At 31.8% G+C, this 66,366-nt stretch overlaps 3 protein-coding genes, 2 long non-coding RNA genes and 1 pseudogene across 7 annotated transcripts in view; 2 read left to right on the forward strand and 4 right to left on the reverse strand.

The window, feature by feature from the left end:
• Positions 1-8,798, reverse strand: part of LOC114409836 — a 9,595-nt gene extending 797 nt beyond the window's left edge. Inside the window, exons 1-4 of one of the 3 annotated variants that reach the window (XM_028373469.1) lie at positions 7,143-8,796; positions 5,450-6,394; positions 3,210-3,435; positions 2,323-2,465 (exon numbers count right to left, since the gene is read on the reverse strand). In XM_028373469.1, the coding sequence (XP_028229270.1) occupies positions 2,323-2,465; positions 3,210-3,435; positions 5,450-6,394; positions 7,143-8,555 (2,727 nt within the window). In that variant the 5' untranslated portion in view covers positions 8,556-8,796. Of the gene's footprint in view, positions 1-2,322; positions 2,466-3,209; positions 3,436-5,449; positions 6,440-7,142 lie in introns of all 3 variants that reach the window. The other 2 variants (XM_028373468.1, XM_028373470.1) reach the window with 2 other exon arrangements.
• A 5,004-nt stretch (positions 8,799-13,802) lies between these two features.
• On the reverse strand, positions 13,803-27,529 carry LOC114410873 (annotated as a pseudogene).
• LOC114409839 lies at positions 20,526-20,885 on the forward strand. Its single transcript, XR_003666217.1, has 2 exons — positions 20,526-20,622; positions 20,850-20,885. It is a non-coding gene; the product is annotated as an uncharacterized LOC114409839 (long non-coding RNA).
• LOC114409838 lies at positions 21,570-25,021 on the forward strand. Its single transcript, XR_003666216.1, has 3 exons — positions 21,570-21,723; positions 21,795-21,905; positions 24,638-25,021. It is a non-coding gene; the product is annotated as an uncharacterized LOC114409838 (long non-coding RNA).
• A 2,218-nt stretch (positions 27,530-29,747) lies between the features above and the next one.
• Positions 29,748-34,425, reverse strand: LOC114409840 (anthranilate phosphoribosyltransferase, chloroplastic-like). Its single transcript, XM_028373471.1, has 10 exons — positions 33,999-34,425; positions 33,786-33,929; positions 33,532-33,693; positions 33,379-33,462; positions 32,450-32,638; positions 31,625-31,715; positions 31,226-31,285; positions 30,959-31,077; positions 30,182-30,316; positions 29,748-30,097 (listed from the first exon to the last, which is right to left on the reverse strand). The coding sequence occupies exons 1-10, from the start codon at positions 34,179-34,181 to the stop codon at positions 30,065-30,067; spliced, it is 1,200 nt and encodes a 399-aa protein (XP_028229272.1). The 5' UTR covers positions 34,182-34,425; the 3' UTR covers positions 29,748-30,064.
• Positions 34,426-39,047: 4,622 nt separating this feature from the next.
• LOC114409841 lies at positions 39,048-47,429 on the reverse strand. Its single transcript, XM_028373473.1, has 13 exons — positions 46,990-47,429; positions 46,209-46,341; positions 45,628-45,764; positions 45,098-45,299; positions 44,544-44,782; positions 44,327-44,438; positions 44,044-44,185; positions 43,700-43,842; positions 43,356-43,525; positions 42,492-42,788; positions 42,325-42,380; positions 41,364-41,578; positions 39,048-40,419 (listed from the first exon to the last, which is right to left on the reverse strand). Exons 1-13 carry the CDS (start codon positions 47,302-47,304, stop codon positions 39,239-39,241), a joined length of 3,342 nt encoding a protein of 1,113 aa, XP_028229274.1. The 5' UTR covers positions 47,305-47,429; the 3' UTR covers positions 39,048-39,238.
• Positions 47,430-66,366: the final 18,937 nt, after the last annotated feature.

The raw sequence follows: 66,366 nt of genomic DNA on the forward strand, positions 1-66,366 counted from the left end.
GTGATAATTCAGGTTTAGATTGAGACTGCTACTTTACATTATATTAGAAGAATTTCAAACTATGAAAATGAAATGGATAAAAAGTGAAGATGAATAGGCATTAAAGAATAGCATAAATGGGATTGATTCCTGGTCTTGAAGCAACATAGGGAATGGCTTTTAACTCTTTCATAAGACAAAATAGTAATGCCCCCAACCCCCATGAAAAATCCTAACTCTGGACTACAGTAAATTCTGTCAAAATAGTCATTTTTCCTTTATGATAATTAACAAACATAGGTCAAGCATGAGCCTCAAGAAGCATGGCTCTTCAATATTCCCACGGCGAAACTAACTACCATCCCAACACCCCCTTTGCTAGCTTTAACCTGAGGTAAATGCAGAACTTCTGGTATGTGCCTAAACAGACAAGACCCCAAAATATCCAGTTCGTGGAATCCAGTTCCATATTTTTAGGTAAATGGATGGATAGATTTAAAATAAATAGTTCAACTTGTAACCATTTCTTTCACCCACAAAGTTGGACCCCACACAGGGTTTATTGGATTTGTGAAATGTGTCAAATAGAAAGTAGAAACAGGAAGCAGGATTAATCAACAGCTGAAAATGGCGTGTTTTCTCTTTTTCTTCTAATTTTTTGTCTTTTTTCTCTACTAGAGTTGGCTGTGTCAGTAACAGATCTTTAATGGATTAGCACACAGCCCCTAGACATAGAAGTGTATTTAGTATAAGGTAGTAGCAGTAAAGAGGCATAGAAGTTAAAAGTGGAAAATAAGGGCCTGTTTGTTTTCTCTTTTTGAAAACTGTTTTTAGTTTTTAGAAACTTAAAAATTAAAAAACTTGTTTGAGTAGTTAATTCTTAGAAACTGTTCTCTTATTCTAGTTTTTAAAACTAAAAAACAAAAACAGCTTTTCCATGTTTTGCTTTTCGGATTCTCTTCTCTGACTGAGAATTGCCCCTTCCAAAACCCTAATAACACCTTCCGAAAAGAGTTGAGTCACGGAAAGGGTCGCATGCGCTCATATCTGAAGGTGGAAGCAATGCATGACGTCGATCTGGTCGCAGATGGTGGCGTGACGGCGACAGTGAGGCCTGATGTGGTGTGCGCAGTGGTTGGTTGTTGTCGAGCGGCGGCGCGCGCGTCTGGTGCGGGTGGGTCACGATGGCGGAGTGTGGATCTGGGAGAGAGAGAACGACGCGCGACGGAGGAGGAGCTTAGAGGTGATGTCGCGCGCGGAGGGGAGAGAAAGGTAGGTGGCAGCGCACGACGGTGACGGTGGTGGCGGCGGGAAGGTGGTCGGTGGTGGGGGTTTTGGTTGGTGAGTTGGTTCGGGTTGTGAGGAAGGAGGAATAAGAAAGGGTTGCTGAAAAGTGAAAACTACTTATCAAACGATTTTTTTTCATTATTTTTGAAAAACTATTCTGAAAACTTATTTTGAAAAATAGTTTTTAAAAACAAAAATTGAAAAGCAAATTGAACAGGCCCTAATACACTAGAAATGATTCCCTGGGGTCTACTGCAACAATAACCAGAAAATTGAGCCTCATGCAAAACAATTAAAACTAGCCTATCGAATTCAATTTAGATCCTCTAAAGTATACATGGTACACCTAAACTGTTCCGTGCACCAAATCCATTCTATGTAAACTGTTACAGATCGTAAAATAAAAAATTCAAACAGTGTTGTTATATGCAGAGTCACAGACAATTTTAAAATGATATCTCAGACTCCATTATTACCATACATTTTTTCTCTCGTATTCTTTCCTCTTTACTTCACAAAAATCAATTGTTCACAAAATGTTTGTGAGATCCGTAAACCTCTTTCTGTGCAAGTATACTTTGCCAAATCTAATTTAATTTATTCATCAACAGATCCCTGCTGCACTTTATCCTCTATTGTAAACCTAGCCACCTAGGAGCCTGATTCAAATTCTAAGGAACCATTGCTTTTCTCACTGATATATTATTCTTTCATTAATAAATTATATCTATAACTCTATACAAAGGAAATAGGGTATCTTCTAGTACATATTTTTATGTCCATTGTATTCCTATAATTACATTTATTTACAATTTATAACTATATATAAAAGAAATAGGATATTTTGGTGGACACATTTTTATGCTCATCTTATTCCCATTTTATCTCTAACTACATTAATAAGTTACTATTTAAAAAAAAAAAAAGTTCACCAACCACCCACTAACTTCTATTATTTTACTTTTTATTTAAAAAAAAACATGAAAAAAACAGTTAGGCACAGAATACCTGTTTTCCCCTGGTACTATAAAATCTTAGCTATTGGCAGATACACACCTGAAATGGGAAAATGAGTGAAGATGGGTCACTGCAATCTTGTCGGGCATTGCAGGGGTCTCCCACATCGCAGCATATAAGGCATTGGTCAGTAATGTGTTCCAGGATTTTCCTTGATAAAGTTTCCACCATCACAGGAAGTGCTGCATAAAAGTTATCAATCATAAACACTAGATACAGGGAATGCAAAAACTTCAAAATTAACATAGCCTGCAGCTCTATGTTCACAAGAAAGAAAGAAAGAAATGAAACACACAATGTGCATGAAGATACTACATTGGCTCCATCATGATTTTCCTCGATACACAATGTGCATGAAGATACTACATTGGCTCCATCATGAAAATCCTAGTATCAAGAAAGAAAGAAATGAAACACACAATGTGCATGAAGGTCATATGAGCAATAACTTCCTGATACTAGTTATTGCTGTTACCTCACATGGTTGAGATAACATATGCCTTCCATGCTATCTGTTTAGAAGTTAATCAAGAACCGATAATGACTAGGTACCATAGGGCAGAGAGAGATTTATCAGACCAGTTCCAAAAACGGATATTCTGCAACAACATTTATTCCCTATAATTTATACAAATCTATATTCAGCCACACCATGAATATATTCAAAGTACATAATGGTTAATAAACTTGTCCCATTAGGAATGAAAAACAGAAGAAATCAGCAATAGAATCTAACTGATTAAACATAAATTTCGGTGTAAGAAGAAAGTAATGCATGTCTGTGCATGCATCAAGACTGGGCTTTCAACATCATTGCATCAAACCAAGATTTATCAAAAGAAGTGAAACACATGTAAGTGGAAACTAATTGAAATAAACTTTCATTCAAGGCACAAAGAAACAATAAGCCAAAAATAGAAGCTAACCAGCAAAGACTCCTCTGGAAAGATCAATCAAATCTCTAAGAGCAAAAAAGTCATTGCTTTCAAGAAGATATCTCCTGTTTCCAAGTCCTCTGTTGATAGACCTCCGAAATGGGCAGCGAACATATGGAAGCATTGTACCTATCTTTTTTCTGACACTCATAATATGAAGCAAGGCTGGGACCTTTGACAAAAGGAAGGGATTAACGGCAGTGACACAAAGCATGGGCTGCAGGAGAAATTTCGTACGAAAAAAAAATGCAAGGTAAATAGTAAGAATAACTTCAAATATACAAAGAAAGAAAGGACAGGAAGGAAAAGTATAGCATGCATCTAGTCTATTGATCGATAAACAACCACAACTAAGTAATAACACAACACAAATCCAACATAAACAACACAAATATTTCCATGTCCAATCCAAGAGTTATACATTATTTTCTTCCTGGATCACTTCCTGGGGACTCTTGGAAGGAAATTGGATCCAAATTCAAGTTAATGACAGCTCAACACTGAAGAGAAAATATAGAAAGACCAATTGAGCTACAACATTTACCAAGAAGGTCCATAAAAGTTTGATATGAACATGTAATGAGCCAATAAGATCTTAACACGCATCAATATGGATAACTGTAGTTAAGTTGCATCATTTCACAATCTATATGCCAATGCTAATTGTAAATGCAAATAAGCAGTATTCTTTTAAACTAGCAAATAGCAATCATTGGTGTTTTACCAGTCTTCTTCATAGGGTGTTAAACTATGTTGATGACCTCTCCATAATTCATAGGTTGTTTTAACAGTCTTCTTATGAGCAATTGCAATTTTCTAATTTTTGTTGGGTTCCACAAATTTTGTAATTGTATTTTGTTGTCCCACAAATATAACTGTGTGGAGTAGGGAGTGTGGTCCATTTAAGAAACATTTTTGAGTTGATGAATTGGAGTAAAAATTTAGTTAAGTTGCTTAAGTGCATGTTTGGATTGAAGGTTGCAAACTAGCTATGCAAAAGTATCCCAAGTCGTACTTCTCTAAAACTGAGTTCCAAGCAAAATCTTACTCTGCAACATGCTTTTAGGGGTAACCAAACATAACCCCAAACTGATTTTACTCTCAAACATACTTTTGGAACACTCCTACCGTAAATCCAAAATACCCTAAAATAGTAAAAATGATGCAGCAATGCATCATGGAAAAGTGTGTGAAATTCTATAAAATTATTTTACCAACTCATAAGAGTTTCTCCATTAGAATTTAGAGTTGTCCTAACAAATCTTTAACTACATCTACAACTATAAATATACAGTCATGTAATTTGATCCTAACCATTCAATTCAGAGATTTGCTTTCAGAACTTTCTCTCACCTTCTTGTGTTTTCCTTTACTTTCTCAACTACAAAAGTTTTCTAATATTACACATAGAAACTTTGGACATAAGCATTCATATGAAAGATCATAAAGTTTTCTAATAGTACACATAATGTTTCTAATATTCCAAGTAAAGTGTCACATTTCACTTGGAGATTAATTAGGGATAGGATCCCAACAAAGGTGAATTTGAAAAGGAGGAATGTGGATTTAAATGATGTTTCTTGCCCTTTCTGCAGATCTAGTGATGAGGATGCATCTCACTTATTCTTCAACTGTGATAAAATCTTGCCTCTATGGTGGGAATCATTGTCTTGGTTGAATGTGGCTGGTGCTTCCCCGGAATCACCTAGAGAACACTTCCTTCAACATTTTCATGGTTACCTCAAGGATATTAGATCTCAGAGATGGCAAATGTGGTGGGTATCCTTAACTTGGTGCATTTGGTTTCATAGAAACAGAATAGTTTTCTCAAATGAAACTTTCAATGGTCAAAAGATGATGGACGATGCAATCTTTTTCTGCAGGGTTTGGCTCAAAAATCTGGAAAAAGGATTTGATATTTCTTTTCAATCCTGGGCCAGCAATATTAGGATTGGATTTTGTAATCAGGGGGGGATTTCTATTTAGGTCAATTTTGTGGAGGGATGTCTATACTAAGCCACACCTATGGAAACTTAATTCTTGCATTTCAGCTTGTATTGGGATTCCATAGGTTGTAAATCACTTTTGAAACATTGCAATTATACTAGTACCTCTTGTACTTATCTTTTATATTAATATAATTTATCTTTGCTGATCAAAATAAAAAAGAATATGAAAGATCATAATGCGAAAACAATATTGTAAAAGACAAACATTAGTATTAAATTTACCTGTTCATATATAGAATCCAGATAGGATTTTGCCAGCTGAGAAACAGGATAGTGAGTGAAATCCCAATGATGTAAAACCCTGGCTGGCAAGACTGCGGTCTCATTTGTGTGGCAAGAAGAGCAAAACAACTGGCCCGTGTATTCACAAAGTCGAGGCTTCCCCCATCCAAATGTCTGTACAAAATCCCGAATCAAAGTTTTTCCATCATCAAAATGCTTATGGCATCCAGCACAGGTGTGATGTTGTGCTTCTAACAACTGTTTCACAGATTTGTTTGGTGGAATTTCAACTATAAGTGAAATTGTTTTTCCTAAATTGGAAATGCTTCTGGTATTTTCCCCTCTTGTAAAAGAAGACTGAGACACTGGTGCATTTGACACAGGTGAAATAGGATATGAATCTTGATGGGATATAAACCAAATCAATGCTCTGGGAGGACTTAAAGAAAACCTGGAACGGATAATAGACTGTAAACACTCTTGAATGAGAACACTCCTCTTCACAATAATATCAGGCGATGCACTTCTAAATATCTGGGTTTCCTTTTCAACTGAAGACCATGGCAAAGGTAATTTCCAGCCTTGCTCATAGAATAAGGTTTTCATGTACCGATAGAGAGTGAGGAAATCACGATATCTCCTTTCAACCTCCCACTGATCCTTGCCACTCCACACTTTTATTTTATACACAGTGTATTCCTTCACTCCAACTAATCTTTCACTGAAAGAAACATCCCCTTTCTTCTGCCTTGCACCTACCACTTCAATCCTATCTATTTTTCTTGGGCACTGAACTAGCAGGTAAGCATCATCTTTACTAGAAGTAGAAGCAGTCAATCCACCGTCTCTTGAAGGCATAGAAAATTGAGGCTCAGCAAATCTGTCACGCATGGAAAGCCTAGTCCCAGGAGAATCCACAGATTCCAGTAAAATTTCTTCCATTTCCTGAACAACCTCATCATAGAATTCATTTAGCTCAAAGTCTTCTGTCTGCAATATTTAGTGAAATATTAAACCCAATATAGGTAGAATGATTTTTTCCACAATGTCAACTCAAGTAAATATGCAGCCAAAATGAGTCACTTCAAATTATAAGTCTATGACCACATTTCTCACCATCTTTATTTATGAGACATGGTATAAAAGCAATCTTTCTTGACAGTAAAAATAAGAAAATGATAGGGCTAGTTGACTCATTCATCCAACCTTACAAAATTCAACAAATATTTAATAATTCAGATTCCAAGCTCTAGTTTCAATTGAAAACATCTTATAGAATAAGTAATAAATAATTCAGGCTCTAGCTTCAATTGAAAACATCTTATAGAATTAGTAATAAATAATTTCATTACTCAGCCAAATTCATCTTCCTGAAAATTATGCTTACATAGTTAATACAGAGTAAGAAATGTCACTCCAATGGGTTTACACAATGTTTTAAATCACAGACCACACCACTTTATGCAGCCACTACATCTTGGTTGTAGCTATACCACAACTACATCACACCATAACTGTGCTACGTTTTGGCCCACAACAGCCATAGTGCAACTATGACCACAACAAAACTACAATCACAATTTAAACTATGCATTACATATTAACTAAAATTTTACAAAATTGAAGTAGCAAATATTAACTGATGGTTGAATTGAAAATGATAACTTGAAAGACAATGGGATGCACTGCTCACCTTAGATACCACAGGACTTTTTTCTAAAAGATTTGTTGAAGTGGAAGACTTCTCTAATGTTTTCCTCATTCCATAGTCCAACACTGGCTCAATTTGCTCAAGACTCTCAAATGATTTTGCGTTAACATTCCCAAGATGGTTGGATGGAATGGAAGAACTTCTATCAAATCGGCTAGCACTAAGGCAATCAAGATTGAACTTAGAATCATCCAACTCTGACTTTAAACCATGAGCATCACAAGCGGCAATAGCTTCTTCACTGTTGATATTCCCCTTTTCCATGCTACCACCATCATTAACATCCAAACCCATATTCCGAGGAGGAGCTTCTTTCGCCAGCATATCCAAATCAACTTCATCGACCTTGACAATAGACGAAGTTTCAGGACAACTAACCAAATCATCAGAACCTTGGACCTGCGGTTCAACATGGTTCCGACAATCTATTGAGGGAGAACTTTCCACTATGTTAGCAAGCATATCAGAATCTCGAACATGATCGCAATCTGCAGAAATTTCGCTATCCCTAACCTCCTCTACAGAATCAAAATAACCAACATCTTTAGTTTCTTCAACTTCATTGCCTCTGACCACGTACTTTTCATCTTTCCCTTCCTCATTTCGACCAGAACCCATATTCACTCCATCATTCTTTTTTCGCTGATTCTGAAACAGATCAGGCATGACAGAAATGTCACCACTCTGCAACAAAAAATCATCCAGGTCTCGCGATCCAAATGCCACGGAAGAATTCATAAACAAAGAGTTCTCGTTTCTCACTTCCGGCTCCTCAAAATAACCTTTATTTTTCCACAAATACATTTCATTTCCACCATCACCATCACTACCATAGTCATACATAGAATCATCACCCTCCGATAACTCCTCTTCTTCCTCCTCCTCCTTTTCTTCCTCCTCCTCCTTTTCTTCTTCCACTTCTTCTTCTTCTCTTTTCTCAATTTCCAATTCAAAACCATTTCCACCACTCACTTCACCGTTCCCTTTCGACTCTTCGATCCGATAATTAAGCCCGATAAACTCCGACGAATCGAGCGCTGTCATAGAGAGCTCCTCACTGCAATCACCGTACATCTCCAATCCACTGGAACCGTACCGCAAACTCCGCCTCCGGTCGCCGCCGCCGCCGCGATTCACCTCCGCGGCTCCTTTTCCCAAACTGAAATTCTCGAAACCCTCGCCGCCGGCAGAAGCGAAATCGCAATCGGAGAATTCGTGGAAGAGCGTAACGGCGCTGCAGAGGCTCATGCTGGTGCTGGGCGTCCCCATCACCGAGTTGGCGCTGCAATACCGCTCGAACTCGGAATCGTCCGAGGCACCGTCCGATCCCCGAACCCGTAACGGAGGGAACGAATCCAACGGATCCGGTGAACCGACCTCGCCTCGCGCATTCATCTTTCAAATTGAATAAAAAAAATGAAATATAAAAAGAGGAAGAAGGTTAGGGTGAGATAGTGCGATAGATCGAAGATGCGAAGCTTTGGTTTGGAAGGTTCTGGAAGGAACCAACCGTACGGTTCGATCGAGGTGAACAGAGCACAGTGGAGAAGAGAACAGAGACCCTTCCCTCAGACACAGAAGGCCATGGTGACGAGAGAAAAAGTTAAAAATTTAAGAAAATAAAATTAAAAAAAAAAAAAACAAGGATCATGTCTGTGTTTTTTACTTCTTAATTCTCAAAAGTAAGTGTTAGTATTTGAAAAAAAAAGTATCGAAAATAATAATGTTATATTTGATTTTTCAATCATGTATTATTAATTTTTTATCAATATTTTTAACAATTTTAATTTTAATTTTTGAATTTAATATTAATATTATTTTCTTTGTTTAATAAAATTAATTTTATAAAAGTATTATTTTTTATCTATTTATTAGTTTAAAAAAAAAACTAAGAAGAAACTTATCGTGGAACGAGGAGATAAAGAATTAAAAAAATCTTGTGAGACGTGAGAAAATGGAATTCGAAAATCAAAACTACATAATATAAGTATGACCTTATTTATGTGCGTCTTGTTTTTACCTACGGTACCTACCACTCAACAAATCAACCAACTATGTTTGTACGTGTTTGAAAACTCAGCAGCATGCAGATAGAGATGGGATTGGGAGATAGTATCATTTTTATTTTTTGGTTTTACTTGAGGGCTTTGAGTTTGACCATGACCAACTTAATTTGTACAGTACAATCATTTTTAAAACAAAAAATTGCCGAGAATACGTTCTTAAACACACTTTTTCTTCCTAAATTTATTTGAAAGTAAAGAACTTTATAGGTTTCATCATTCATGTTTTATTTAATAAATATATCTCGTTTCACAATTTTTTATCGCCACATGGTTTTTGTTTAGTCTTTATTTTTTTTTGTCCTCCAGTTCAGGCTTATATGGATTATTTTCTGTGTTACTGTTAGCACCTACAAAATTGTTTTTCATCTGTATCAATTAACACTAATTATCAAACTACCATTCCTCATTTCACCCCATCCTATCCTTCCCCAACTCTCCTATTTTCATTCCCCTCTCCCTCTTTTCCTTTCTTCATCATTTTTTTCTTTTTTTTTTCTCTTTCCCTCTATCCCGCTCTTCATTTTCTGCACTCATGCTGTCAAGTTTTTTTTTTTCCATGGTCCAACAGAATCATGATTTCGTTATGAAATTTCGCACAATAAAATCATGATTTCATTATTTTTTGTGTTGTTGATATACAACGGAATCATATTTTCATTGTGCATTAGAACTTGTTGCACAACGAAATCTCGTTTTCGTTGTCCATTTTTTTACAACTAACTATATTTGATGTATTGATTATGTAAGTCAATGGATTGGAATATGTTTATATTTGAAAAGGTTAATGCCAATTGGATGAGGAAATATAGATAATGGAAGTCAATTTGTTTACCAGTCCCACCTTTTATGTGGAGTCGAGCCGAATGATTATATGGGGATAATAATAATGAAAATGTGGGTGGTGAAGACGTTGACATATAGGCGCAACCTAACTATCCTGACTTTTCTAGTTATTTCATGATTGATAAGGTTTATTTGTTTGTGTTTTGTTACTAAATAATTTTTTCGATTGTTTTAGATTTCTCAAGAGCGCGATGATTTGTTAAATTGGGTTTGACGTGTGGGAAAGGAGCATGATTTGTGATTTTCATTCACAAGTCAAAAGTAAAAAAAAATAAAAAACAAAAAAAAAACATGTTATACTAAGTTGTGAAAAGGGGAAAAGAAGTACAAATAATATAGAAACAAGTTAGTGCGCAAGTCCACCGAAATAAGAAAATGTGGGTATCCTTTTAAATTAAAAGAGAGGTTTGTGAGAACCATGGGATGGAAACTTACTGTTTAATGTGGTTTTCATAACCATAAAATGATGGAAACATTGTTTGGTCATTCATATGTTGGTCGTTTAAGCAAGGAAGAAAAACCATGGTTAACCAATTAACGAAAAACATGGTGAAGCCTAGTCAAATTTTGTTGACAATCAAAGATCAAGATCAGACAAATCTTAATACCATCAAAATCATATACAATGAACGTCAAAGATATCATCTCCAAGAAAGAAGTCCAAGGACGAAAATATAACATCTGATGAAGTTGATAGAACGTGACCAATATGTTTACTAGTTTAGATGATTGGACAAATGAAGATGTTGTCAGAGAAATAATGTGGGAACACCTAGATTCCATCAAATTCTTGAATTCATTTCCAACAATGTTGATTTGTGATACAAATTGTTGGTATCACTTTAGCAAGCATGACTCTCACTGTTGCCTTTGCTTATTTAAGTTTTGAGAGAACGGATAATTTCGAATGGGCTTTAAGCAAGCTGAAAGGATTGCTTGTGAAAGATAACGTGTTGTCTTAGGTTATTGTCAATGATAGGGATCTTACTTTCATGAATGTATTGGAGACTGTGTTTCCTTCTTCAACTAACTTGTTATGTATGTTCCACATTACAAAGAATGTCAGCGCAAAATGAAAAATCCTTGTGGATAAGGGTGAAAAGTGACAAAATATCATGGATGTTTGGGTGAAAAGTGGCACGCTTTAAGTATCATATAATGCACGCTTTAAGAGCTTTACAACCCGGCGTGCACATTATAAAACATTTGTTGACTATGTCCAACAAACATGGTTTTTATCTTTCAAGGAGAATTTTGTACAAGGATAGACTAATCGAGTCATGCATCTTAGAAACACAACAATAAATAGGTACATAAATTATTTGACATTAATTTTTTTGGCTTAAGTTTTATTTTATTAAATTAAGAGAATTGCTTACATCTTATTTTATTACAACACAAGGTTGAACGCGCACATGCGAGATTGAAGAGGTTGTTTCATGATAGCATGAGAGATTTGTGTAGTTGTTGGGATGCATTGAATACTATGTTTGTCTTGCAGCATACAAATATTAAGGCTTCATTTCAGAGAAGCATAAATGTGATCAAGCACAAGTTTAATACCACATTGCATAAAAAGTTGCGCAATTTTGTATCAAGAGAAGCACAAGACCTGATTTTCCATGAGTTGCAACGGGCTGACACCATAGGTATTGATAGTTTTGTTTGTGGTTGCACACTTAGAGTTACTCACAGTTTACCATGTGCTTGTGAGCTTACTAAATTTATGAGTATATATGGCTACATTCCTTTGAAGAGCATTCATGTACATTGAAAGATGTTATGCATTCGTAGTTCATACAACACAAGTGACTTTTGGGGGGACTTAACTCTAACACACAAGGTTGATGCATTGTTTAAGTGATTTTCACAACTAAATGTGTCTAGTAAAATCCCCTTGAAGACTAAAGTCCATAAACTTGCATTTATGGATATGACTTCGATGTATACCCTTGCAACGAAGATAAAAACAAAGGGTGTACCAAAGTCTGTGAAATCTACCAAGCATGAACCTTCAATGTGAGAGTGTGTCGATGAAATGCATCTGATGGTTGGTAGTTCAGGAACTCCAACTTCTGCTCACAAAGGTGAACGTGACAACAAGAAGAAAAAATGAATAATTATATGGATGAATTTCTTGATGAATTGCAATAATACATTTTGAACATTTTTTATGTCTAAGCGAATGAAAATTATGGTTACAAGGAAATTACAGCTGCACTAAGCCAAGGTCATAAGTCTTGGTCTCTCATTTGTCAAGATTTGATTCGCGAACTTTAAACATGACACTCTATCTATGTTCAATTATTTGGCTCATAAGAGAAACTATTGGAATTAATAACCTCTTTGTATGTCGAATGTGGTCCAGTGTCCTATGAAAAGTGGATCACCATTCCCGACATGTGCTATGTCATTGCTAGTCAATATAATATTGTATTAATCTACTTATCTAGGATGCAGAGTCGGACCTTCTTTTCACTTAGGGGTCTCGTACCAACAAAGCCCCATCGCATTTCCATTGGACTTATCAATGCAAATAGCTTTGGTGTCTCTAACTCTGCTAGTGTTTTTTGTTGTAAATAATTTTACAACTGATAGTAAATTAAAGGCTTAAATAAATTTTAGGTCTTTGATATATACTCGATTTTTGTTTTGAGTCTCTAATAATTTTTTTATTATTTTGAATCTCTAATATATTAAATTTTTTGTTTCGAGTCCTTATTGTAGGTTAAGTGATGATATGATGTCATCCCAATGACAAATATATATTGGAAGAACGGTTGAGATGGTGTCAAGTCATCACTTAACTGATAAGAGAGACTCGAAACAAAACTTTTAATATATCATAGACTCAAAATAATGAAAAAATTTATCAGACACTCAAAACAAAAATCGAATATATATTAAGGATGTAATGCAAACAAGAGGTCAGAAAGTACCACTCCAATCAGATTTAGGTCCAATTTTGGATAAACTCGTCAAAAAGCACTTATGACAGGAGAAAATGTAATAAAAATGAATCAATCTTCTCTAATAAGTTAAAGGTTTAATTATATATTAGGTCCCTATGCTTACACAACTGTTATGTTTTAGCCATTACTTTTTTTTTTACAAAATAGGTAAAATAAAAAAATCATTTACGTAAAAGGTGTACGTAATATGAAAACTATTCATGGGACATGGGTGGTTTTGCTTTTTTATATCAGTTATATCTTCAATCAACATAAGAAACTAACTTTTTGTTACATAACTTGTATATATAAAATCAATTTTTTACATCAGTTATATCAACCACCTATGTAAAAAACAAAATCACCATGCCCCATAAATAATTTTCATACTACCTTTTTCATGTAAATAATTTTTGTTTTTACCTATTTTCGTAAAAAAAATATTTAGTCACTACACTTAAAAACAACTCATTTAAGTCCCTATGCATACACTTTTTAGTGCATGCTTGGATTAAAATTTGTCAAAACAACCCAAATCTTCCTTTTACAAAACTAAGTTTCAAGATAAATTTTTCATTACAAACACACTTTTGGTGCTAACCAAACATGTTACCAAAATGAGTTTATTCTCCAAAAGTACATTCAACCCCCAAAAGCACTTTTTGAATTGAAAATCAAGAATACCCTTAATCCAATTTAGTTTCTATCATCCAAAAATTTAAGGACTAAAACGGGTTAAAAAATATATGTGTAGAGACTATAAGTAATTAAAAAGTGTATGTCTACGGAATAATCAAGTAGTTTCTAGGTATAGGGACTGAAATGTAAAGACAAAATGATTAATTAAATGTAAGTTAAAAAAATTATTTTCATATGCAAAAACCAACTAGAGATCTTACCAAGAGGATTCATTTCATCCAAACCTGAATGGACAATTAAAGCTCCTTTCATGCCAAATCTATTAAATGCTTTAGCCATTTTGAAGACCTGTGCAAAAGACCATGACAAATAGCTCATTAGTTATTAGGGATGACATAGATGGAGAAAGGAACGAACAATTGGTCCTCAACCATTCAGTCTCTCCCTTTTTTTCGAGAATAAAAATATACAAAAGTAAGAAATAAAAGTAAATTTTGTGAAATAAGTGTATGAAAAACTACATAACTCATAATGCTTATGTGTCAAATACAATTACCCAATAAAACGTGTCAAATTCAATTTGTGATACAATTCTTCAAGATGAGTCTAGGCAATTTAAGAGTTTTAATTTGATTAGTAACAATCCATAGGGATGAATTATTCAAATTAATTATAGAAATCTTTAGAAGGATACAAATAAAAGATTACGAAGGAAAAAACCAGGAGCCCGGGTTCAGTTTCTTCACAGACCAATGTTTATGGAATAAAGAATAATTAAAGAAAAAAAACTAAAATAAGTTGATACTACAGAAAAGCTAACTCGGACATAGAATGTAATGTAAATCAATTACTTCAAAATCCAACCTACTTTCAAAATTATCAATATTCACACTACAAATGTTAAAGCAAACAGAACTTTTATAATGTATTTGTTCATGATTATATATTATGTCCTTAACTCAAAATTTTCGCTTTCGAAAAACTTGCAAAGATCACACTGCATGTAAATGATATAGAGTGAAAGGAAAGTCACCTCGGTAAGATTATTTGAATGCATAATCGATCAAATCTGCATGATGGAACTTACCAAGTCCTCTGTGTATACTCCAACAACAGCAAAAGGTACATGTGCTAGATTCAACATTGGACCCAATATATTAAATATAGTTTTTATCTTTAGCTTCTTTCTTATAGGTATGACAATCTTCATTGTCGGGTGATACTTTAGAGACATCATAAACCCCATCCCAGCTTCATTCACACACCTCTTTACCCCCTAATTTGCAAAAACAGAAAAACAAATAACCAAACACATTGATCAATAACAATTTCTTTCTGTTCATGATAAATCCTATTAGTGGAAGACACGCATATATAGTCAACATACATAAAAATGCATACTAGTGAACACTGTTTATATTAGAGCTTAACTAGCTTCCTTTATATATTACGGCAAAATAACCAACAAGCCCACCACTATTATTTTCTACAATCAACCAGAAATACACTACAGTGTTATACAATCTCAATTTCATTAGATAAAGTCAACATTAACCGAGAGATTAGCATTGTTTATGCAATTTTGAAGGTTTTAGTGTTGCTCTCCAATCAGACACTACTAAAAAAACTTTATTTTACATCGCACACTCTACGTCGGTCGTATGAAACCCGTTGTAGTAGTGAAAGCGGTGGCATTTACGTAAATATATAACTATTTTATGTGTTGGATGTACTGTACAACGTCGTTTGTATGAAACACCGTCTTTGTATCGTGGGCAGGGGCATTTTGGAACTTATCTAAGACGATGGCTTACTAGACACCGTCGTTGACCTAGTAACCTACAAAGACGGTGTTAGATATACACCGTCGTAAAGGCTGTGATTTATATACTTGGGTGTACCTCCACAAAGGTATTGTCTAACGAAACCAAAAGCTCCAATCGACTATGTCCCTCTTTACCACCCTCACATTGTGCCATTTCCCTAACATTGTCGCGTTTGTCGACCTCCGAACGTCATGTTGGTCCCACCGCCGCCACGTTGCCGAAGTCGTGCTCCTTTGAGTGGTGTCGCCACTTGCAACTGTTCGTCAAGGTAAGATGTTTTTGGTTTTTTGTTTTGTATTGCTCGAAGAAGTGATAGTATTAAGGGTTCACTTGCAATTGTTGAGTTGAAGAAGTTTTGTATTACTTTCGCATTTGGTATACCTAGACATGTATTGTGTGTTTAGGGTTTAGCCCCTATGCTAGGCATTGCAAGTGTAACATCCAACTCTTCTTAAATCAAAGCCAGTCGCCATTTGGTATACCCAATGCATTTGTTCAGGACCTAGCCCATCCAACTCTCTGTGTGTATTTCTGGTTCCTGTTATTAGTATGCTAGCAGCTTCCTTTTCAGTAGAGTGGGCGTACATGTATTGAGTGCTAGATTTGGTGTGCTTTTGCCCTGTGTTTTGATCCCAATGGCCTCTATGTTTGGATCCCAAGCTTATAAAGAGACATAAAATAAAGGAACAGAGGGACCGAATGTTTGTGGGAAAGAAGGGTCTGGTGCTGCATAGTAAAGGTCAGCATTTAAGATCAATGTAGATTACCCCCAGAACAACTTAAAATAATTGCGATTGTGGAAAAATGGGTCACAATGTGGTAATTCCAAATCCAAAAACCCTACCACATTGTCGACACAATTGTGGTTATGAACAAATGGGTCCCAATGTGGTCATTAAGCTTGTGTTTGATTGGGTGGAATGAAAAAAAGAAAAACTAGACAACTGAGAGTAAAAAGAGATTAAAAATAAGATTGTTTGTTTTAGAGGGAAGAAGGGTAAAATAAATAAAAAATTTGAATTAAAATTGTAAGGTAGATAAAAAAAAATATTTATATAATTTCCATTTTAGACCAACTAAGAATATATTTCCTTTTTTTGTACAAAAACTTTTTTTTAATGAATAGACAAGTAATCAAGAATCGATTATATACATGTGGTAATGTTTTTCTTTAAATATACAAGGAGTATAATTGATTATGTGTAGGCATAATTGATTATGTACCTTTACAAAAGTCCATTGGTATTTCATTCTTGAGAATGTGCATTTTATTTATTTTATTTTTATCATAATTAAATTATTAGACTTAATTGTAAAATCCGTTCTCTTATCTTGTTTGTTTCACCAAATCTGCTCCCTATTTTTTAATTCACTATCTAAGTTCCCCTATATTTCAAAATTCACTATTTGAGTCCCCAAAACTAATTTTAACGGTTAATTGTTAAATTTTAAATGTTGATTAGACTAAAAAGTTGACCAGCATATTCTTAAAAAATAAAAACTTTAAAAATGTTTGAGGAAGGATTAGAACCATGGTCCTTGAAAGAAGGATTAGAACCAATATGTTAATACTATATTTTACACCAAATATTCAAATTAACACTTACTTATAATGGTAAAGGAATGTGTTTCTTATTCCAAGAATCATGATTTTAGTCATTCCTTAAATATTTTTTTTAAAAAAAAATTGTTAAGAAAATATTGGTCAATTTTCTAGTCAATGTTTAAAATTTAGCAGTCAATTAAAAAATAGGGAGAGCGATTTAATGAAACAAACAAAATAGAAAGACAAATTATTAATATTATTTCTATTTATTATTATAGTTATTATTATTATATAAAAAATAATATACGGGAGGGGGCAGCACGGATGAATTTAAGTGTATCAAAAGGAGGCCAATTTTTTTTTACATAATTATTTAAATATTTTTAACTTTTAATAAATAATAAATATAATATAAATATTATTAATTTTATGTGTAAAATTATATATATGACCCACTCTTAGAAAAAAAGTTGAACAAATATCAACTCAAACTTATTTTTCTCATAATTAGTCCTTTATTAGTATTTTTTAATTTTAATTTTTCTTTTTTCTCATATATATATATATATGAAATTGAGAATAATTGATGAATGAAATTATTATTGTTATTAAATAATTAAATTGAATAATAATAATAATAATAATATAAGAGTAAAAGTTGTTATTGTTCATTAATTTAAATCTATCTTTTCTTTATTTACTTAATTAATAATTTTTAATTTTTCAAATAATAAAAGATAGTTACGATTTTTAATCGTCACTATATTAACTTAACTATTTTAAAACACCAATGGACATTAAAATTTCTAACACAAAATTAAAAAAAAATGATCAAAATGATATATTTCAAAAACATAAAAAATTAAAATAAAATTTTAAAACAGAATGTAACAAAGCGAAACAATTGCAAAACATAATAGACTAAACGTGATATTCTAAACACTCCACCACTATTCATTTTTCTCTTTATCTAATATTTCAACACACGCCTATTTTACACACTCCATCAACAACTTTAATTTTTTTCTGTCTCTTTCTTCCTATCACATCATATCACATATCATGCTTATGTTTTTTTTTTTTTCTCTTTCTTTCACTCTCTTTTTAGGTGTCAAATAACTTTTGGGTGTCAAAAAATATTTTTCTCATTATAATACTTATCATACTTATGCTTCTCTCTCTTCTATTAGGTATTTAATAGCATCACTACTACAAAAAACAGTTTTAACATCGGCTTATTAACATTGGTTTTGTATAAAACCGATGTTAAGTTAAACGCGGTGACATATTTGTAAATAAAATATCATTCTTAACATCGGTTTCCCAAAAAATCGATGTTAATGCATACACGTTAACATCGATTTTTTAATAACCGATGTTAACTAATGATGTTAACATCGGTTTTTAAAAAACCGATGTTAACGTGTATGCATTAACATCGGTTTTTTAGAAAACCGATGTTAATGCATACACGTTAACATCGGTTTTTTAAAAACCGATGTTAACATCATTAGTTAACATCGATTTTTGAAAAACCGATTTTAACGTATGATATGTTAACATCGGTTTTCCAAAAAACCGATGTTAATATAATTTTTTTTAATTATTTGTATATTTTTAAAAAAATCATATATTGCGTTATTAATTATATTTTAATTAAAAAAATATAATAATTAAGAAACAATTATAAATTCAAAAGGTAAACATTTAAAAATTAAACTAAATTTTTAAAATGAATTTCGTAATTTTAATTTTATTATTATTTAATCAACAAAATTTGACCAGACTTCGCCATATTTTTTGTCATTTGACTAAGCAAAGTTTTTTTCTTCAATGCTTAAATGACCAACATACAAATGGAGGTGAAATTGAATATTTTGGTTATTACCAAATGCACTGTGTTAAGAGTAAATAGTGGATGCTACTAAAAAAAGAGAGTAAATAGTGTATGTTAATAATTTAATTTTTTACACTAATATTTAATAATAAATTATCATGTACAATTTTTTTCTCATGTTAGTTATCCTAAAAATTGTAGTAATAATAAATTTTAACTAATGAATGATATAAAAAATTATATGGTTTCTTTATAGAAATTAAATCTTGCGTAATTTTTTTTTTGTCAAAGATCGGTCTACCGCAAATGTCCAAGTGTAATGTGTGACTACTACCCGTGTAGGATCGGATTGATTAATTTTTTTTATTCGTAAAAGTTAAACATAAAAATATATAATAACTGTTCAACCAAGAAAAGACAAAAATAATAATTCTTTAGTCTGATTGATAAAATGATTTATTTCAATGGACATATTTCAGAATAAATATAAAATCATTGTTATTTATAAAAAATTCTAAAAATTAATTTAAGATATGATTCTTGCATAATACTAAATATATGCCATTAAAAAGATACATATTTTAAAAAATGTGATTATATCCCACGAAAATTAATCAACATTATAATGATTTGCTCAAAAAGATCCAAATTTTTAAAATTATATTGAGTTTTATAGAGTCAAAAACTTTAATTATGATGATTATTTAAAATAGAAAAAATTTATAATTTATTATATAAAAAATAATTGTTAATAATTAAAATGAAATCCAAAATTAGGATATCTATAAAAGACATTTATCGACTAATCTATCTATAAATAAGTTACAAAGTTCAATAATTAATAATAATCTTAAAAATTAACATATCTATAAAATTCAAAAATTAACAATTTTATCTATAATTTTAAAATTAAAATGAAAGATATGCAAATTTAAATCTCAAAATTGCTAATAATTCAAATTTAAAACTTGAACTTCTTCCAAGATCATGCCCACCAAAGTCATCATGTAATAAGCTATAACAATACCAAAGACAAAACAATTAGGATATCCAAATAAAGAAGTATAGCAAGGCACAGACGTAATAACTAATAAGTAATTAAGAAGTTTTAGGTTAGGTGTAACGTAAATGGCAAAATAATGAATTAAATTTATTTAAATATTTTGTTTTTTTATGAGGAATAAATGTCAGAGATATATAATAACTTATGCATTATACTCAATCAGTTAAATTAGACTCTATTAACTAACAATTTGTTTATGTATATACGAGGATTATACAAGAAAACTTTTCTGTTAATACATAATTTCTTATATAATTTTAAAACCCATCCTCTGTTTTTTGTGTGAGCAGGGACGCCAGGAAGGGGAGGCTGGAGCCTTATTATATTGTGTTGGTTATAGCTGCTGCTATATTTGGCAATTATTTGTTGCATTAGGCAATTTATACGATTTAATATTTATATAATATAAATATAATGCGGTTATCGTTCTCTCGAGGCTTAGATCAGCCTCTTCCAACTAAGTTTTGGTCTGGCCATCCCCAAGGAAATTACAATGTTACATATTAGAATAATAATTGGAAAGAAGGCAACAAATAATATTAGATCAGCCTCTTCCTCTCGATTTAATTATTAACAATCAAAATAATAAAGACAAAGCCAAAGAATTCTACACAAAAATGGTTGAACAAAAAAATCAGGTCATCCCTCTTCTTACTCCTTACAAGATGGGGAACTTAAATCTTTCACACAGGTACTTTCTCTTGGTGTTTAATTTTTCTTCTTCATCAACAAATTATTAGTTTTAGTTTTTATGAGTAAGAGCGAGAGATCCAACCCCCAATCTTTCTCCTCTTTCTTTATTTAATCACTTAACTAATCTTATATTTCTATTTTTTTTCCATTTAATGTATTTATAATATATAAATTTTAAAGTACATATATAAATTTTATATAATTGTGTTGCTTTTGCATCTTCAGAATCGTTTTGGCGCCACTATTTAGAGCAAGATCTTACAACAACTTTGCTCAGCCGCATGCTATTCTATATTACTCTCAAAGAGCTACCAAGGGAGGTCTTCTGATTACTGAAGCTACTACTATTTCACCCACTTCTAAATTGTACGTAATTTGCATTTAAATTAAATTAAACTACATGTCATTTTCTCACATGACGGACGGATATATGTACGTGAGTGATATTGAATTAAGGGTAATAAATTGGAGTCATATAACTATACATAAATTAATAATTAAGATTAAAATTATTTTATCGACTAAAATAGAAATAATTTATTATAACAAAGGTTTAAATGTCTTGAAAAATTAATTAATTTAAAATAAAAATAAAATTTGTAACTAAAAAATTATTTGATCCATAATTTCACTAGAATACATATTTTTAGTTGTTGAAATTAATTTATTCTACTAATCAATTATTATGTCATATAATCAATTTATATCAACTTTAAATAATTTCTTTATCACGTTATTAGTTTATGTAATTTATCTCAGTATAAGAACTAAAAATATGTATTTTAATAAATTAGACGTTAAATAAAAATTATAAGAAATAAAACTAAAATTATCTAATTTGTAGGTGATAAATCACTTCTGGCATAAAATCTATTACTATTTTGAAAGTGAAAGTGAATTTTAAAAGATTTAAACCACTTCGTGTTTCAGGAATTAAAAAAAAAAGAAGTGGCCTTCCTCTCACTCACTCTCCCTCACTCACTCACTCTCTCTCGCCGCCGCTCACTCACTCTCCCTTGCCGCCGCTGAGACACAAAGAGTAGCTGCCATCCTCACTGTGCCGCCCTTGCCATCAGGAAGAGTAGCTGCCATCCTCAATGTAACACCCTTTATTTTTAGGAATTTCACCCTTTATTTTTAGGAAAATTGATTTCGAAATCACACCTGTAGGGACTGCGCCTCTTTTAGTTAGAAAAAGAAGTCAAGAGGCAAAACCCGGTGAGAGTTGCTGTATGTTCATCTTTGCCGGTATCTTTGCTAATGTCAGAAATGCCGAAACTGGTATCTTTGCTAGCCCCGTAACTCTGTTTCTTTCTTCATTGAATTAGTTTGCTACATCTCTCTTTATGGTGAGAGTTGCTGTTTAATTGATGAATTTGGGGTTTTGTTCGAATTGTTGTGAAAGCTTCTTAGCAGTAATTTGGGGTTTTGCTGTTTTTCCATCCCCAGTTTCTATTCCCCTAAAAATGCCTTTCCAGTTTCCAAGCTTGTTAAACAAAGCTAAACAATCAAACAAAAAAGAAAAAGGTTTTTGGCAAATCAGTATCTCATTATCGGTTGAATAAAACAAAAACAAAGCAATCCCCCGTGTAATCAGTGCCAGAACCCTTCAGAAAGAATGAGGAAAAAAGATTATTTATAAAGTTGATATGATATAGTATCAAATTATCAATATACTACATTTGCATGGACCAACACTAGATAAACAATAGAAAATACGGATTTCGATTGACAAGGTCACAAAGTTAAAGGCTTTCTTATTGTGTGAGACTCGTAGCTAATTGTATCTGCCTTTTGTTTTAGAGCATCATCATGACAGGGTGCAAAGAAAAGACTTGTGATTGGGACTAACTATCTCACGAGCCTTAATTGGTAGTGGGGCCAAACACATGGAATGGCCTGGGCATTAAGCCTCCTTAATACTAACACATGGCATAGTGATAAGTAGATAGTTTTGGTCTCACAAAGAGATGACACTATTATTTTTTGGAGTAAGCGTTTTTTACTTGATTTGTTTTCTCCAATTTCATGTTTGTCCCTCAAATGAGTTGTATGTGAAGGGAATGAAAGAGAAAATAGATAGGAGTAGAGAAAAAACAAATAGATGAAATAAATTAATGATATGATAAACAAATATATTTTAAAAAATAAAATAAAAGAGCTAAAAGAAAAATACATATATGAGTTAATTTATTTAAGCTAGATGTTATCTTATTTGGTTCACTAATCTAGTCCTTGTAGAAAATAAAAATTATAGTTAAAAACACCAATTTTTTTTTTCATGTTACTGTGGTAAGTTTTGCTGCATATATATAAAAACACATATTATTAAGGCCACACGAATTGCTCCTTGGCTGAAAGCCAAGTATTTTTAGATGCTCCATGTGGGTCCCACTATAGGTCTATTTTTTAGATGGCATAATATACTTGGACCCCTTCATTCATTTCTTTTATTTATTTTTTAATATATATGTTGATTATATTAAAATAATTGCATATATTGTATTTTGTTTGTATGAGTGTAACATCTTGCACATGAATTTGTGTACTTTTTCTTTTTTTTTGCTTTTTTCATTATTCAAAATATTATTTAAAGTTTTTCAACAACGAAAAAATAGAAAAAACATAATTTATAAAGATTAAAACCAAAATAATAATTTTGTAAGAAAAAAAAAACACTAAATTAAAAGAAGTAAAAATATATTTAATTTGCTTCGAGCTAGCTAATATCTAGTAGGTACATCCCTTGCTTTCCCTTGCACACGAATTCCCCAACCCCAATGGCCAATGGCTTCTTGTAAAATATAATACTACATATAAGCCAACTCTTAATTTATACCACAAAAAGGAATTAACATTGGGTGAGGACTAGAAAATACACTTGGTAGAAAAGGGAATGCAGGCAAAGGGTGGTCCTTGTTTTAGGTGAGAGTTGATTTTCAATTTCAATTATATTTTGCTGTAATGGGGTACAAGGTACTAGAGTGTATATAAATGGATTGTTTGGACTTAGTGGAAAGTCAAGAGAGTGTGGGTCTTAGTTTAGTCCTATGCCACGGATGGTTAACGTAATTCATGGGCCACACTTTTTTATTGGAGCATTAATTGCCATAGTTGGTTGGACAAAAAAAAGAAGACCTATAAGTATAAATTTGTCGTGTAAAATCGCAAAGAATTTAATTTTCATAAAAAATGGTAAATATTTTAATCTTTATACATTATCAATTTGAATAGATTTCTATCCTGTGAATAAATGAAAGTTTATCTTATATTTATATTATTATTATAAACTAAATAATTTATCATACGGTATATGATAATATGATTATAAAATGCAATGTAAACAGTTTTGACATTAACTTCAAACAGTGAAACCTTGTTTACTGCAAATTTTGTTGAATAATTCTGAACAGCTGTTTTCTACTTTGTGTGTGAAATGAGAGAAAACATTGAGAATAGTTTATGAAGTCCAGCACTAGACAGATGCAGTGTGATGTTTTCCCTTTAAATTTAGGTAACAGCATAGCATAGCAATACTTGTCCTTGAGAATGGCTCCTCCATATCCCTCCCTGCTCATTCTCCTATTTTTCTTGAGAATGTTCGAATTTTTCACCGTAAGATGATGGATGACAATTTGACGCTTTTTAATTTTTATCATTGGAGAACGTTAAGGACCATGTGGTCCTACGAGTGCCACGGTCAATTCTTCTTGTATGCACGATTGCAATTACCATTAACAATATCTTTTGCAAAGATACCATGAATATACTGTGTATAATTGGACGCATCCAATTCTTGGATGAAATTAATGTTGGTTGTTGGCTTAGCCAATATCTCTTAATCTATTCTCTAGTTTGGATGCATCCAATTCTGTCTGCTGTCCGATAAATGTATAAAATATTAATTTTTCTCTTATTTTTTGCATATAGTTTAATTTTGTCCCTTGTGATCTCAAATTTTCCAATTAAGGAGGCAGCAATAACTTTTCTCTTATTTTCTAATTTCTAATTAGGTTAACGTATATAGGTGTGGATTTGGATGAAAGTGGTGTGTGACTGAAAAAGTGGGGGACCCCGTGACTGGGCCTGTTCACAATGCAATTTTGTGATTTTGTCAGAGGTAATAGTAGTTACTGGTGCCTGGTTATGTTATGTTATGTTATGTTGTGCATAGTCCTTTTGTTTACATAATTCCCATATAGTGGGCACAGTATTATTTAAAAGTTAGAAATCAAACATAAGATGTTAGGCAGTTATGTAACTTAATTAGTTTACATACTTTGCATTACATTTTTTATAATTGTTGTTTCATCTTAATATTCAATAACCTTTGTTGATAGCTAGTTTTTTGCTAAAACCTATTTGAAAACAGAATGCAAATGATATATGTTGTATGCTGTGTGGTCTGATTTTAAATTTACAGGTTAAATTTTGGTTTTTTTGTAAAAACAGAGACATTATTTAAAAAAAATTCCTGAAAACAACATCGATTTTTTGAACAATCGATGTTAACTGTCAATAGCAACACATTCGTTAACATCGGTTTTTTGAAAAAATCGATGTTAACTGTCAATAGTAATACATTCTTTAACATCGGTTTTTTACAAACAACCAATGCTAACTGTCAACATTAACAAATTCGTTAACATTGGTTTTTTAAAAAACCGATGTTAACTGTCAATAGTAACACATTCGTTAACATCGGTTTTCTGAAAAAACCGATGTTAACTGTCAACATTAACACATTCGTTAACATCGGTTTTTACAAAAAACCGATGTTAACTTTCAACGTTAATATACATTTTCTGGGTGTAATTCATATTAGCAACATCGGTTATTTATATAACCCCGATGTTGGTAATTTTACGTTAACACCGGTTTTTAAAAAACCGATGTTAACGATAATACTATCAACGTCAGTAATTTCAACATCAGTTCAAAAACCGATGTTGAAAGTCATAATTAACCGATGTAGAAAGCATATTTTCTAATAGTGCATGTAGTACATGTTAAATAGCATACGGGTGTCCATTCATCATCTTTCTAAAAAATGAGGTACAATTTCGGAACAAAGTTTCTCATGAGTTTCACTCTTTATTTCACCAGCTTTCATCTCATTATTTCTAAAAACACTACCAACATTTCTTATTTCTCTTTATTTATTTATTTCAATCATATCATATCACCTATATTTTTTCTCTCTTACAAAGTGTTGAATACTGTCTAAATAAATCTTTGATTAAAATATATTTTTTGTCCTTATATATTTGGAAATGTTTGAATTTTATTCCTACAAAATTTTCAATACATCTTTTGTTCTAGTAAAATTGTAATGTATCAAATTTTGATTTGGAGTTAAGTTCAAGTAAATTCAAACTTACATGAGAATTTATGGAAGATAAAAATCACCATAACTTACCGAAGCAAAATAAATAAGCAATGCAATTTTAATTTTGGCATTTTTTTATAATGTGACAATTTTTTTATAATTTGTATCAGTTTTCTTTAATTTGTGATGATTTTTATATAATTTATAGTAATTTTTATCCTAAAAGATCCAACAGGTTGTAAAAATTTAACTGTGAATCAAAATTTGATATATATCAATTTTACGAGAAAAATATATATTTTTAAAGACTTTCATCTCTATTTCGGGGCAACCAAACATCAAAGAAAAGATACTTTCATCTCTTTTCATAGCTCTTTCATTTTCATCTATGCACTTTCAGTAGAACCGAACACAGGGTGAGACTCCATTCGGTAATTGGTAATTTGCATTGTGCACTAACTAACCTGAGGGCCTAAGTCCATGACCACTCCGAAAGCTTCTAATACGACGTCAGCACTTCCACACGCAGAAGAACTCAAACGCTTTCCTCGTTGCAACACCAACCATCACCTATGAAATACAGATTTTTCAGCTCCTTGCCGTGTGTCCAGTGTCCGACACGCGTCCGTGTCAGTGTCTGACACCGACACAAATACCCGTATTACGTTTTACATTTTAGACATTATGAATGTTCGCGTGTCCGTGTCCGTGTTGGTGTTTCATAGACCATCACCACAACCATTTCAAATTTCAGTTCATACGCACACAGCAAATAACGCTTACACACACAGACCTTTGCAACTTTGCCACTGCAAGCCGCAGCGAGAACCGAAGCACCAGTCGAAATGTTGACCGTGTTGTTGGCACCGTCCCCTCCGGTTCCCACGATGTCAACCACATCGTCCAAACCCTCTCTCTACCTTCGTCGCGTGTTTCAGCATTGCCCTCGCCAACCCTACAACCTATACAAACATAAATAACATTTGAGAACTGAAACTTTCTTTGCTTGCGGCACAACCAACCATGCACCCAAGTTACTTCTACTTTAACCATGTTTGATAAACTTCATTAGAAATACTTTTAAGACAAAAAAATAATGAGACTAGTTTCTTCCTACTAAAATGAATTCTTTATTATCTAACTATTAATTAATTTGAGAAGTTTTCTCAAATAATTTTTGTAAAAGATGAAATGACATTTATAAATTAACTAATGAGTGTTTATTTTAGTTTTTGTAAAAATCCATTTTTTTTTATTTTTTTATTTTTTTGTTCAAGTGTTTCTAGAGAATTTTTTCCAAATAGACCCTTACTCACTTCTTCATAAGTCTCTTCTTTGGCTCTAAGAAGCATGAGAAGGGCGCTGATTAAGGCCTCGTTTGGTTCGTGCAACAGCAAGTCCAGACATGCTTCGGCTTCCTCTTCCAATCTACCCCGGAAATCAGCGTTTCAAATTTCAATTCAGCAAGGGGAGAAATTGGAGGGCGGGAAAAGAAACGGCGTTGGAAGTTGAGGTTGGGAGAGGGAGAAGGAAGACGAGGAGTGAAGGGAGAGAAAAGAGCGTGTTCATGTGACATATTGAATAAAAAATAACTGAATTGTAACTGAGCTATTAGAACATAATCTAAACTTAAACTGTTTTTCAAAATCAATTTATAAAACTGAATTATTTCAGATTCCCATCCAGAAAATTAAATTATTTTTCCTTCGAAACATGTTCTCTATACTCCACTTCTTTTGTTTTGGTTTTGGTTTTAATTTTGTGTATCTATAAAATATGTTTTTAATCTTTACATTTTCTATGAATTTTATTTAGTTTTCAAACTTTCATAACATATAATTTAATTTCTGAACTTTATAAAAAAAAATATCTTTTTAATCTATCCTTAGTTCTTATCACCAAAAGTTAAAAAATTACAAAAATTAGAAAGTAAGCCCATGAATTATCTAGAAAGCACATGACCAAAGTTATCAGACTCGTGATTTTACGTAGAATCATGGAGGTTCCATAAACTTGACTCGTAGAATCAAATCGTAAACTCGTAAGAATTTACTCAAATAAAAAAATATATTAATATTCCTTTATATAAAATTATAAGTAAATATTTCAACCCTAAATAAAATGAAAATAATAAACTTTAGCAATAATTCAATAAACTAGCATAGTCCACAATCCACACTCAATCTAACATAAATTCATACGATACAAAACTTAAGCAAACAAAACTCAAGTTATTGATGTTCAATTAAAATCTCTCCGTGAAAATTAGAATCAAGTTATTAATTTGATGCACTTGATGTGATGCAAATTTGTTTCTCAACTAAGCAAACAAAACTCAATACTCTCACTCACCCTTGATGAGTTCTATTGCAAGAATGGAAAGAGCTTAGGATCCATGAACATGGATGAATTCCTTTCTAGCATTTGGAACTCTGATGATAACAACCAAGTTAACCCACCACTACCCACCCTTGATGAAGTTGCAAAGGGTAAAAGTGTAGTAGCAATCGAACCCACCATCATTTCCCAGCCACTACCCACCCTTGGTCTCAGATCCACAAAAGCCAACCACACTACAATGAAGCTAACAATAGCCTTGCCAGGAATGAGCCACTGCTCAAAAGGCAGCAAACACTTGAGGAAATGACTTTGGAGGATTTCCTAGTAAAAGCTGGGGTGGTACAAGAATCATCATCACTATTCAAGTCTTCATTATTATATCAGAATCAGATTGGTAACATTGCAAGTAATGGACCATTGAGTGCAAGTTATAGGTTCAGGCATGTAATAAGGACAAGATCTAGTGTGTCTTGTAATGGGCTTGAAACACAAACATGTTGGCACATAATAACAACTTAGTTATAAAGGATGTCACTACAAATGACACTGTGGAAAATGTCCAAGCTTAGGAGAATCAAGTAGGAAGGGTAATAGGAAGAGGATCATTGATGGCCCTCCTGCAGTGGCAGTAGAGAGAAGGTAGCGCAAAATGTTGAAGAATCAAGAATCGGTGGCACGTTATATAGTGTTTAAAGGTTGGTCAGAAAGACAATTATGACAGATACGATTATGCTTCTCAACAGAGAAAAGAGTGTACATAAGAAACAATTCTGCTAAAATTATGCAACAATGGAAGACTCATTCAAGAATCTGGAAAGGAATATTAATTGTTTTTCTAAAAAGAAAATTAAGAAGACTCTAACATGCATAAAATTCACTTCATTCACCAAAGCTTGGAGCTAAGTCATGAAATGAGGGCTTTCAAGTTTCAATCTTCTGCGATGACGAGGACCAACAGTCCAGCACGATAGCGATGATGAGGACCACCACGACGCGAGTAGCTCAGCACCCAAACCAAACTTGAACAAGACAAAGTGAGTGAGTAGACAGGGTTGCGAGAATCATTTTCAGGGGGCTTTCGTACAACGCCGTTTCGGGTTTTCGTAAACCCACGGACTCGGAGCAGACTCACGAATCTATCCAAACTCGCCCGAGTCTACGTTAAATCAGACAAGTCTACTCTATTTTCGATTCTGCTTCCGATTTAACTCGTTAAACCTTAATAGAATTGTAAAATCGTACGATTTTACGATTTAAATCGCGAGTTTAACAACCATGGACATGACTGAAAGCCGCTGAACAGAAAATTATTTCCATCCACCCTCATTTTCACCCATTTTCTGTTCCTACTCAGTCACTCATTTACACTTTATTTTTCACTTATTTCTACACATCCTATATCACAATTTTTACCCTTTTTTACACCAAACACATCATTCAACTTTCTAAGCATAGAACTGGAAACCATGAAATAACTTTTTGCAACAATTGGTCCATGAAATCTTACATCGAATCTCAATCTTTTTTCAGATAAAAAAATCCATTTCCTATGTCACTTTGTCAAGTGACATGATAAATGAAAACAAATTATAATCCTTCTTAACTAATTCTAAAACCTTTTTGCACAGTACTGAAGGGTAAATAATTTTACAATAATAAATTAAATTATTTTTGTACATCTCTTTAATAATACATGTACTATATGAGGCCTTCCAAGCTCCTCTTGTTTGAATCAAGTTTACAAAACTCACAACCTGGGCCACAAAACAATTCAGGCATCCATGCCCAACTCATCTTTGATGTTCTGCAATAACAAAAGAGACAAAAGAAAGTTAGCCAACACAAGATTGGAATACAAGGAATAGGTGCAGCATCCAATTTAACTCACATTTGAGACATCCTTCAACAGGTTGAGTGTTTTCAGAGCCTTTCCTGATTGTTGTGTTTCACGTGCCACAGAAACCCCTTCAGCTAGGTTACTTACACAGCCACTGACTAAGAGAGCTGCTGCGGCATTGAGAATCTAACATTTTTTTTTTACAATGAAAATGTCTTAATTAAGAGACAAATACATTCATAAAAAATGAGTCAAGTTTTACAGTATACAAATATCAAAATATTATGCAGGACATAATATGAATTTCCATATTTCACCGGGACAAATTGATATGAAAAAAAAAATGTCCCTAGATGGATTGCAGTACAACAGCATTATGCATACATTCTACTCAGGGGTGACGGAAAATTATAGACACAAACAGCTTGTGTTCGTATTTCATCAACAGGTCAACTTTCAATTGGCTAGCTAAGATGCAAAATGTTCTATTCTGGTAAAAAAAATATTGAAAAAAAAAAACTTTCAAGGTAGGTTTATTGGCATGATTCCATGGTTAGAACTTAGAATCAGATGTACAAGGTCATAACAAAATATGAAGGTTAGAAACAAAATAATTTGCTCAAAATTTGAATGTAACAAAGCCAGACTAAGAAGGGAACAAGTTCCATCTCAACCGAAAATTCATAGAATCCCAATTGAAGTAACATTAAAAGCATAATTTATATTTTTCATTCCAAGGCCAGCACCTTCCCATGACTTAACACAAAGATATCATCCTCTCAGCTCCTAGAAATAGTTAAAACAACAAAGAAGAGAAAAGATACTCACCAAAGCATCTGCAATTGGCCCTCTCTCTCCACCTAGAACACGCTTCAAAACCTCTGCATTGTATTCTGGACCACCACCTTTTAAGCTTTCAATATTGCACCGTGGAATGCCAAACTCCACTGTTCCAATAAACAATCTGATATAAAGAGTCCATTCAAATATGCATATCCAATAAAAGATCCATTATGGCACCCAATTAGTAGCATGTGAGCTATATTAATTTACTACATAACAAAAACAGATAAAACCATAGATTAATAAGCTTACAGGGATCAAATGCAAACTTATCAACCCTGTCAGCCATAACATCAAGCACTATACCAGGTCCTGCATGAAATGCACACAAGAGATCAGAAAGGACCACTCCAATCAGATTTAGGTCTAATTTGGATAAACTTCTCAACAAGCACTTATCAGAGGAGAAAAAAAGGTAATAAAATGAATCAACCTTCTCTCATAACTTTTTTAGAAGTTCTCTCATCCAACTTTTTCAAAAGTTGAAGTACATAACCTTACTTTAACTTGTAATAGGAGAAGTTTGATACATTTTACCTCCCTATTTCTTCACCCATAGGCTCTTGTGGAGAAGTTTATCCAAACTAGGCTTCACATACATATAACTTAAAAAAATTATTTCCAGATGCAAAAACAAGCTTGAGATCTTACCAAGAGGACTCATTTCATCCAAACCTTCAGAGTGGACAACTAAGGCTCGTTTCATGCCAAATCTATTGAGTGCTTTGGCCATTTTAAGGACCTATTCATAAGACCATGAAAAAAAGCTTATTAGGGATGACATAGATGATAGATGGAGAAAGGCAGAAACAGTTAGTCTGTCTTCTTTTTTTTCTCAAGGAAAAGATACAAAGGTAAGAAACAAAAACAAATGTCTGGGGAATAAGTGTATGAAAAACTGCATAATCCATAATGTTAATTTGTCAAATAAAGTTCCCCATTAAAACATGTCAAATTCAGTTTGTAGTAAAATTCTTCAGTTGAACAGGATGAGTCTAGGCAGTTTATAAGGTTTAATTTGAGCAGAGACAATCTCTAGGGATGAAAATTCAACCAATTGGTTATAGAGATCTTTAGAAGGCTACAAAACAAAAAGATTGTGAAGGAAAAAACCAGGAGACAGAGTTCAGGTTCTTGACATACCAAATGTTTATGGTATAAAGCAGAAAAAAAGACTAAATTAAGCTGATACTATGGAAAAGGGTTGAACTTGTACACAGATAAAATTTCAATGTAAACCAATTCAAAATCCAACCTGCTTCAAAATTATCAATCTTCACACTGCACATGTTAGACCAAGTAGAACTTTTATATATTATCCATTCTTTATTAGATATTCTATCCTTAATTCAAAATTTTTGCTTTCTAAAAACTTGCAAAGATCACACTGCATGTATGATATAGAGTGAAAGGAAAGTCACTTCCAGTAAGATTATGTTAATACATAACCGATCAAATATGTATGACAAAACTTACCAAGTCCTCTGTGTATACTCCAACAACGGCAAAAGGTGCATGTGCTGGATTCAACATTGGACCCAATATATTGAATATAGTTTTTATCTTTAGCTTCTTTCTTACAGGCCTGACAATCTTCATTGATGGGTGATACTTTGTAGACATCATAAACCCCATCCCAGCTTCATCCACACACCTCTTCACCCCCTAATTTGCAAAAACACGCAAAAAAAAATTACCAAACACATCTATCAATAATAATTTCTGTTCAACAAATGCTATCGGTGCTTCATCCACACACCTCTTCACCCCCTAATTTGCAAAAACACGCAAAAAAAATTACCAAACACATCTATCAATAATAATTTCTGTTCAACAAATGCTATTGGTGGAGACACACACATACACATACAAAACCTAAAACATTAGAGATTAACCATCCTCCTTTATATATTAAGGCAAAATAACCAACAAGCTCACCACTATTATTTTCTGCAGTTAACCAGAAATACACTGCAGTATTGGAAAATCTCAATTTCAAAATTAACAGAGAGAATAGCATTGTTAAATGTAATTTGCAAGGTTTTGAACTGGAGTGGTGGTCACACTTGAGGCTTTTTCACGATCTTTGATATTAAAAAACAGGACAAAACACGGATGCATTTCCCCAGGTACTTTAGTATTGTTCTCCAATTGGGGTTATTGTATCGTATCGTATCACCTCAATGAAATGCATAGCAAAGGTTTGCATCAAATATCAACAAGCATAGATTACTCCCAGAACAACAACCTAAAAAAATTGTGGTTGTGGACAAATGGTCGCAATGTAGCCATTGTGACTCCAAAACCAAACCCCTAGTACATTGCCGACACAATTGTGGCTGTGAACAAATAGATCCCAATGTGGTCATCAAGACTCAAGTTTGCAATTGATATTTTGAACTAACCTGTGGACCTAAGTCAATGACCACTCCCAAAGCTTCCAACACATCGGCACTCCCACACGCAGAAGAACTGGAACGGCTCCCTTGCTGCAAATAGATCACCATTGTTTCAATCACATCATTTCAATTCACACACTGCAAATAACACACACAGACCTTTGCAACTCTGGCACCGCAAGCCGCGGCAAGAATCGAAGCACCGGTCGAAATGTTGACCGTGTTGGCACCGTCCCCTCCGGTTCCCACGATGTCCACCACATCGTCCAAACCCTCCACCTTCGTCGCGTGTTTAAACATTGCCCTCGCCAACCCCACAACCTAGTAATCCACGAAAACAAAAAAACACATTTGAATCAATTTGAGAAAACTGAAACTTTGCTTGCATCAGAACAAAGGTTACTACTACTTACTTCTTCATAGGTCTCTCCTTTGGCTCTGAGAAGCACGAGAAGGGCGCTGATTAAGGCCTCGTTTGGTTCGTGCAGCAGCAAGTTGAGACACGCTTCGGCTTCCTCCTCCGATAAATCCACTCCGGAAATCAGGGTTTCAATCACCTGCTACGCACGGCGTTTTCAATTTCAGTTTCAATGAATGGAAATAAAAAAGAATAAGGAATTGAAGACCTGGGGGAGAGAGTGAGTAGACGAGGCGGCATCAGGCGAAACGGCGACGTTTTCGGAGGCAATCACGGTCCGGTGAGTTAACGGAGAAATTGGAAGGGAAAAGAAACGGCGTCGGAGAATGGGGGAGGAAGAAGGAAGAAGGCGAGGATTGAAAGGAGAAAAGAGAGCGTGTGCTTGTGCCATATTGACGATGATGGTTTTGGAGTTGGGAGTGAATAAGTAAGTGAGGGGCAGAGAAATGAACACTGCCTGAAGGAACGGGATTTGGTCGGAGATGATATGTTGCTGTCTCGTTCGTCCCCTCTCGAAATGGCAGCAAAATCAGCAGGTGATTTGTGAGATGCCACCCATAGTTTATTGGGAAAAATCTTGATTCCTTTCTATGGAAGGAAAGTAAAGATAGGGGATAAACAAATGGGGATCTTTTTTGAGAGGACGGATTTATTTGGCTTTATTTACTCCAATTTCTTTTTATAAGGTTAATTTTCTCAACTCAATTTTCATTCATGAACCCCAGGCACTTCGTCAAATTTACCTCCATAATTTTTAGAAACTTACAAATTTTATTTTGGTAATTATAATTCCAACATAATTGAACTTTTTACTCTTTATTTTTTTTTGTATATTTTATCTCCAATTTTTTATTTTTCATTTATTTTTAGATGAATTTTATTCTATTTTTTTTTGCTTATTAACGGATAATTAAGGGACAAATGACAGGAGAAAAAAATTGTACTTTTTTTTATAAAAATTAGTGTAAAATACATCAAATTAATTTATAGTAGATAAAATTTATTAAAATATAAAAGTTGGAATAAAAATTGCAATTAAGAAAAGAATATTATATTCCATGTCCCTTAACATATATGTACCAAATACAGAAGGCAAACATATATTCTTTTCATTTTAAAACTATTATTAAAGTCAATGCACATATTAAAAAATTTAATTAATGTAAGATATTGATATACCTTGACTAAAATGCATTATTAATTAATTAAGAGTATAATTTCTATTATTATTATTATCAATGTAAAAAAAAATATTTTCATAATTTGAACATTGAAACTGATATATTATTAATTAAACGTTTGAGATTATTTGTATATATATGCATATTCTTTTTATTATTAAAGATTAAAAAACTAATACATCTAAATTATATATTTAAAAATATAAATATGATTTATGTGATTACTAATATTTACTTTTATCGTGACAGTCTAGGATCGTTAGAGAGCTCCACATAATGGTATGTTGAAGTGTAATGTTGTTGTCAGTTTATTTAAAGATTCAACCTAAATTTGGTTAATTTGGTCTTTATATCAGCATGGGTCGGATGACTCCTAGGATTCCTTATTCTGGAATATCATGTTTTTTTGTCTTTCCATCAATGTTTTTTAAGGTTAATTTTGTTAGAAGACAAGTCAATGGTTCATGCTCTTTTTAGAGTTGCATCATCTTTATCTAGTTTTCATGTTTTGTAGTTAATCATCTTCACTCTTGTATTATTTTTTTTTTATTAATAAATATTAATGGTTAATTTATTAATTTTTTATTAGTAAGGAGGAATCAAATACATCACCTTTTCTTATTTTCCTTTTTGGATTTTTATTTGATTATTAACGAGAAGCCATAAACTTATTTATGTAAAAAAAAAAGAACATAAAAGCAATTTAAAAAAGAGAAATAAGATAGAAGAAAAACCAGATGTATGAGTATAATTAATTTTGTTATTATTTTTGTCGTTGAAAATTAATGAAAATGTACGGTGTCCTACATTGATATTAGGGTCCATCTATTGTCATTCTAATAATTTATTACTGATTTTTAAACTGTTAATTATTTAAAGTCTTCAGTAAAAATAATAATTAAAGATTATAAGCATAATTTTAAAATTAATTAAATGACGTTGTCGTTTACTTAATCATGGCACCTGCTCCCCGTTGTCGCATCACATGCATAACATTTTTTATGTACGATACTCAGATTTTCCTTAACTTGTTTTGGTGTTAGTTAATTAATTAAAAATAGGGTTTATTTTAGTAATTAGAGTATATTTTTAATGGACATTTTTATTTTAATTTTTTATTAAATAAATACTACGGAGTTAATTGTCCAGTCTTATATTTTATTTAACTTTTTTCTCTTCTTTTTCTAATATTTTTTAAAATATAAAGAATCAAGAAGTGCCTCTTTATTTTTTTAGATTGCACTTATTGTATATTTTTATGTTCAATAAAAAAGAAAATATTTATTATATTTCAAATGAAAAATCATTTAATATTTAACTTTTAATTAGTAATGAAAAGTATCTCTCTTTCTCTTAGATTGCATTTAATGTATATTTTTTTAAAAGAAAAAAATAAAATATTTATAACTGAGCTAATGGCTTTACTTAGAATGAAAGTTATACATAGTACATAACATAAACGGAGAGCCAAATTGCAAATATATTTATTATTTGTAAATTAGTATATATAAATTAGTAATATATATTTGAACAAATTATAGTAACATCTCTTAAAATTTTGTGTAATTATACAAGCATTCTTTATTTTTTTTTATGTCAGTGTAATATTTTAAAAAATATAAGAAAGTGTTGGTATAATATTTTCAAACTTAAAAGGGAGTTAGTATAAAAAAATCAATAAAGATAGAGTCATATTTGATAAAAACTCAGAGAGTATTGTTGTAATTTACTCACTTATATATATGTTTCACTAAAATTCATATTTACCCATATTTAAAAATAAAAAATGGATATAGTAATATATATGTTTCACCAAAAAATATTATATTTACATCATATATTTTCAATTAACCTTAAGTTTAAAAAACATTTCTCATTTAATACTTTTTCATATTTAAATCATAAAAAGGTGTACCGATATTACATTAGTCCAACAAAAATTTGGGATCAAATACTTTAAATAAGACATTATAGACCCACTAATAAAAAAAATATATTAGACTTGAATCATATAGATGAAAAATGAAGTCGGAGAAGAGATTTCATTTGTATCTAAGGTTATGATTAATAAACTAAAGTGATAAGTTAGCTGAAAGGTTTAAAAGTTATTTAAAAGGTTAAAAGGTATAAATTAGGAGTTGAAAAGTTAAAAAGTAAATGATAAGTTAACTAATAAATAAATGTCAAATGATATACAAATATATATTTAATATTTAAATTTTGTTTTTAACTTATCATCTTAAAAACTAGGATAATAATTTTTAAAATTTTGTATTATAAAAAAACGGTAAAACTAAAATTTTCATTTGTCTATATATTTTAAATTTTAAACTATGAAATAATAAAATAATTTAATTCTTTTACCGTTATATTGTAAATAAAAAAATTATTAATTTTATAATGTTATAATTGATAAAAAAATATTTAAAATAATTTAAAATATAAAAATTAATTAAATTAGATGCTAACTATTGAAATTAATAGTACAAAATAAATTATCATTTTAATCTCAAATAGACAAAAACACTCTTAAAGTAATTTTAATGTGATATAAACAAAATGAGTTTATTTTGAAATTAATTATATTTTATAAACTGGTTTACGAAAATTTAAACTAAAATTAAAAACTGTTGTGAATTCTAAAAATTTCAAAAATCAAAACTAAAAATCACCCCAAACCATGTCTAAATTTCCTAACCCACGATTCCCGAGAAATAAAAAATTTATCTCCTACCAAATATCTCCTTAAAGTTAAAATTTAATTATGACACTTTTTATTCTACTCAAACTAACTTAGAATTTTTATTTTCAAGACTAAATTGTCATAGTTAGGATGTTCAAAATCGAACCAAATTGTTTGTAATCGCCAAATTGATTAAAAAGATCATAAATCACTTAAATAAAAAAATCATAAAATAAAAAATTTAAACACCACATATTTTTCGCGATTTGGTTTGATTTCCGATCTTGTTATAAAAAATCAAACAAGCTACATGTTATAATTATATTGATTTTTATAGTGCTAATTAATAATAATTATTAAATATTTATTATTTTCCCTTGATTTTATAATCAAGATGTATATTTTACAATCATATGTTAAAAAATGCTAATATTATTAAAAAAATAGTGTTAAATATCAAGTGATATACAAATTACTATTATGTTACAAAAATAGTTAGTAATGTCATTTTATATTAATGCTAAATAGAAGTAAAAATAATAATTTATAACTAAAATATGATAAAACAAAATTTAATATTATGTAAGTTTAATTAATAGATTTTAAATTAAGATAATATATTAAAAGAGTATAAAATTGGAAAATCAAACCAAATCAAACCACAAAATTTATAAATTTATAAATTAAGATTGGTTTGATTTGGTTAAAATTTAATGTATATTTAAATTGAATCAAATAACCTCTTTATTTTGTGTTTGGCTCTCATGACTGTTTGTCTAAAAACTGCTGAACAAAATCGTACCACCGACCCTCTTGGTCACATCCTTATACTTTCAAGACAAAAATAACTTTTTTTATGTATAAATTTACATTCCCACTTATACTATTAATATATTTTTTATTTATTTGAATTGAAACTATTATGTGCATTATAAATAAGATATATATATTTTAAATATATAAATTATAATATAATTAAATTTTATGATAAGTAAATAATTTTAAATACTTAATTATGTTTTAGATTTATGATGAATAATTTAAATTATAATTTTTTTGTCAGAATTTAAATTATGATATAAAAGTACTTTTAGATAAAAATGTATTATTAATCATTGTATTTTTTTAACAATGATCTTGGTCCCTACGTTTTTCTAATTTGTGAAATTAGTCTTTATTTATAAGAAATTTTTTACTTTCGTCCCTCTCAATAATTTTTGTTACTGACTAGGCTAACGTGGCAAGCATTTGTAGACGTGTGGAATCGCTAAATAATATTTGTTATGTCTAAAATACAATTTTTGATGATTTAAACCACTTAAAAGTTGCATTTGTATAGTATTTAAATGTAGGATTTATTGACAATTTTCAGAGAGAAATGCAAAATGACTTATTTTGGCGTGTGCGTGCATGTAGCATAGCAAACTTCATAATATGCAAATACAATAGAAAGAATGGTAGATCATCTAGACACGACAAACAAGTTAATTGGAATGGATGGCAAATCCGCGTACAATTATTACAGTAAGCTGCAAATTGTTTTAAATTACATACAAATCTAACTATTTTCTGTATGACTTAATTTCACTTGGAAGCAAAAATGGCTTCCAAATCTTTGTACAATGAACTTGATTTTGACTTGAACTCAGAAGATGAGCTCCCACTCCTTTTGTTTCCCCATAACCCACTCCATCCAGTAGTGCCACTAGTAGAAGGATCATTTCTAGTTCCACTTCTTTCCCTACCGAAGCTAGACTTTGCAAATCCCCTTAGTTGTTTCAACCATGCTCCATCAGGTGTACCTGAGCTCCTGCTACTCGAGCGCCTGGATCTGTCAGCGCCCGAAGCAGTGTCTCTAGGCTCTTCATTCACATTGTCATTTTGTGGTAACCTCTTTTCCAAATCTTTGATGCACTTTTGAGGGACAAAATACAAAAGAAACCCAATGGAGGCATTTTTCAAACCTGTCAAGAGTGATTTTTCCTCAGGGTCCAGCATCTTTGCTTGGATATATAAAGCATACCATTCATTAGTGATCTGTGCACAATACCCTATTAGGAACAGCACAAGCATAAAAATTCCATACTTAGTCTCAGCACTCACAGAAATGTCCTTCTTCAAGAGGACTAAACAAGTAGCAAATAAAGTAACTTCACAGGCGAGTGAGATAATCTCCACTAACTGAACCCTTTTCTTTATAAAAGGCTTCTTTAGCAGCATGAAGAATAGCTGAAAAGAGGTCATGGACAGCACGATAATCACCGGACTCTTAGATGGCTGAGTCAGAACAAAGAGACCTGCCAAAATTCCCAATGAGACACGTCTTATGGATTCAAGGAACACGTAGTATATCCTAAGAATGCCAAACAACTTTTGAATGAAAGGTGCTTCTGCATCTTCTGTTTCATCATCAGAGGCAATGATGCAGTCTCTTTGACTCGGAGGATTGCCGCTGCCACCAGCTATCTGTGAAAGCATGTACTTAGGAGGGCCTCTTAAGTCTTCAAACAGTGGTCCAAAGATGGTTAGATTAACAGATTTAGGTTGTTCTTTCCATGTCCACTGGCCTCTTTTACCTGGCCCCAGAGTTACTCTCACAAGCTCTTGGTACCAGTGAAATGTCTCACCTTCTTGATGAACTTCCTTATATTGAAGTAGTTTTCCAAATGTGATTCCAATAGAGAGGAACATGAACAAAGCTAGAAGAACAGTGCCCACAAAAACCAACAGTAGAATTCCAACTGCCAATCCAGAAGGAGACCCCCCTAAGGCCATACATGCAAAACAGAAAAATTAAACCTAATAATTGTGTAATCAAGAGGTTTTGAACTTCTGAAGATGAACAAGTAACCTTGCAATAAAGATTGAAAGCATATAAATGAAATCATCTTACAGCAGTTATGTTTTTCTCATTTTTCTATTATCCTTTACATAACATGGAGAATAAAGACCCATCTTTTCTTGTGAGGAGAACATTCATCAAAAAACAAATGAATACATTGTCATGAACTATATATTAAAACTGGGAGAAATCAAATTAGAAGGATTAAATTAACGTGGGATCAACTCATAAGAGGGAAGATATCTAGTATAGGTAGCATGCAAACAAAGGAAAACAGGAGCTATAAACTCTTTAGTTATCAGTTTAGATTTTTTTCATAAGGAAGAAAGGCACCTTCCTTCTTTGCATCTCAACCCTGTAATTTTCTCGATTTTGCATCACACATTTCCTTCTTCTTAAAAGCTATTAACTACGAACTTTGACTCAAGCATCCATAGGAAGGCTTGTCAAATCTAACTCTTCTATAATGCTGTTGTATAATAAAATAGATGACATATGTAATAATAACACTAATTACTGTTTGCATGGTGGGATAATAGGATGATAATAAAAGAAATGAATGACCAGCAGAGTTTTTCCTGAATAAGCAACATTATCAGGTGCTTTGGATAAGGATCAGATACTTATGACTATATCCATTTGAAGAAAAAAGAAGTAGCCCCAGGAACACCACCAATATCATGCTTAATTTATAGCATAAGAGGAAAACTATTGAACTAGATCAAATTAGAAGGACCACCAACCCATGCTTCATAAAACACTCTAATGTGGTTGACGCCACTAATGGTTTGAAACAACTTTTATATATCGCATATGTCCAAAAAAAATGGTTTGGTGACAAATAATAACATTATGATTATGGATTACCTTGAAGAAGCACACCAGAGGACTTGCAAACATTAGGTAGTGCAAGAAATATAAGAAACATTTCAAATCTAGGGAATGTGAGTGCTCCATGTATTTTATCCTTCTCAGAATTTCTCTTCCCAAATTTCAGGACAATGAGGAGAAAAGCATGCAGAACCATTAAACCACCACAGATCACAGCTAACCAAAACATGCTTCTATAAAATTCTGTCCATCTATAAGAACAAAAGAAATTAATCTAATAGTCAATTATAAGTAAGCAAATATTGTTGAGGCATTTGAACTTTTGATCAATAAACTAATTATAATCCGAAAGCAGAGGGTGTTTCTTAATTTATCTCATGGAATGCCTTTCTCATTGTTATAGATGAAAAAAAAATGTATCAAGTTCACACCATTACAAATCAATATGTTCACTATTTATTTAATAAAATTTGACTTATCATGAGTAAAATTCTACTGAATGCACCATATTTTCTCCCTCAAATTTGCGTTTCATTTCACTTAAATTTTGTAATATCTGTTTTACTCTAATTAAACACACTGTCAGTCAATTTTTGAAGCAATGGTTATTTTGCAAACCTTTTCTTACACCTCTCTCTTTGAAGGTTAGTAAAACATGTGCCGACAAGTAAAATGTAATATACCAAGTTGACAATTTTCAGATAACATTGCAGTTTATGTAGAGGCATGCAAAAGATGGTAAAGTATTGGTGTTCTAGTAATCATATCCTAACAAGAATTCTGGCAATAAATAGTTTGATACACTTTTATTCAAAGCACTATTAGTTTATCTGAGTTCCACTAAATAATTTTGGGTTACTCTGCATCTCTGTTAAAAAGAGTGAGTTCAAGAGTGCTTTGCTACTATCCCATGTATCCTAATTATAACCTTTCTGTATCCAAATGAAAACACTAATTTTCTATGTACAATATTATAATATTGAGACATATAACTTACCCAGCGGAATGTTGTGAATCCAAAAGATATTCAGCTTCTGGTTTCATATTTCCGCTCTGCAAGTATACATAATAAATCAAGAATTTTGACTTTTTTTCTCTTTCATTAATATAGAAAATAAACTAACTTTCTCTGAACTATTAATAGACATGTCAACTTGTTCTAACCTCAAAGTATTGCAGGTACTCGGAAGAAGTAAGTGGTGATCCATACACTGAAGCGGCCAAATTCAAACTCTTGTCCAAGAACTTCTTTGGGATTGTTGCTGGGGCTTTGGTGATGAAGTTAGAGCTCCCAAAAGGATTAGAGCCTACCATAAACAGGTTCATAGGTTCAGCTTCCCATGGAACAGGAAAATAGGGTACGGTCCATTGTAAATGTCTGGCAAATTCGTAAAACTCGACTGGCAATTTAACTGTTAACCATCTAGATAGTGCAAACACCTGAATATGGCTCAAAATTCTCTGCATGATTGACAAAGTTATCCTATCAATGATGTATTCTCTCCATAATCAATACAAAAATATAATACATTTTCTTCATTTGCATAAAACTTTTCAAAGTTGAAAGAAAACTAAAAGTTCAAGATGTTAAATGAAAATAATTTTATATGTTAGTTGAGATATGTATATTTTTTATGCAGGAAGAAGAAACACAGGTCTCTACCCTTGAATGTAAAAACCACTTTATTACAATCTACAATTTATGTGTCGTTTGTGACAAGGTAGAGTGAATGCAATGAGTTAGTGAGAAACTGGTCATTAAAATGGTGCAAATCCATCTCTCTCTCTCCCCCTCCCCCCCCCCCCCCCCCCCCCCTCATTTTATTTTTCATTTTTAATGAACTCTATCTCCCTCCCTTTGATACTTTGTCAAGCATGATGTCTGAGACCTTCTCCACCAAAATATTCTATTAAGTATGTTACAGCTTTTCTCCATTTGAACAACAACTCAAGACATAAACATGTGTAAATTGCATACGGATTCATGGGATGTTAACTGGTCAGCGGGATTCAGGTTAGGTGTCTTACAAGAAGATTCCTTGCCGGATCCAAGACCAAGAAAGATGATGATCTTGTAAATGTACCAACAGATTGTAGGTTTGCAGTTGAGATAGTAAGAAAGCCCGCAACAATAGATGTCAGCACAAAACAAGCAGTTGCAAATGCAGAGACCACAGAAGAAATGAGAGGCATAGAGTCTGCATGATTGAAATCATAAATATGTTAACAATTATGGATGAAATAAATGCAAAGGAAAAACGATATTATGATATACAAGAATAGAATGTTCACCAGACAGACAAAATATAATACCAGCACTAATAACACAATCACCAAAAAACAAATGAATAAGCAAAAAAAAAAAATCTTACAGTGCCTCACTTGTAGAAAATTGGAAGCTAGATTTTTGTTTCCAGCAACATCTCGTGTTACATTCTCAGGAACACTAATAAATACTAGATCATCATCTGCTTGTAACTCAACCATGTATGTGCTCCGACTTATTTCATGGAAACTAAACAGAAAACAAAAGTTGCAAGAGAAAAGATAGTCGGTCAATTTGCATTTGGCTTTCTCATAATTCAATTTCAGGGAACTAATCATTTTTAAATGACACATGTGGAGAAAGATAGATATTTACAAACAGACACTGTATCCTTATTGTGGTTTCATACTATACAATATCCAAGAAAATGTTCATCTACAAAGTACTTACCTTTTTAATAAACCCCCAGAAATTGATATGCAAGAGGAGTTGAAGCCAAAAACAGGCTTCACAAATTTAACTAATATCTGGAGATTGTGCTCTCTCGTCCTCATGCTATATGTACTCAACATCACAGCAGGCCTCTTAATATCTGAATTCCATACATGGATATGTTAGCAAAGAGCATTGGAATGTCAAGATTCCCAAGACAAAGGTTTGAGAAAACAATATATATATATATATATTATAAATCTAAATAGTGTTTTCTTGTTGGTTGGTGGATAACATGTACCATAAAGGAAAGTAACTGGTGCAATTGGAGAAACTTGAGTCCCTTGTCTGGATATTATAGACTCCGAATTGAAGTCAACTGATATTATAGCAGTAGAGGAGATATTAGCAATCTGAAATAAGAATTGGCCAAAAGAAAGTGTAAGCAGAGGAGATGCACTTAGAATAATCATAAGAAATACACATTTAAAACTTATCATATCCACGAATCAACTAACCGTGAATCCAAATCTACGATTTCCAAGACTTTTTGCATTATTTAGAAGAAGTGAACCCTGACTAATGTTGATAGAATTCAAAATTTCTGTAGAAGAATTCAGAACTGGAGCTGAGAAGTACAAATATATCTTTAGCCTATCATGGTCATTAGTTGCCTGTACTGTTCTAGTTTCGCTGTCAAGTTGAAGTAGCTCTTCTGGTACATGAGTCCTGATGTTGACATAAACCTTTCTTCTGTCTGTGGATCATGGTGCCCATAGGGGAAATCAAGTTTTGAACATTAAAAAATGATATCAAATGTTTTTTTTAGTAAAGTTTACTTATATTTAGGATGCATAAAAATCTTCTGAGCTCCAAGACTCTTAACAACATTACAATTAAAATACTAAGAAATGATAACATTATGTTAAATTCTATGGTATTAAAAACCAAGCACCAGTATAAAAGACAGTACAACATCCTTGGCCACAAACACCACATGCACATGGACTTTTATCCATAAAGTAATCACACAAATATCTACCAATAAGATATAACATAATAATACACTCACCAAAATGTATATAAACAGTTGAATTTGGCATTCTCATAAAGCTGTTGCCAGCACGGTCAGTGCAGAAGTTCCTATCCATTACAAGGATTGCCCGGCCATATTGAACTGTAGACGATAGACTAACAAGAAGAGAATACGTGAGGTTTGGCTGTATAATTCTAAAGGAAGATGGAATGACCTGGCCAGCACCATAGACAAGAAGCTGTAGAGAAATATTACAGCAGCATGTTAAAAATTGATTTAGTATTGTATTAACACATCACTATTTTTTACAGAACTCTCTCCCTGTATTTTTATTGTTTCTTGCTGAGTAATGTGGAATTTGCTTTTTCCATAACAATAGCATACAAAAGCTTTGAAGAAATTCTTGTTGATTAAACAGGTATGCATAATCCCGTATTCTTTGGCAAAATTGCATGGCAGGTTTTGGGGGATCTTAATACATCCTAATCTGCATATAGTCTTAGTTGACCATTCAATAGACACATAATTTGAGAAGTCTAAGCAATTTTGGTTAGACACCTACTTACATTGCAGGCATTTACCGACTTGCATCCAAAGCCACCTCCACCTATACAGGGTTCTGTGAAAGATATGTTTACAGACACATTTAAAGAACTTGTAAAAGATGCTGAGGCTGTAACATCTGCTGTTGGGGGAGTAGTATCTGAAAAATATAATACTGTGATATATTAAAATGGTATTCAATGAAGAACAAATTTATATGAATCTCAATTCAGTCGGACAGAAAGTTCAAGCAATATATCTACTTTCCCTTATCCCCATGACTTTGTAAACTTGTTTTTCCATGTGACAAAGATGCAAACAAAAACTAGTTAATCATTGAGATGCATTAATTATCCAACTCAAAATGGGAAAGAGATCTTGCTAGTCACATTTGTGGCATAAAATATTAAGTAAAGCTGGAAACATAATTGTTCTTCTACTTTATACTACATTATATAGTCAAAAGACTCTGTACTTAACTTTTTTCATTCCAAAGACACATGACATAATTCATTAACAACACATCAGCAATTAAAAGGGGCCAAATCCCATAAGTGATAATTAACTGATAACAAGCATAAGGAATTAAGTATGGTTTCTTAACCAACAGTCCAGTTATAGGTGGCACAGCCAAGTCCTTGATGTCTGGTGCAGACTTCAAAAGTATGATTTCCATCCTCCAAGCTTTTGTATGTAACCTTTCCATTTGTGCACACTGATGTGATCGCATCATCCAGCTGCATACATGGTATTTTTTAGATTAATCAGAATAGCTTCTAACGCCATGAACCAGCATTTTAGTTCTAGTGCTATATACAAACATACCAGAGTAGTCAACTACAACATGATAATCTGTCAAGTGAATCTGCACCCTCAACCCAATAAATTCTTGTATGGTCTAGATTCTAGACCGCCATGTGTTTACGATCCTATCCTATCCAATCTCCACATCACACAGCCTAATTTTTCAATTTATCTAAAATAATTTTTTTTATTGACAAATGTTAATTTGTTAATTTTGTTATAAATGTTAGTTGGGCGGATTTGAACCTGCAACCTCTCCCCCCTCCCTTCACCTTCGCCAATCACTTGACCAACCTTATATCTCCCAATTTATTAAACCCCCCCCCCCCCCCCTAATTTCCAAAAAAGAAATAAAAAATAAATGCACACACATAAGTACTATGTTTCCCATGTCACCCCAAAAAAAGAAAGCTCTCCTAAATCTTAATCAGGAAATTGATAAATTTGGTGATAACATGTGCAGGTTCTCTGGCATTAATAAAGAACAACAATAAATAATATATTAACATTTCACAACAAAAAATGATATATTTACTGGCGAAATTAAGTGACCTTAGAAGTTAATACACACACACACAAACCTTGCAACTGAGGGTGCAGTTTGAGCAAGGGTCCCCACTACCAGAGTTAATAACTTGGAAAGCAAATGATGCTGACTTAGAGTGAGAGAATGCATGGGGGGCCTTCAAGAACTTCACATGAACGTCAGAACCACCACATTTAGTAATGGAACACAGCAATGATAAAACTAAAACCCAACAGAGCAAACAAATAAATGGGACTCTAAGCAGAGCCATTTTATAACAAAGTAGGAGTGGATGCCACTTAGGTGTGAAAGAGTGACTTCTTGTTATTGTGGAGAAAGTGTTTGAAGAGAGGGAAGAGGGCCTTTGCATGCAAGAGAGTATACATAGAGATAGAGTAAGAGAGAGGTATACAGAAGTTGTTGTTTTAAGAAGGTGCCTTGAATTGAACTATGGCCATTGATAATTGCATTAAGGATAAGCGTAGGTACATGAGCTAGGAAGAAGTACAATCCTCTATTTCGTTACCTTTAACGTTGTAATAATTGATTAAAGAGATAGATGCACGTGTAACAGTTAAGATAGAAAACAGTCGCGGGTAATTATGAATTATGGCAATGATAGAGAAAGGAGAGTGAAAAATAAAAAAAGGTATAGAAAAGTACTCTACCTTTGTTTGTTACTCAAAATATTCCATCATTCTGTTTTCTATTAAAAATATGCTGTAACTTTATATGTACTAAACAACTAATATTACCAACAATGTTTTCTTGGTTAAGTATTATGGATTTCAACTCATAATTTTTTATTTAAAGATAAAATAATAAATTTTTAACATATTTATTTTATTTAATTAATTTTATAAATATTATTTTACAAAAAAATTATTAATTTTTCAAATTATAAAATTTATAAATTAAAATAAAATATTTAATATTTAAATATATTTAATATTTCATTTTACATGTATTTATTTTTTTGTAAAATTTTATTTTAATATAAATTAATAAAAAGAAGTTCTTATTTTATTATAATTTTAAAAAATACATAAAATAACATATATATTATTTTATAAAAATTATTTTATGTAATATAAACAAATTACTTAAATTTAAAATAATATTTAAATAATCCCAAAAAATTAAAAATAAAAATTTATTACTTTTTATAATTAAAATACAAATTTTTATTATTTATATATAAAAATAAATGTACATAATTTTTATAAATTACATAAAAAATTTAGATAAATAATTTACATATTAATTTATGTAATTTTCTTGATTTATATAATTGGTATTAAAAAACTTATTTACTAAACAATTTTTTATAGTTAAAACGAAAATATTAACATGTAAGTTTCATAAAAAGTTAAATATTAAAATTTTATGAATTTATATAATTAGAATAAAAATGATTTACATATTAAAATAAAATTACAATAATTTGTATAATTTATATGTTAATTGATGCAATTATATTGATTTATGTAATTAAAGTAAAAGTAATTTATATATTAAAATAATTTATATATTAATTTATTAAATTTAACTATAAATTGGTAAAATTAAAATAAAAATATGTAAATTATTCAAAATATATATATATATATATATATATATATATATATATATATATATATATATATATATAATATGATATAACTCTTGACTTATCATACATATAAAATAGTTCTTATAAAATTAACTAAAAAAGTAAATATTTTAATAATTTATTACCTTATTTTTGAATAAGAGGTCATGAGTTCAATTTTTACCAATTGTAAATTTTCTAGTACTTATGTTCTAATTATATAAATTGAAAAAAAAAATTAGTAATATTTGGATTTAGCAAACATTAGAAGAAAATTAAAATTAAATTTTTATTAGAGTGAGTGACCATCACGAACCATAAATAAAATTAGTCTCTAACTCAGTGGATTGAAGACATCTCTAGTCATCCACTCAACACAAAAAAAAAAAAAAACTACTTAATAAGTAAGATCTATAATTTTAATATGAAATGGACCTTAATGACTAAACCAAACTTTGAAAAATATCAAATAAAACCTAAAAGAATCTATAAAAAAAAATACATACTATATTTAAGCTCTGAAATTTTTAATCAGCTGGCCTTCTTAGCGTACTTTCACCCTGCTAATCATATGTAAGAAGAATCATTGATGGCAATATTACAAAGAGGAATGATTAATTGTTGAGTTTGTCCACCGGAATATGTGATTAATTTCATGTATAAATATAATTAATTTTATTTTATAAGTGGTTAAAAAAATTAATGTTATTGAGGCATTTTATAATTTTCATTTTTTTAAATTTATAATTTTAATCTGCTTATTTTTTATTAAATATATTTTGTTCCGTATCTTTAAAAACTTTATAATTTTAGTCCTTTGACTAATTAATTTTAATAATTGATTAACTTGGTTAACATTGACATGTATCTATTTATTTATTAGTCAAGTGATAAATATTTTTTTAATTATTGATGAGCTTAATTTATAATAATTTTTATAAAAAAAATACAAAGTCAATGTTTGAAATTGGTTTCAAAATTAAAATTACAAAATTTTTAAATAGGAAAAGTAAATATCTCAATTAAAAAATGATATATTAAAATTATAAAATTTTAAAATGAAAATGATGAAATGTTTCAATTTAAAAATAAAAAAAAATTAAAATCATGAATTTAAAAAAATTAAAAGATAAAATTTATATTTTAACTTATTAATAATCACTTATGAGACAAAGTTAGTCACTATCATTAAATATTCCAATAACCTTATCACACTATCAACCACTTGTGAAGTAAAATTGATTACCATTAAACATTTTAATAATCTTATGACACTATTAATCACATATTAATAACTATATACAATAATGTTCATTTATGATCGTTACTCTCTTTCCTATTTTTGGTCTTTCTCGTTCCTATTATAAATGAGGGAGGAACTTCAGAAGAAAAAATACATGGAAGCAAGAACCAGCACCATAAATGCAAATCAATTAAACCTTGTACGAATTTCAATTAATGAACACAAAAAAAGAAAAGAAAAAAGAAAAATGTTGGTCCAATTATGTGATGGACCCCATGATAAACAAGTAAAGACAAAAGAGGAGTGAAGACCACATACATCATTCTCTCATTTACGTAGTGACAAATACACTTTGGGTGAGATAACAGAATGCTTATCATTCTCAACCTTAGAAACGTTATCTCTGATCACTGCCTACTACATTACATTTTAAATCTTATCATAAAGTTCTACACTTCCCTCCTGTATTATATAAACACAATCTATCACATTTGGACACGTGATTGATAGTCTCAAATATTGAGCTATAACTAGAAAATGGGATTATGGAATTAAGAAATAAAATGAAAGATAAACAACTCACATTCATATATTAACTTCATTCTACATATTTTGAGGCTTGACAAAACATTGATTTTTTTTATCTTTTTATGTATATTAAAAATTACTTCTTCATTTTCATATATATATATATATATATATATATATATATATATATATATATATATATATATATATATAGTGAGTTTCTAAAACAAAAAAATATATATTTATGGGATTTTTTTTATATTTCCTTTTAAAAATAAGTTGTTTATTATGTTGGTATTCAGTATTGACATCCTCATTGTGTAAAAATATATTAAAAATACTTTTACAGTAAAATCATTTGAAAATACATACTTTTTTCTCTATAAACTAGAGATTTCATTAATGATAAAAATTAAAAATAAGTGTTGGAGGTGGAGTTTGGGTCCTTTACTCCTTTCCCATTGCTACCAAAACCATTTAACCATTTTACTTGTTAAAAAATATATAAATAAATTACTTTAAAAAGACATTATCCATCATCTTGTAAATCTTTTATCGGATATAAACCAATTGGTAACACACGTTAAGTTGGTAGGGAAAGACCTAAATTCGATCATTGCAAAATGAATAATATTGGTTAGGTATAAACATGATTAGTTGATTAATAGTTAAATAGCCAAATTCAGTCCAGAAAGTGAGACACTAACCAATTGATTCTTAAAAGATAAAAAATTTAAATTTAATCCTTGAATGTATAAAAAAATACAATAGATTAGTTCTAGATAATTTGTAACATAATGTTAAACTAGTTTTTAAAAAATAAACTTATTGTTAAATTGATTCTTGAATATTACAATTTAATAACAAAATAATCTCACAAATTGAATGACAAGATTAATTTATCACATTTTTTATACATTGAAAAATTAAATTTATATTTTTCATCATTCAGGAACAAATTTATCACCCCATTACAGTTTCAAAAACAAATTTAACTAATTATTCTTAAGTTCATACATCAACTTTCTATCAAACACATTTTAGGAAATGAGCATTTTTTTTATTTTACATTATTTAATTTTACCGGTTAAGTCAATCCTTATTAACATCAATAGTAAATCTTAAATTATATTTTTCAATCTAACGTATTTATAGAGTCATGTTTTAAGTATATGTAGGTTAGTGGCAATTAAAACTTTTAAAATTTCATAATTAATATAAGAACGTACGATTAGTATATCAATATAATATAAGAATAATAAATACAGTATTTACTAGCTTACAAAAAAAATTTAAAAAATAAGTCTTAAATACTCACATTGTAGAATAATAAGAGACTATTTACCCTTGTTTTCTCTTAAATACAGTTTTCGGAAGACGTGAGTTTTATCAATTTTAATCGTTGAATTACCACACATATAAAATAGTAATATGTTGAAATATCAACTTATTTTAAAACTTTATAAGGTTTTGAGTAGGTAATATATAAGATAAATTTTTTAATAAAATTTTGATTTGTAATAAGATAAAAACAATTAAGTTAATAAAATTTAATGGGAAAAGTTAGTATTTTAAGAAAATTTATAAATCTTAGTATGTGTTTGATTTGTTAAAAATATGATATTGAACACGATAAGAAAAAATAACATATGACAAAGATATAGGATAATTTTTATCAAATAGACAACAAAAATAAAATAATATAAAATAATATTAAACGATAACACAGATAACACAGCTCTAGGCCCTTTTTTTAGTTGAATCTCTCACTCAATTTGCTTATTCGCACTTATTACCTTTCTACAACTTTTTTTTACTAAACCACTCTTAGCTTGGACTACGTGTAGAAGTTAGTTATTGGGAAACAAACACTAGAGTACAATGTTTGCCTTTAAGCGTAATTTTTCACATTAATATATAGTTAATCACATGATTTTTAAGTGATTATATAACATTAAATCTCTACTATTTATATATATTTTTTGTTGATATTTACTTCTTTTTTATCTCACACGTGCATACACACCTTAAGACCATAGGGAGTGAAGGACATTAATTTTGCCTAGTTGTACAATTATATATATAGATGGTTAAAATTAGTTTAATTAAAATTAATTGTAATCATTCCATTTTAAGTTATTTGGTCAAAGTGTAGTCCTCCTACAATCTCATCTTCCACCTAATGAAACAATGAGAAGTAAAAAAAAAAAAACTTTGCACAATTGTACAATTATGTATAAATAGTTAAGATTATTTTCATTAAATTTAGAATGTGTTTCACAAGCCACTTTAGTAACATTTTAGTTGTTTTGACTAATTTAGACATTGATTTGATCAAGATTGTTTAATACATCAGTTCATTTTAATAATTTTTACTTATTTTCATAAGTTATTAACCAGTACTTCAACTAGCTTATATAAGCTACTATTTTATTTCCTCACTAATTTACTTAAAATATCTTTTAAACTATTTTTCATTTTAAATTTTTTTTGTCTGTCTCATCACTCTCAGTTGTGTCAATTTCCGTCTTTGACGTTTTCTATTCTCACAAGAACATAGCAACAGTGTACATCTTTTAATATCAATACATTTGGTCACTAAACAAAACTTGATAAACATTCAAAATTATAAAAAAAAATATTTTAAATACTATTATTACAAAATTTATTCAAATATTAAAAAATTATAATTTTTGGAATTGAATTAGACTCAAACACACATTCATGAGATGATATCAAGGGTATATCCTAAATCCATTAAATGAGTAACTTACCATGTCATGCACACATCAAGTCCAAAAGTGTTGGGTAAACGGGTATATTAGAAAAAATCAAGTCTCAAATTGACTAGAAAAATGTCAATATATAGAATATATAAGTAAAAGATAATCCTTATATTATGAGTTAACTTTTGATATTAAGGGAGATTGATAATATAAAATAATTTAATAATTGATGTAACTCTAGATCAGGGGGTTGCAATGCGAAAGGCCCTCTTGTGTGGCCCAGTCCATTTATACTCCTGCTTTAGTCGGGGGTCTAGGTTGTTATCTTTGCTAGTCTCACCTATAATGAGGTAGCGAAGTGCAGCTAAAAAGATTAATTGATCAATAAAAAGAAAGTCAAAATATGATATATTACTTCAAAAGAAAACAAAAGATGATTATTATTCTTTACTAAATGCCATCTTTCGAGGTCATGAAAGAACATACATGATTTCTACAACAAGAGACATAAACTCGTGGAGCATCCATTTTTATTCTTAAAAAGTACCTACTCTATGTTTTAATCACATTTCTTAACAATGATTCGGCAGTATGATTAATTTATTACAAATACTCTTCTCCAACATCGCTAGTGTATAATAATATATTTATGGATATGCCATCTTGACATCGGTAGATGATATTCTTATGCTCTAATAAATCTTTAGGACTTCCTGATATCATATTCCATAATTTTATATAAGAAGATCACAAATAACATACTTGAACAATAACAAGCATTGGTCTCTTTCAATGATATATGGGAGTATAAAATGATCATTAATTTCCATTTCTTGCTCCACTCTATTGATTATTATATCTACACAGTGCTTGCAATAAATATGCACGAGCCCGAGCAAAAGAGGATATAACGGCGGAAGAAGCAGATATTCTGGTCCGAAGTAAAAGAGCGTTTCATTCTTAGGAAGATATTGATTTTGAACCCACCAACACATTATCCGGAACGTGTGTGTATATATATATTACTCCATTACCTTTGGTCCTTTACATAAAAAATAAATAGTAATATTATTATGTGCTCACACATCGATCGGAGAATACCACGTAGAAAAAAATGTCAAACATTTGTTAACATCTCCCCCAATTCTGTGTCGATGAGTCATACAAGTCACCCTATTTATAAATGGTGTCCTCTAATAAGCCTATCTGTGTGCATGTCTTGGCCTAGCATCCGGCTCAAGTGTACTAGCATGCCTTATGTATGAGTCAATCTTATTAGGGGAGTCTATTGGACAGTTTATAAGAGCATCTCCAATGGGAGATGTTTCCATGATTTCTTAAGCTAAAAAACAATTTTTTTGAATTTTTTTGCATTGGAATATAGTGACGTGACAAAATGGGTTCCTTCAATGACAAAGTGGGTTCCTTCATTGCTAAGAATAGTTTCTTAAATAAGAAACTCTAATGTCTGGATTTCTTACGATTTTTTACAATTTTTACATTGGAGTAAAATTTGATCTGAGTTTCTTATGAATGACATGACACTGCACGAATTACAAAAAGTGATGCGAAAATCACAAAAAGATGATTAAAAAACCCATATAATTTTTTTTATTAAAAATACTCTAATGTATAAGTGTCTTGGCCCATGTACTCTAATATATATATATATATATACACACACGTACGTGAAAGGGGGAAAGGACGACATCGTCATGCATTAAAAGGAAGGATGCCATAAGAATATATATCGAAATTTTGGCCGACTCGAATAAACTAAAAATGTGATTCCTACTATGTCATTCCATTAAAATCCATGCACCGGATTTCCAACATCAGCTGCTTCTGGTCTAAGATCAATACATGAAGGATCTAATTTAAATTTGGGGTTCACCTCCCTTAATACTTTTTTAATGGTTTATTAGTTTAATATAAATCTTGTAACTTTTAATCAAACTTTTATAACTTCTTCATAATTTTTTTAAACATAAAAGTTATAAATCTAGAAGGTAATGCCGTGTATTATCCAGTACTGTTGGGGAAAAAAACATTAAAGCTATTACTCAAGTAAACACCTCTAATTTCTTGTGCCATGCATGTTAAAGCACTAAAGTTAACTGATCTATTAATGATGCGCAGCAATGCAGCACATTGCTGTTGAGCTTGTAAAAATATACATACACTGATCTAAACATGCAAATAAATTTAAATAGCATATTTAGATCAAACAGCGGAAATTAAAAGGAATTACAAGCGTACCTCCAGCCATTGCAAATCGAACGGGAAGCGGCTCACACACGAACCTGAAAGACAGTTTTGTTCTTCCAGACCCTTACTCACTCTGAATAGATGGTGTATTTTTTCTGAATAGAGAAGTGGGTTTTGTGATACAAAACTGAGAGCACCCCATCCTATTTATAGAGTCTGTCCATCACAGAGCTCTCTCAACTTGTTATCAGAACGTGAGATAGGAAGTTATCAGACGTGAGATAAGAAGTTATCAGTACGTGAGATGATGGGTACGTGATTTGTTACTGAAGGTGGTTGCAAATATATTTTGCAAAGATATGAGATGAATGTGGATGGAAAATGGACCAGATTCAGAAGTAACAAATTTTTCCAAAATAATAAAATATAAAGGAATGTGCAACGTGCACATAACGTGGGCCTCTAACATTCTCCCACTTGGTCCATTTAACTCAACATCAACCATAACAAGAAACATAATATATGAGTCATGGCGATAGGTCCTCTGATGATGAGTAGTATCTTCCATGTACCACAATATATCAAGTCTCTCAACACTAGCTCTCAACTTAATGAATAAACCATATGTTTATTCTATATCTAAACCGAATGATTTTTCTCGAAATAAATATGTGCACAAAACGATATGAGAAAATATCTAACTGAATAAGAGTTTCATTGAAAATAACAAATGTACGTACAATGAAATTACATCATGGAACCAAGTCCCATTCGTACTACATGATCCTTAAAATTCTTTGGTGGCATGCCTTTAGTTAAAGGATCAGCAATCATTAACTCAGTGTTGACGTGTTCAATGACCATTTTCTTTTCTTTAACACGTTCTCTTATGGCTAAGTACTTGATGTCGATGTGCTTACTTCGACTTCCACTTTTGTTATTTTTAGCCATAAACACCGCAGCAAAGTTGTCACAATACAACTTTAATGGCCTAGAAATAGAGTCCACAACTCTAAGGCCAGATATGAAACTCTTCAACCATACACCATGCGAGGTAGCCTCAAAACAAGAAATGAACTCAGCCTCCATAGTGGAAGTAGCAGTCAAGGTTTGTTTGGCACTTCTCCAAGATACAGCTCCACTGGCTAACATAAAAATATAACCAGATGTTGATCTTCGTGAATCAACGCAACCAGCAAAGTCTGAGTCGGAGTAGCCAATCACTTCCAGACAATCAGCTTGTCTGTACATGAGCATGTAATCTTTTGTTCCTTGAAGATATCTCATCACTTTCTTTGCAGCTTTCCAGTGGTCAATACCTGGATTACTTTGATATCTTCCCAAAACTCCAACAGCGAATGCAATGTCAGGTCTAGTGCAAACCTGAGCATACATAAGGCTTCCGACTGCTGAAGCATATGGAATATTTTTCATGTGTTCCCGCTCAAAATCATTTTTGGGGCATTGACTCAAAGCAAGTTTGTCACCCTTCACAATGGGAGCTACACTTGGTGAACAATCTTTCATATTAAATCTCTCTAAAACTTTGTTGATATAGGTTTCTTGAGACAAGCCTAAAATGCCTCGAGATCTTTCTCTATGGATCTTTATGCCTATGACATAAGATGCCTCTCCCATATCCTTCATATCAAAATTCTTTGAGAGAAATTGTTTCACCTCATATAGCATACCCTTATCATTAGTCGCAAGCAGAATGTCATCTACGTATAATACAAGGAAACAAATCTTACTCCCACTGACCTTCTGGTATATACAGTGATCCATGACATTCTCTTCAAAGCTAAATGAAGAAATGACCTCATGAAATTTTAAATACCATTGGCGGGAGGCTTGTTTCAATCCATAGATGGACTTATTAAGCTTGCAGACTAAGTGCTCACCAACACTAGATAAGAATCCCTCAGGTTGTTTCATGTAAACCTCTTCTTCTAGATCACCATTCAGGAACGCCGTTTTCACATCCATTTGATGCAGCTCAAGATCAAAATGAGCTACTAATGCCAGAATTACTCGAAGAGAGTCTTTCTTAGATACAGGGGAAAAGGTCTCTCTGTAATCGATTCCTTCTCTTTGAGTGAATCCTTTAGCAACAAGTCTTGCCTTATGTCTCTCAATGTTGCCTTCTGAGTCTTTCTTTGTTTTGAAGACCCATCTACATCCGATGGCTTTTACACCAACAGGCAACTCAATGAGATCCCAAACTTGGTTAGATGCCATAGAATCCATCTCATCCCTCATAGCATTATACCACAAATTTGATTCCTTAGAACTCATGGCTTGTGAAAACGTCTCAGGATCATTTTCGGCTCCAATGTTGTGGTCTGATTCTTGTAGGTACACTACATAATCACTAGGAATTGCTGTCTTTTTTTATTCTAGTAGATCTTCTTAATGTTGTTTGGTCATCTTGCTGAGGAACTTGTTCAACTGGTTCTTCACCAGTTTGTTCAATATCATCATGTTGTTCCTCACAAACAACTCGATCTACATGATCACTTTCAACAGCTTGTGGAACTTCAATCACTGGTTGTCTAACACCCATTTTAACTTGAGGGGTGGGAATGACTACCAACCTATTACTTGTCCCAGAAGGTTCAGCTTCACAGTGATCCCTTTCAGAAGAAATGTTCTGAAATTGATCACTCCCACTGATCAAGTCATTTTCAAGAAACTTTGCATTCCTTGATTCCACAATCCTAGTGTTGTGGGATGGACAATAGAACCTATACCCTTTAGACCTTTCAGCATATCCAATGAAATACCCAGTAATAGTCTTAGGGTCTAGTTTCTTCTCTTGTGGATTATAGATTCTTACTTCAGACGGGCATCCCCAAACGCGTATATGTCGCAAACTTGGTTTCCAACCCTTGAATAATTCAAAAGGTGTCTTTGAGACAGCCTTGGTTGGAACTCGGTTTAATATATACGCAGCCGTCTTAAGAGCATCAATCCACAAAAATTGAGGAAGCTTTACATTACTCCTCATGCTTCTCACCATGTCTAATAAGGTTCGATTTCTTCGTTCTGCCACACCATTCTGATCCGGAGAACCAGGCATAGTGTATTGGGCAACAATCCCATGTTCTTGAAGAAATTTCGCAAATGAACCTGGTGCTTGTCCATCCTCTGTGTATCTACCATAGTACTCCCCACCTCTATCTGATCTCACGATCTTAATTTGTTTTCCACATTGTTTCTCAACTTCAGCCTTAAAAACTTTAAAGGCATCTAAAGCTTCATTCTTAGAATGAAGTAAGTAGAGATACATATATCGTGAATAATCATCTATAAAGGTTATGAAGTATTTCGGACTATTTGCATCCATGTCTGGACAACATATGTCTGTATGTATGATTTCTAATAAATTAGAACTCTTCTTTGCACCCTTTTTAGACTTGTTAGTTTGCTTACCCTTAATGCAATCTACACAAGTCTCAAAATCAGCGAAATCCAAAGTACTAAGTACTCCTTCATTTACTAATCGCTTGATTCTTTCAATAGAGATATGTCCTAATCTCCGGTGCCACAACATAGAGGATTCTTCATTCACAATACATCGTTTTAACCCAACAGAAACGTGCATAGAAGTAGCGTCATTTTGCAATTCAATCGAATAAAGACCATCAACCAATTGACCACAACCAATAATTTCAGATTTATTTAGTAAATTAAAACCAAAGTCTGTAAAATTAAAATAAAATCCCAAAGGTGCAAGTTTAGAAACAGAAATTAAGTTTTTACAAAAACTAGGAACATAAAAAACTTTCTCCAAATGTAATTTAAAGCCACTACTTAAGACTAAGACGCACGTTCCAATGGCCTCTACATATGAGCTCATCCTACTCCCTGAGTAGATGCACTGCTCACTTCCCACTGGCTTCCTTAGGCTTTCCATACCCTGCAAGGTATTAGAAACATGGATTGTAGAACCAGAGTCAATCCACCATGTATTATGATTCACATTAATCATATTAGATTCATAACAAACAAAGGCAAATGGTGTACCTTTCTTCTCAAACCAACTTTTAAATTTGGGGCAGTCCTTCTTCATGTGTCCTTTCTTTTTACAGAAGAAACACTTTGACTCCTTTTTAATTGTTGGTTGAGTTGGAATCTTTCCTTTATTGGTGCCTACAGACTTCTTCCTATCCTTTCCAGAATTAGAAGTAGTCAAATTTACCTTCTCACCCTCTTCCATTATCAATCTCTCCTCTTCTTGAACACACATGGTCATCAATTCATTAATAGACCATTTATCCTTATGTGTGTTGTAGGAGATTTTGAAGGGTGTATACTGTTGAGGTAGGGTGCACAAAATGAAATGTACCAGGAAGGATTCAGACATGGTAACTTCCAAGGTTTTCAACTGAGCCACTATGTCCCTTAAGCGCATGATATGTTCACGCACACCTCTCGTTCCAGTAAGCTTAATGGAAGAGAATTGCATAATGAGTGTGCTAGCAAGTGACTTCTCAGAGGTTGTAAACTGTTCATCAATGGCTTTCAACAGATCTCTGACCTTATCATACTGGTCAACTGAACCCCGGATACTAGCGGATATGTTGGTTTTTATGAACATAACGTAGAGACGATTAGATCTCTCCCACCTTTCATAAAGATCAACAGCATCAGGTTCGCTAGTTTCAGTAATAGCCGGTGGCTCATCCTTCCTTATAGCATAGTCAATATCCATCCAGCCCAAATGAAGGAGAACTCTTTCCTTCCAAACCTTATAATTATCACCTTTCAAAATGGGAAGGTCACAAGAAATATTCATAGATTGTGAAACTGCAAACAAACACACATGCTCATTAAGAAAATTTGAGACTAAACAAATGTCATGTTTTGCCAATGCAAATCATGTCTCAATATATGAATCTAGTGACACAAAACTTGCCTGTGGGCTAAAGTCCTACTCAATTAGATTCATCATGCAACTTTATGATAAAACTATTAAATCATGTTCTTTTCCTTAATTCCTGTGGGTAAATTAAGAAATATAATTTAATATTTTATCCTAATTAATCATACAAATATAACAAAATTCCTGTGGGTAGATTTCATCACATTACATATGATTAATCACAATTAATATTTCTAATGTGATTATAAATTTAGTATATAATTTTACTCAATTAAAGATGCTGTGGCTATTCTCTAATTTAATAAAATTATATTAATCACTTAACATTAAAAATAATCCTTGCATAAACATACTTAATAATGCAAATGTGCTCAATATTGAATCATAAAAATTACATGTATACCAATTCAAAATAACATTGCACGTATATTCATTAAACAAAGCATGACTTGGTCTGGTGGTAGATGTGATGTGTATTACCTCATTGTTCTGGCTTCAAATCTCGTTGCTGCCTTTTGTTGTTTGTTTTCGTTTTAATTAATTAAAAGGAAGTATAAATGAAACGAAAACGCCTTATGCTGGTTTAGACGTGAGATAAGAAGTTATCAGTACGTGAGATGATGGGTACGTGATTTGTTACTGAAGGTGGTTGCAAATATATTTTGCAAAAATATGGGATGAATGTGGATGAAAAATGGACCAGATTCAGAAGTAACAAATTTTTCCAAAATAATAAAATATAAAGGAATGTGCAACGTGCACATAACGTGGGCCTCTAACAGAGCTATATTATTTAAAAACTTTATACTAACAGAAAATTTGTAAACATGTACTCCGATCCCTCCCTTATCGATTATAAAAAAAAGACATATTTTATATTTATTAAAAAATATTTTTTAAAAACTATCATTCACTAAAACTTGATATCAAATATATAAAAAGTCTTTAATTTTATTAAATTAATCATATTTTAAAAATAATCTCATTAAATAAGATATAAGTAATTAAAATTTACTGAGCCAAAAAATAATTAAAAAATTATTACTTATATTCGGATAGAAAGAAGTATATTATTTCATTAAACATTTTTTACAGTATATTATTTCATTAAACATACAATGCAATTAAAAATGATAAATAATTAAATTTGAATGCAATATTACTATAAAAAAAAATTTGGTTCAGTCATATGTGAATGACTAGAAAATTTGGTATAAAATTTTTTAACGCCAGTTTCTATGACCGTCATCGTGAGAAGAAAATTCGCGTGATAATAAAATTGTGATTAATAAATGGTTTAAATATATTTTTTGATTATCTTATGTTTGATTCTTAGTGATTTTTTCATTCAAATTGGATCTTAATATTTAAAAAAATTTGTTTGAGGTCTCTCCCGTGAGTCAAAATTTGTTATTGATGTGCTTACGTGATTATTAACTGGACACGTAGACATGTGATGTGTAACGTCATGTGTAATCTTTGTCTGAGTTACACTAAATAATAGGAAAAAAAATTTAAAAAAAAAAACAAGTAAAAATGATGTCTTATTATTTTCGTGGGTTTTTTAAAAGTTTTTTTTTATTTTTTAAAATGACTGTCAAGATTTTTTCTTTCTCTTTTTCTTACTTTTTTCCTTCTTTTCCTGGTTTGCCCTTTTCTTCTTTCTTCTATCTCTGTCTCCATCACCCAATATCTTTCTCATATCCCACCATTGTGTGCCTCTGATGGTGTTTCATTTTTTTCCCTAGTGATTGGACTAAATGAAAACAAGCTGGATGAAAGAATAGATGTGAACCAACAAAACATTAAACAACAAAGTTGAGAAAACAAAAACACCAATTTGAACATATCTCCACAAAAAAACCCAAAATCCCCCCAAAAACATCAAACCACAACAATAGTAACAACAAATCTAAATATGAAAGCAAGAAAAGCAAAATCGATTTTGTTTGGTGGGCTTCGCTGGGTTTCACGGCTGGGTCTCTCGGCAGAGTCGCTAACGACGAGTGGGAGCTCTAGGATGGACTCGATGCGGTGACCGCGGGCGAGGATGAGGACGAGGGAGGGGATGGAGGAGCCATAGATGGTGGAGACGACGATGTCCGCCATGACAAATGTTTTCGAAGGCTCCCTGGCCGATGCGATGGGTTCCGCCGTCGGGAACAGGGGGGATACGAAAGACGACACGATCGGTTCCTAAGACTCGATAGAGGTCTGGAGCTGGTGGTGTAGGGTTGTCGGCTGTTCTTAGAGATAGGGAAAGGAGGAAAGATTTGCTTTTGAATCTAGTTTAGTTGCAAGCATAAGCAAAACTTGTAACACCCGTTTTTCATAAAATAAATAAAGAGTTTTATTTAAAAATTAATAGATTTTTTAGAAATTAAATAAATGAGAGAAAATGGTTTTTGTTAATTAAAATAAGGGTTTCATATTATTAGAAAATAAATAGAGTAAAATGATGTTTTAGAAGAAAAAAAGATGTTTTAATTGGTTATTTATTTAATGAAAGAGTAAAATAGAGTTTATTTTAATAAAATAATAAAATAAAGAAAAATAGAGTAAATAATAGGCTTAGAGTACCCTAACTATAAATAGAGACATATCAGATTAGCTTTTACGATTATGATACGTTTCTATGTTTTTTCTTCCTCTCAAATTTGTTCTCCCTTCTTCCTCTCCCCAAACCCTCTTTTTTTTCCACATACACTCAAACCTGTTTCAGAAAAATTATGATCTAGACTAGTTAACCGTTGGATCTTTTTGAAATTTGGACACCACCTTCAGAGCTCATTTGTGCACATTTCCACCATAGGGATTTGCAAAATAATCTCTATAAAGAGAGAAATTCCCCTTGCACAAAGATAGTGAAATTGAGGTTTCCATCCCTTCTCCTTCTCTTTAACGCTTGGAAACCCTAGTAGAGCAACCAGATAAAAAACTTGAGGAATCTTAGTGAACCGCTAGAAATGGTGTTATCATTGTCAGATTACACGTGTGAGTCCCCTTAGAGGTAAGTGATGAGTTTATCGTAATTGGGGTTAGAATAAACATGTGCAGAGATCCTTAAAGGATCAAATTAGGGTTTATTTTGAGATGTTTATTGTATTGTAATTTTGCATTTATGATTATAATCACAAGATTGTTATGTTTGATGGGCCAATTGATGCTCTAATGGGAATTTGTTGATAAAATTGAGTGTTCTTGGTATTTTTGAACCTATGGTTTTGATTCATTTGATTTTGATATGATTATGTGAAATTGTTTGAGGGATTTTACTCCCCATGTCATGAGAAGCATTTTTGTATAATTCATTTATGTTTTGGACAAGATTTATTAGATTAGCATGAGAATTAGATTGTTGGAAACGTTCTTTGTCATGTTTTGGTCTCATAAGCTTATTATATGTTGATGATTATAACACATATATGTATATGAATTGTTAAAATAAATTAGGAATTAATAGTTCAAATAATAAAATTAAATTGAAGGAAATTAATATATTAAGATTCAACGATAAATACTTTTAATGCATTTTTAGTTTAATTATTTATTAACTCTTTTTTATTGAAAATAATACAGTTCGATTTAATATATACATGTTTTGTGCCATGTAAATGTTAATATTGTGTGATATTTATATGATTCATGAAGTTTGATAACATGTTGCGTTGGGATTATAACATTATGATTGAGATTGTGTGTATGTGATAAATTAAGTATGTGTTGAATTGTAAGATACATGTGTATTGAGATTTTGTACGCATTGAGTTGTGAGCTATGAATTGTACAACCACACAACTATAAGACCCTTTAAGGGTGACGATTTAATGCGCGACGAGTATTGTGATGAGATCCACTGTGGAAGTCTGACAAGTTGAATCACTTTGAGGCTAACGAGTTAAAATGATTTTGAAAACAATTGAATAGTTGTGTGTATTGCATAGTTCAAACTCCAATGACACATATATGATTTTAAATGCATGTTTTAATGAGATGATTGGTCATATGAACATAACATATTAATATTATTACTGTGTGATATGTATATGATGTATGAGGGGTGATAACATGATATTTTGGGATTATGAAATTGTGAATAACTGTGTGTAAGTGACAAGTTGAGTATGTATTAAATTGTGAGATCACACGTGTATTTAAATATTGTATGCATTGAGTTGTAAGCTATGAGTCATACAATCACATGAGTGTAAGACCCTTTAAGGACAACGAGTTAATGCACAACGATTATTGTGATGGGATCCACTGTGGAAACCCAACAAGTTAAATCACTTTAAGGCATGGCGAGTTAAAATTATTTTGAGAACAATTGAGGAGTCGTATATTTTGTATAGTTTATAGATAAAGTCTGTGTGTTAAAATGTTTTTTGGGTTAGAAGGGAGAGGCCCCAATAGACTCTTCGGAGTCTAGGCCTTTGGGGTAAATACACCCGGTTTGATTGCTCCTTTATGCCTGTGTCGATCCCACATGGTTGGAGCATTCTCACAAAACTGCGTGACCCTAACTGATCTTCCTATGATTTTACCTAGCAAGAGTAACTTGACGTACCATTGTGTGGTATGTCTTGTCATCTACTCCTAGGCGTTCGACAAGGTTTTTCACTAACATGGTACCACATTACATATAGGATTGAGTCTTAGTGTATCTATTGCATAACATCTGCGTAATGACCATTGTGACTTGTTACGTGATGGTGGGTAATGAATTGTGTGAGTGTGAGATGTTGTGTTGTACTTAAGATGTGGTGTTCTGAATACCTGATTAATGTAAAGGTATGGAATATGATTTTGTGATTAAATCCTTGGAACAAGTGATGTTACACAATAGGTGGTAAAATGATGCGAATTGTGTTAAGTTGAGCTTGTTATACTTATATTATATATATGTGCTTTCATTTATCTCTACCTATTTAAGAATGTGATAATTCACTCCTTATGGGAACAAATGGTTAGGTGGATGGCTTTAAAAAACCTCGTGCTAGAGGATGTTGGGACACAACGCTCTGATAGGATGTGACATTAGAGCATGAGTTTCTATTTCATTTGCATAATGTTTTGAACATGTTACTTTATGTTATTCTACTGCTTAACTTGTTTCCTTTTGTAAACAATTGGATGGCCTTGCTTAGGGCCAGAGATGTTTTCATATCCTTATTTGATAAGTTTTTAATTTGATGATTAACGTGGGTGTGAATCTTTTACTCACGTAAACTCTTTTATGTTTATTAAATAAAATCTCTTTAATTAATTCCACATTTTCATGTATGATATTATATAAATATGTATGTTGGGGTAGAAGGTGTCACAAAACTCAAAACTCCATTTCTAGGAAATAAAATAAGGCATTTCAACTGTTCCTTGGTCACCTATGCAATTTCCTCATTTGTGACTCTCCTACGGGAAAGATTAAGAAAAACATATGGAGGAGAGTTAAATGTAACTTGTTGTTTTCTTTCTACCTTTTCTTCTTTAGCTGAGTACTCTGTAAGCGAATAAGCTGCTCAAAACCCTTTCATTTTTGGAGTGTACAAAGTTGACAATGTTCGGGGAATGAAGGACTTCACGACGTCAAGGATATGGATGGTGGCGAAGGTGTTGGTGGCCATGTCATCGTTGAGGGTCTACACGGTGACAAGAGAACATGCTGCTATGGCCATTGTGAATAAAAGCGAGGAAGAGCTCTCTACCTAGGGTTTTTAGGGGTTCGGGTGAGTTAGTACACATGGCACCACACGTGTAATCCCAGTCAGACAAAGATTACACGTGGCAACATACGTCACTTGCCTACGTTGTTGGATCAAATGGCCTCAGAATAATTAAGAAGGGGGGGGGGTTGAATTAATTATGAACGTGTATTGACTAATTAAAAATTTATCCTTCTTAATGTTACTAGATTCAATTAGGTTTTACTACTAAGTTATGAGAAAGTAAAGAACAGAAACAATAACTTAGACAAAAGTAAAGCGGAAACAAAAAGTGTACAACGGAAAAGTAAATAGTGTAGGGAAGAAGAAAGCAAACACAAGATTTATACTGGTTCGGCCACAACCCGTGCCTACGTCCAGTCCCCAAGCAACCCACGATTCTTGAGATTTCCAATAACCTTGTAAAATCCTTTACAAGCAAAGATTCACAAGGGATGTACTCTCCCTTGTTCTCTTTGAACAACCAAGTAGATGTACCCTCTACTTGAAGCGAACCACAAAGGATGTACCCTCCCTTGTGTTCACTAT

Source organism: Glycine soja, chromosome 4 (assembly GCF_004193775.1).
Source record: "Glycine soja cultivar W05 chromosome 4, ASM419377v2, whole genome shotgun sequence".
In the NCBI taxonomy this organism is placed as follows: Eukaryota; Viridiplantae; Streptophyta; class Magnoliopsida; order Fabales; family Fabaceae; genus Glycine; species Glycine soja.

Bases quoted from the DNA above. Each gene is read 5' to 3' on its own strand.
- LOC114409840 (XM_028373471.1), bottom strand. From the start codon at position 34,181: ATGGCACAAGCACACGCTCTCTTTTCTCCTTTCAATCCTCGCCTTCTT. The intron at 31,716-32,449 runs GTAAGTTTTGTC...TCTTATGAATAG, and splicing joins GAGTATACACAGAGGACTTG to GTCCTTAAAATGGCCAAAGC. The intron at 30,317-30,958 runs GTGAGTATCTTT...AAAAAATGTTAG, and splicing joins GGCCAATTGCAGATGCTTTG to ATTCTCAATGCCGCAGCAGC.
- LOC114409841 (XM_028373473.1), bottom strand. From the start codon at position 47,304: ATGCAAAGGCCCTCTTCCCTCTCTTCAAACACTTTCTCCACAATAACA. The intron at 46,342-46,989 runs GTTTGTGTGTGT...CCATGTATGCAG, and splicing joins ACTGCACCCTCAGTTGCAAG to CTGGATGATGCGATCACATC. The intron at 42,381-42,491 runs GTTAGAACAAGT...GTATACTTGCAG, and splicing joins AGTACCTGCAATACTTTGAG to AGCGGAAATATGAAACCAGA.